General features: G+C 46.3%; 2 protein-coding genes across 2 annotated transcripts; one reads left to right on the top strand and one right to left on the bottom strand.

Moving 5' to 3' along the window:
* Positions 1-11720: 11720 nt before the first annotated feature.
* Positions 11721-19101, bottom strand: LOC120909368 (oocyte zinc finger protein XlCOF7.1-like). The gene is made up of 5 exons (XM_040321125.1): positions 18992-19101; positions 18598-18760; positions 16689-16880; positions 16483-16561; positions 11721-13693 (listed from the first exon to the last, which is right to left on the bottom strand). Exons 2-5 carry the CDS (start codon positions 18673-18675, stop codon positions 12261-12263), a joined length of 1782 nt encoding a protein of 593 aa, XP_040177059.1. The 5' UTR covers positions 18676-18760; positions 18992-19101; the 3' UTR covers positions 11721-12260.
* An 8591-nt stretch (positions 19102-27692) lies between these two features.
* LOC120910481 (zinc finger protein 773-like) lies at positions 27693-36021 on the top strand. The gene is made up of 3 exons (XM_040322237.1): positions 27693-27843; positions 32595-32793; positions 34471-36021. Exons 1-3 carry the CDS (start codon positions 27693-27695, stop codon positions 35804-35806), a joined length of 1686 nt encoding a protein of 561 aa, XP_040178171.1. The 3' UTR covers positions 35807-36021.
* The last annotated feature ends 14617 nt before the right edge of the window (positions 36022-50638 follow it).

Genomic DNA, 50638 nt, shown 5'->3' with positions numbered 1-50638 from the left:
CCCGGGAACTCATTTAACCACTTGATCACACCCTAGTGTTAACCCCTTCCCTGCCAGGGACATTTGCACAGTAATCAGTATCCCGTTCTGACAGGGGAGTAGAGACAGATCTGCTGTTCCTAGTGATAAGGAACAGCGATCTCTCTCCTCCTCCAGTCAGTCCCATCCTCCCACACCGAGAAACACCTCCCAGGGAACAAATTTAACCCCTTGATCGCCCCCCCCCCCTAGTGTTAACCCCTTCCCTGCCATTGACATTTATACAGTAATCTCTGTATAAATGTCAATGTTTTCAAAAGGGTGTCCGATCTGTCTGTCGCAATGCTGCAATAAAAACAAAAACTAAAAAAAAAAAAGCGCAGATCCCCGCCATAACTAGTAAAAAAAAAAAAATACAAATGCCACAGATCTATCTCTTATTTTGTGAACGCTATAACTTTTGTGCAAACCAATCAATATACGCTTATTGCTATTTTTTTTACCAAGAATATGTAGAATACATATTGGCCTAAACTGATTAAGAAATTTTATTTTAATCTTTTTTAGGATATTTATTATAGCAAAAAGTAAAAAATATATATATTTTTTTCCTAAATTGTTGCTCTTTTTTTATTTATAGTGCAAAAAATAAAAACTGGTGATGAAATATCACCAAAAGAAAGCTATATTTTTGGGAAGAAAAAAAAAGAACATCAAATTCTGTTTGGGTACAACGTTGCACGACCTACCAATTTTAAGTTAAAGCGACGCAATTCCAAATCGCAAAAAATAGCCCGGTCATTAAGGGGGAAAATCATCCGGTCTGTAAGTGGTTAGTAGAGATGAGAGTGATGTCATGTGACCTCCCAGATTCCTCCTCACCTCTCCGGTCAGGTCTGTGTTTTATTAATAGAGATAAGAGTGATGTCATGTGACCTCCCAGATTCCTCCTCACCTCTCCGGTCAGGTCTGTGTTTTATTAATAGAGATAAGAGTGATGTCATGTGACCTCCCAGAATCCTCCTCACCTCTCCGGTCAGGTCTGTGTTTTATTAATAGAGATAAGAGTGATGTCATGTGACCTCCCAGAATCCTCCTCACCTCTCCGGTCAGGTCTGTGTTTTATTAATAGAGATGGAAGTGATGTCATGTGACCTCCCAGAATCCTTCTCACCTCTCCGGTCAGGTCTGTGTTTTATTAATAGAGATAAGAGTGATGTCATGTGACCTCCCAGAATCCTCCTCACCTCTCCGGTCAGGTCTGTGTTTTATTAATAGAGATAAAAGTGATGTCATGTGACCTCCCAGAATCCTCCTCACCTCTCCGGTCAGCAGGTAGATGATCTCCAGGGTGAGCTGTAACATCCTTTCATTGACGTGACTTCGCTCATTAATGAACCTCAGCAGCTCTGAAACATATCCTATAGAATAGTCGATCTTCTGAACAGATGCTCCATCATCAAGTAACCTCAGAGCTTAATGGAGAAAAACACAAATAGGAACTGAACATCCTTTGTATTTGTATCGTCCTCTTCTTCAGCAATAAGGTCAATTATGAATTAATATCCAAACAGGAAGTAAACAAAGTCAGAAAAAAAGTCAAGAGAAGTCAAGGTAGCAAATACAAATGAATAAGGTAATTCTAACAGCAGTGACATTCAGTAACTATTTAAAAATTAACCTTCGGAGGGACAGTCAAAAGAAATCTGAATTTGTTGGTGAACACCATATTTTCCTAGAAGTTGTTCAGCATTTTAATGTTTGGTAGATACTGGAGAGTTAAGCTCCTTGACAGTTTATTTTATCCCCTAGGAACTCTGTTGGTGAGATCTCCGCGCTGAGTTCCTGGCTCTGTACATCTGCTGTGTCAATTATGATTATCTGTCAGGGCCTGGATCACCACTGTAGTTCCCTTTGCAGTTGTTGTAGTTTCAGTGTCCACCAGCAGATCCCAGTAATAATTTTCCACTTGCTGGCTGCTGGGAGGGTATTTAGTTCCTCCTCTACTTGTGTCACTCGCTTAAGTGTGTTACCTGCCAGCCAGATGCATCCTTGCTGTTAAATCCTGAGCCTGATTTCCGCCTGCTTCTGCCTTGCACCTATGTCCTGCTGCTGGTCTTGCTTTTGCTCTGCATCCTGTACCCTGCTGCCTTTTACCTGTTCCCCTTGTTCCTGATCCCAGTCCTGGTTCACCCCTTCCTTTTGAAGGGACAGTAAAAAAAAAATGGGATTCCATGTTTGCTGCTGAACACCATATTTTCAAGAAGTTGTACAGTATTTCATTAGAAAAAAGGAAACCGCCGCTCCAGATGCGTACACTTCAGTGGTGGATGTATGGCTCAAAACCCGATGGGTGCAGGCAATGCACAGAGCATAAATAGAAGAAGAAGAATTATGGACAGCCGCACTCCAATAGGATGTAAAAATAAAAAGTTGTGCCTTTTATTCTAGTAAAAAAACACTACAAAAGCAAAAAAACAGCAAACAGTGGGGTAATAGAGCTGACGCGTTTCACATTGATGGACAATGCTTAGTCATAGCTATGACTAAGCATTGTCCATCACAACTTTTTATTTTTACATCCTATTGGAGTGCGGCTGTCCATAATTCTTCTTCTTCTATTTATACAGTATTTCATTGTTTGGTAGATGCTGGAGAGTTAAACTCCTTGATAGTTTCTTTTATCCCTTTGGGACTCTACTGGTGAGATCTTTGCACAGAGTTATTGGCTCTGTACACCTGCTGTGTCCATTATGAGGGGGCTCCCTCTATCTGTCAAGACCATGATCACCTGCTGGTGGCACTGTGGTTTCCTGGGCGGAGGGTTGTAGTTCCACCAGCGGGAGTCTGCTAGAAGCCAGCAGATCCCAGTAATCAGTCTCCACCTGATGCTGGCTGCTAGGAGGGTATTTAGTTCCTCCTCTACTTGTTCCTGTCACTGCAGTGTTTTGCCCACCACCCAAATGCATGCTTGCTGTTAAATCCTGAGCCCGATTCCTGCTTGCACCTATGTCCTGCTCTTGATCTTGCTTTTGCTCTGCATTCTGTACCTTGCTACCTGTTACCCTTGTTCCTAATCCCAGTACAAGTTCACCACTTCCTATCGGAAGGAGGGACAGTCAAATAATCAGATTTCACATTTGTTACTAGGTATACAACATCTTTTATAAGAAGTTGTACAGTATTTGTTTTGTTTGGAAGATGCAGGAGATTTAAACTCCTTGACAGTTTATTTTATCCCTCAGGGATTCTTCTGTTGAGATCTCTGCATGGAGTTTCTGGCTCTGTATCCGTACTGTGTCCATTATGGGGGGAGGGGGGGGGGTTCCCTCTATCTGTCAGGACCTGGATCACCTGCTGTTGGCACTGGTTTCCTGGGCGGAAAGTTGTAGTTCCAGTGTCCACCAGCGGGTGTCTCCCAGCAGATCCCAGTAATCAGTCTCAACCTGATGCTGGCTGCTGGGAGGGTATTTAGTTCCTCCTCTACTTGTGTCTCTAAGTTTTACAATAATTTTGAGCATATGAAACACTGTACTTAAAGGAACTACTCAGAAACCTGAAGAAGAAACCTGTCTCCTCTTACCTGGGAGTGACCAGTTTTCCATCATGATGTCCTGATAGAGATCCTTGTGTCCTTCTATATACTCCCACTCCTCCATGGAGAAATAGACAGCGACGTCCTGACACCTTATAGGAACCTGACACACACAATGATACAGTCACCATCCAGACACATCCCTTGTCTGTTACTGGATAATATCCCAGAATTCCCGGCACCGCTCACCTCTCCTGTCAGCAGATCAATGATCTTCTGGGTGACTTCTATGATCTGCTTCTTCTTGTTCCTCTCAGATGTCAGGGAAGGAGGAGGAGGCTCCATGATGGGCAATGGGTCAGAAGTACTGCTGTTGTATGGTAATATTTTTCCAGATATAGTCTTCACTAACTCATAATCCTATGTAAAGGAAAAAAAAAAAAATTATGTACATTACCCAAATCCTTCTCACCTCTCCAGTCATTAATAGAGATAAGAGTGATGTCATGTGACCTCCCAGAATCCTCCTCACCTCTCCGGTCAGCTCTGTGTTTTATAAATAGAGATAAGAGTGATGTCATGTGACCTCCTAGAATCCTCCTCACCTCTCCAGTCATTAATAGAGATAAGAGTGATGTCATGTGACCTCCTAGAATCCTTCTCACCTCTCCAGTCATTAATAGAGATAAGAGTGATGTCATGTGACCTCACAGAATCCTCCTCACCTCTCCGGTCAGGTCTGTGTTTTATTAATAGAGATAAGAGGGATGTCATGTGACCTCCCAGAATCCTCCTCACCTCCCCGGTCAGGTCTGTGTTTTTATTAATAGCGATAAGAGTGATGTCATGTGACCTCCCAGCAGGGATGGACTGGCCATTGGGACTACAGGGAGTTTCCCGGTGGGCCGATGGCTCAGTGGGCCGGCTTCAGTGACAGCGGACCGCCGCCCTCCTCCGCTCCTCTGTCTCTCCCTTCCTGTAGTGCTCACCTCCTCTCCCTTCCCGCAGCGCTCACCTGGGGAGAACAGAGAAGCAGGGGGAGGACCAGAGGAGCAGGGGGGACGGCAGAGGAGCATGGGGGAGGGGACAGACAGCTGACTCAACAGCTATGGCCTGGGGGTTTCTCCCTTCTGCCTAATCTTGTCCCATAATGGGGGGCACCGAACTGATTATTTTCCCCCGGGTGAAATAATGTCTAGCTTCGCCACTGGCTAGTGAAGGGGGAGAGGGGGCTTGGGTGGCCGGGGGAGTTGTCCGGCCGCCATGGGAGAGACCTGTCAAAGTGGGCCAGTCTGGATGAAGTCCAGGGCCAAATTTTTGTCCCAGTCCAGCCCTGCCTCCCAGAATCCTCCTCACCTCTCCGGTCAGGTCTGTGTTTTATTAATAGAGATAAGAGTGATGTCATGTGACCTCCCAGAAACCTCCTCACCTCTCCGGTCAGCAGGTAGATGATCTCCCGGGTCAGGTTAAGTATCTTCTCAGCCATCTTGCTTCTGTGTTGGTCAGATGGATTCTTAATCTCTTGTATCTTAGGAGGCTTTAGTAGAAGTGAGGGGACAATGTACAAATCATCTGAAAAATAAAAATATTAATTTTAAATACTTTAAAACAAGAATCTCTCTCACTCTCTCATATATATATATATATATATATATATATATATATATATATATATATATATATATATATATATATATAATCTCACAGTATATATCACTAAGTATCCATTAAACAGGACAAGGCAGTTTCTTGATTGACTGACTAGCATGAAGATACTTCAATGAACAAAATAATCCCGACAATTTATTCTTGAATAGCAATTAATGAGATTCTTCTTATTCCCCACACCTTTCGTATTTCTCCATCAGAAGCAATCAAAGTCAGTTGATTATGACCCTGGCGGGCTGATTCAGCAGGCCTTTCATGGTGCTTCAGGCCAGGACTTCTGTCTCTTGTCACATGATGCTGTTAAACTCTGTGAGAGCTGCAGAATGCGGTCCTGGACTCGGGGGAACATGCCAGATGCATTTCCCCAGGCTCATACTCAGAGCCATTCACAAGACTGCGATACCAGCAGCCAAAAGATGAACCTCCTTCCAGAAAATGCTACTTGCCTGGCAGCCAAGGCCTCTGGTTCGGAGCAGGCATGCAAGTGAAGCTGGGGGTCCTTCTTTTCAACTAGAATAACACAAAACCAGGCAAATTATTGCAGCTAGGTGGCAACTGGCATTTTCAATAGGAGGAGTCAAGTTTTTTCGCCGCAGGCGTAGCTCGCTGTGAAGCTCCTTTGAGTTTGTGAAGGTAGGGAGAATTTTTGCACCTTTTTGACTTAAGCCAGCTCCTCCGGATAGCCCGGGATAGTGATCTCCTTTAAGAGACTTTTAAATTGCTCCAGAATATAGAAGAAGAAGCTTTTGTAGACATTTCTGAATTCATCCAAACAGAAATGACTAGAGTTAGGTGTCTGAGATCCAGGTGTTAATTCTAAAGGAGGGAGATTTACCTTTTGCAGCAGCAGCCAGCCACACAGACCCCTCTTTTTGTCCTATAAAAGGGGCAGAGGGAGTAGAGCTGAGCATGCTGGGAGCCGTAGTCCCTGGCTGCAGCAAAGCTCCCTGGGAGCTGTAGTTTTGAGGGTTGGACTACAACAAAATGGCTCCTAAATAGATTCCCTGTGTTACAAAATCATTTCTCTCCTTTCTAGTTCAGAGGATGACATCCCATACAAATGAGCCTTGGCTGCATCATAATATGCAGGTCAAAGTGAAGCAAAGGGTTAAAATTAAGATCTAACCAACAAGCCTGTCCTTTCTGAGACCACAACAAAATGGCCACTACAGTCTTATTTTAAATTTTTTCCCCCCTTTTCTTTTTAGGGACAGAAAATGTGAGTTTTAGTAAAAAGAAACTACTAGTCTTTTGCTAGGGAATAATAAAAAGAAGAGGGGGGCAAACGTTTTTATTTTTGTCACGTTAGGTGAACAGTTTATTTCTGTGGACCACAACAAAATGGCCACAGTGCAATTTCACTGACACTAGCAAAGCTACAAAAAAATGGCTGAAGATGCCAAAACAAAAAGTATTCATATATCTTTGTTACAAAGTGTTGATACAGTAGAGAGTCTGCCTTATGCATGGGTGTGTATGAAGATTATGAGGGTTATGGATGATATCTATAACATTCAAGATAGCCTTCTTAGATAGCCTGATGAACATGTAGTAAAACATTGGGAACAGTGTTGCCAACCTACCAGATTGAAATTTACTGGCACGACACCCGAAATTGACTGGCGCAGCCACGTTTTTACTGGCATTTCACAAAAGTTACTAAATTACATTTTTAGGTGCAAATTTCAGTATTTAGGCTACAAACAAGTACGCTAGGCAAATAGCAATGTTGATTTAAGGTGGATATTAAGGTAAAAAAACATATTTTTGTTATTTTCGATATAATAAGGGCAAATTATTTAGTCACATCACCCCCTGCCTCCACCCCCCCTCTGCCACCAACACCCCCTGCCTTCACCCCCCTCTGCGGTGCCACAATCTCCCTCTGCTTCCAATCTCCCCCAGGCCCCCTGCCTCCAATCACCCCCTGCCTCCATCGTCCCCTGCCTCCATCCCCCTCTGCGGTGCCACCAACAACCCCTGTCTCCATCCCCCACCCTCCCCCTCTGCGGTGCCACCAACACCCCCTGCCTCCAATCACCCCCTGCCACTAACACCCCCTGCCTCCATCCCCCTCTGCAATGCCCCCGCAGCCACCATCACCCCCTGCCTCCAATCTACATGCGCAGTTCCAAGCCGAACCGATCTTGGCTATTTTTACTGGCACATTCCCGCAACCACGGACATTTACGAACGGGGAGAAAAAAGTGCCCGTTTTTACGAACTGTCCGTAAAAATACAGACGGTTGGCAACACTGATTGGGAATCTGCTCCTTCCTCCATCCAACTCTCCTCTCCTGAATTACTCTGCACTGCTGGAGGACTCTGCTCCTTCCTCCATCCAACTCTCCTCTCCTGAATTACTCTGCACTGCTGGAGGACTCTGCTTCTTCCTCCATCCAACTCTCCTCTCCTGAAATACTCTGCACTGCCGAAGGACTCTGCTTCTTCCTCTATGTAACTTTTCTCTCCTGGAATATTCTGCTCTGCTGGAGGACTCTGCTCCTTCCTCTATGTAACTTTCCTCTCCTGGAATATTCTGCTCTGCTGGAGGACTCTGCTTCTTCCTCTATCTAACTCCCCTCTTCTGAAATACTGTTTACTGCTGGAGGACTCTGATCCTTCCTCCATCTAACTCTCCTCTCCTGAATTACTCTGCACTGCTGGAGGACTCTGCTCCTTCCAACTCTCCTCTCCTGAAATAATCTTCCCCTGCTGGAGGACTTTGCTCCTTCCTCTATATAACATAGCATTGGAAGGGGTTGACTCACCGCCCACCCCCCCCCCCCCCCACGTGTTTCTCTGGCTTACCGTTTTTACCACAAGCCTGGGAAACGATCCAAAGGTTCGCGCAGCTGGCCATAGAGGTGAGCAGAGTCTAGATTGTCTCTGATCACCTCTATGATCGAACCAGAGTGACGTTATGATGTGTAGCATAGTAGCCCATTATGCTTTACCTTTGCAGGGAAACAAAGAGGAAGTAAAACCCATCAGGGTTTTCTTCCTCTTTAAAGAGGTTGTAAACCTCCAAACCCCCCCCCCCCCCTTAAAAAAAAAAAGGCAAGACAAAGGCATAATGAACCAGTATGCATTGCCTTAGAATGATGCCCTGCAGTGCCGCCTGCACTCCACGCCACACGGCTGACATCTTTCCTCCGGAGTTACTTCTGGGTTTGCGGGCTCCGGCGCTGTGATTGGACGAAGTTGCAGTGATGTTACTGCCACGCGTGGGTGCCGCCAGACACGGCATGGGTACTGAAGAAACGGCACGAGCAGGTAGTTTAGGAGATATTGACAGTATATACAGGTAAGCCTCATTATAGGCCACTGATGGCGAACCTTGGCACCCCAGATGTTTTAAAACTACATTTCCCATGATGCTCCACTACACTGCAGAGTGCATGAGCATCATGGGAAATGTAGTTCCAAAACATCTGGGGTGCCGAAGGTTCGCTATCACTGTTCTAGGCTTACCTGTAGGTACAAGTGGTGTAACAGAGTTTACAACCACTTTTCCTACTTCCTGTACTTAAACCACTTGCCGACCAGCTGCTATCGTTATACGGCGGCATGTCAGCACGATCCCATGAACCGCCGTAAGTGTACGTTGGTTCCTTTAACCTCTTGTCGACTATTTACTTTGGCAGAATTGAAAAAAAGAAAGCTCTATTTGTGGGGGGAAAAAAGGACGTCCATTTTGTCTGGGTACAGCGTCGCACGTCTGCTCAATTGTCAATGGTCCGGTCATTGGGTAGCCTATTCTTCCGGGGCTGAAGTGTTTAAAGTGATTATAAAGGGAAGTTTAACCACTTAAGGACCGCCTCCTGCACATATACGTCGGCAGAATGGCACGGCTGGGCACATGTACGTACAGGTACGTCCTGTACTAGTACCCAAAATATAGCGCAAAAAATAAAAACCGCAGAGGTGATCAAATACCACCAAAAGAAAGCTCTATTTGTGGGGAAAAAAAGGACGCCAATTTTGTTTAGGAGCTACGTCGCATGACCGCGCAATTGTCAGTTAAAGCGACGCAGTGCCGAATCGCAAAAAGGGGCAAGGTCCTTTAGCTGCATATTGGTCCGGGTCTTAAGTGGTTAAAAAGAGAAAACTAACATGTCATACTTACCTGCTCTGTGTAATGGTATTGCACAGAGCAGCCCTGATTCTCCTCTTCTCGGGGTCCCCCGTTGCCCCTCCTGCCAAGTGTCCGCAGGGAAAACAATGCTTTTGGTTGTATACCTGGCTGTGGCCAATCACGGCAAAGAGGATCAATATCTTGCTCATGATCAGATCTCTAGTAGTGTCTTCAATAGTATAGTGTCCCCAAAAACGCATCCCCAAAGACATGTAACAAAATATATTTATGAAGATTTTTTTTTTTATTAAAATATGTTTTTTAACAGAGTACAAAATATTTTTTTTTTTTTTTAAATTTTCCATATTTTTTTATTTGTATAATAAAAAACAAAAAAAACCCGGTGGTGGTCAAATTTTAGCAAAAGAAAGCTCTGTTTGTGTGAAAAAAAAAAATTATATAAATTTTATTTGGGTACGGCGTTGCATGACTGAGCAATGGCCAGTTAAATTAGCGCAGCGCTGAATATCAAAAATTGGTGTGCTCACGAAGGGGGTAAGACCTTCCTAGCCAGTGTCTGTTAGCACCAGATTGTCTGACACGCTATCACAGTCTCACTAGAAGTCGCTGATCATCATCATTTGGAGTATAGTGTCTGTACGGATCAGCAGCTTGATCACGATCAGAACTATACTACTGTCCCCAAAAGTGGTTAAAAATATGCTAAAATGTTGCACAATTAAAAGGGGTTGTAAAGGTTTTTTTTTTTTTTTTTAAATAGCAAACATGTCATACTTACCTCCACTGTGCAGCTCCATTGTGGCCCCGATCCTCGTCTTCTGGGGTCCCTCGGCGGCTGTCTCGGCTCCTCCCCGCAAGAGCCAACCCCCGTTGTGGGAAGCTCTCTCCCAAGGGGGGGTTAGCTTGCGGGCGTGCTCCCGTGTGATACAGTGGTGGCCATAGCCGCCAAGTGTATCACTTGGCCCCCCCCCCCGGCGCGCCACGTCATTGATTAGATTCAGAGCAGCGGGAGCCAATGGCTGCGCTGCTATCAATCTGCAATGAAGAACCGAGAAAAGCCGAGAAGACAGGGGCGAGAAGACGCGGGACTTTCGAGGGCTCAGGTAAGTAAACGGGTGGGGCTGGGGGGCTTGTAAGCATTGCATGTTTTTTTCACCTTAAAGGGGTGTTCCAGTAATTTTTTATGTTTATTAAAATTCAGCAGCTACAAAAAGTGTAGCTGCTGGCTTTTAATAAACAGACACTCACCTGCTCCACGTTCCAGCGACGCGCCGGCCGGAGCTCCGCTCCTCTCCCCCCCTCTCCGGCCGGCGTCTTCATTCCAAGTGTGGGCACCCGGCTGTGACAGCTTTCGGCTTCACGGCCGGGCACCCACTGCACATGCGTGAGCGTCACTGCGCATGCATGAGCGCCGCGGCGCCATCCAATTGGACAGGCGATCGCCTGGGACCTGTCATGTGTCCCAGGCGATCGCCTACAGGGAGGGGCTGCAGAAAGGCGATTAGGCTATTCGCCTTAGCAGCCCCTCGGCGGAAGGAGGAAGTGGGACAGGAAGTCCCACTTCTCCTGAAGCCCCCCCCCCTTAAAAAAAAAATTACATGCCAAATGTGGCATGTAAGGGGGCGAGGAGTGGATTAAGCGGAAGTTCCACTTTTGGGTGGAACTAAGCTTTAATGCATCCTATGCATTACAACCCCTTTAAACAAAATGTCAGTGTCTACATTTCACACTCTTATGCCGCGTACAGACGGTCGTTTTCTGTGAAGTAAAAAACAACGTTTTTGAAACTTCAATTTTCAAAAACGACGTTGCCTACACACCATCGTTTTTTCACAATGCTCTAGCAAAGCAAGGTTACGTTCACCACGTTTTTTCCATTGAAGCTCGCTTCATAACTAGCTTCTGGGCATGCGCGGGTTCAAAACCTTGGTTTTAAACGTCATTTTTTGCTACACATGGTCAATTTCTGTGAGACAAAAAACAACGTTTTGAAAAACGACATAAAAAATTGATGCATGCTCAAATTTTTTTTTTGTCGTTTTTCAGAAGACATAAAACGACGTTTTCCCCCACACACGGTCATTTTAATTGACGTTTTTAAAAACGTCGTTTTTTTACATCACATAAAGCGACCGTGTGTACGGGGCATTATCCTTTCAGGTTCTGCTACAAAGTGGCAGGTCCACGTTAGAAGTAGTCAGCCCTACAAAAAAACTGCTTATCCAGTTATAGGTGGAAGCTTGTGGCTCAATCACTGATCTCCACAGTGATGGTCCCGGACGAGCCCCCAACTAACACCATGTTCAGCTGATGACATTTTGCACAACAAACATTCTACTAAAAGCGGAGTTCCACCCAAAAGTAAAACTTCATTGTACTCCTTCCCCCCTCTGGTGCCACATTTGACACCTTTCGGGGGGGGGGGGGGGGGATACCGGTCTTTCACAGGTATTCTTTCCCCACTTCAGGGAGACCCAGCTGCGGATATCTGCGTCACCGCTCGGGCTCCCTCCTCCTTCCCCGGCCGCCGGGCCAGTAGGAAAGAGGAGCGGAGCGCATTGGCAGTAGGGTTCCTGGCGGGAAGCCGTAAGGCTACACTGCCAGGTTCCCTTATTTGCAATGGAGGCGTCAGCACCCCCGACAGCTGATGGAAACATCAGCTGCGGTGCCGACATTGCTGGACTCCAGGACAGGCAAGTGTCCGATTATTAAATACTGCAGCTGCTGGCTTTTAATTTTTGCAGCGGTGGGCGGACCTCCGCTTTAATGAGGGGGCCTTAGCCGTCTTGTAATGGCCGTGGCATGTGGGTAGCACTGGCTATTTCCTACAGAAGGTGGTGGGTCAGTCAGCTTACAGGAATCTTACCCAACAGTGAAGTATCTGCTTTCAGTAGGCCGACCCTACTTTGCAAGGATTGAGAATTTTACCTTGAATGTACAAAAATACAAGATCAAACCACAAATAAAAGGGAGCCCAGTTTATCTCCTGTGCGTTTTATGATGCTCGCGAAGGTGGGATTTCTGCGAGAAGCACTTAGCGCATTCTGTGCACTTAAAGGGTCGCTCTCCCGTGTGGACCCTCCTGTGCCTAAGAAGGTCAGAGTTACTGATGAAGCCTTTCCCGCACTCCAAACAAGAATAAGGCTTTTCCCCCGTATGAGTCCTTTGATGTATCACCAGCTGGGAGTTACAAGGGAAACACTTTCGACACTCTGTGCATGAATAGGGTTTCTCTCTCGTGTGGACCCTTTGGTGTATGACCAGCGTCGACTTGGTGGCGAAACGCTTGGTGCAAGCGGAGCAGCCGAACGGCTTCTCTCCGGTGTGAACCCGTTGGTGTACGATAAGATGGGAGTTGCTGGTAAAACATTTCCCACATTCGGAACATGAGAATTGCGACTTACTGAGGTGATCCCCCTGGTGTAAACCCGGCTGAGACCCAACAGGAAAAACCTCCCCACATTCAAAACAAGAGGTCTTCTTAAACTTCCAAGGGTCAGCGGGGCCTAAGGTGTTAAAAGACCCCGTGTGATGATCCAAGCTCACAGAAGTTGTACTTTTGGGGCTAGTCCTTATTTTTTTGCCACCTGCATCCTCTACTGAACTTTTCTCTTCCACATTGTCCAAAAAGTTGGTCTGATGGTTGAATCCTTGAGAACTTCCATTGCTTGTTCCTAATTCTTGGCCACCTCCAGTCCATACAGGGCTCTTTTCATAGCACGGATCATCAGCAGAATCAGTGCTTGCGAATTCCGAGCCGGCCTCTGTATTACAGCCACCTTTGGTGTGAATCCTTTCATGCCGAAAAAGACTTAACTGGGTACTGAAACATCTGCTGCATCCCGAGCAGGCAAACGGTTTGGACCGCACATGACCTTCTTGGGGAGAAGCCACGTTCGAGGTATGAGAAAAACAGATTTCACCATCCGAAACAGGGATTTGACGTTTCATTGGCGTCGAGGGTGTGCCAGTCGTCTTTGTTTCCACAAGTGGCAAAGGGTTTTCGAAATCTGGGCCAGCATTATGATCGATGGTTTGGATACTGGAGGTCTCGGCAGGATTGTCTGGAATAGAAGCTAGCTCCGTATAGGAGGGTTCATAAAAAGCCATCTCACCTTCTTCGTTCAAGGTGTACTCCTCCTTGATGAAGGTCGAAGAGTTTTCTGCACTATTGCCGGAGGAGAAGATTTCGGTGTAGGTAAGGTGGCCTTCCTCGCAAGAGACCGTTTCCAGCTTGATTTGAGCAGCCGCATATTGTGTATGTTCACAATGTGTGGAGGTGTCGGAGTTCAGGAGACAGTCTTCGTCAGGTGAACCCGGCTCATTTTTAATTTGCACAAATGAATTATCGGCGTGATCCGATGGTGTGGAAATTGGACCTAGTTCTTCCCATGTGGCGGTATGATTTGTCTCTAACAAAGAAAAATAAAAGGGACACGGTAAAGCATATATTTTTTTTTCACAGCCTTGTTGTTTGTCCTCAGTGGCCTACCATTCTCCTAAAAGGGGTTGTAAAGGTTTAATCATGTTTTTTTTTTAACCACTTAAGGACCGCCTCCTGCACATATACGTCGGCAGAATGGCACGGCTGGGCACATGTACGTACAGGTACGTCCTGTACTAGTACCCAGCCGTGGGGCGCGCGCCCGCTGCGCGCTCCCCGGTCCGAAGCACCGGGACCAGCGGACCCGATCGCCGCTTTAGACCCGCGATCGGTCCCCGGAGCTGAAGAACGGGGAGAGCCGTGTGTAAACACGGCTTCCCCGATCTTCACTGTGGCGGCTGCATCGATCGTGTCATCCCTTTTATAGGGGGACACAATCGATGACGTCACACCTACAGCCACACCCCCCTACAGTTGTAAACACACACTAGGTGAACCCTAACTCCTACAGCGCCCCCTGTGGTTAACTCCCAAACTGCAATTGTCATTTTCACAATAAACAATGCATTTTAAATGCATTTTTTGCTGTGAAAATTACAATGGTCCCAAAAATGTGTCAAAATTGTCCGAAGTGTCCGCCATAATGTCGCAGTCACGAAAAAAAAAAATCGCTGATCGCCACCATAAGTAGTAAAAATAAATAAAAAAAATGCAATAAAACTATCCCCTTTTTTGTAAACGCTATAAATTTTGCGCAAACCAACCGATAAACGCTTATTGCGATTTTTTTTACCAAAAATAGGTAGAAGAATACGCATCGGCCTAAACTGAGTAAAAAAAAATGTTTTTTTATATATTTTTGGGGGATATTTATTATAGCAAAAAGTAAAAAATATTGATTTTTTTTCAAAATTGTCGCTCTATTTTTGTTTATAGCGCAAAAAATAAAAACCGCAGAGGTGATAAAATACCACCAAAAGAACGCTCTATTTGTGGGAAAAAAAGGACGCCAATTTTGTTTGGGAGCCACGCCGCACGACCGCGCAATTGTCAGTTAAAGCGACGCAGTGCCGAATCGCAAAAAGGGGCAAGGTCCTTTAGCTGCATTTTGGTCCAGGTCTTAAGTGGTTAAATAACAAACATACCATACTTACCTTCACTGTGCAGTTCGTTTTGCACAGAGTGGCCCCCGATCCTCGTCTTCTGGGGTCCCTCAGCGGCTGTCCCGGCTCCTCCACACAAGAGCTAACCCCCTTCTGGGAAGCGCTCTCCCAAGGGGGTTACCTTGAGGGTGTGCTCCCGTGTGATACAGTCGGCGACCATAGCCACCGAGTGTATCAGTCTGCCCCGCCCCCCCGTCATTGATTTGATTGACAGCAGCGGGAGCCAATGGCTGCGGTGCTAGCAATCATACAATGAAGAGCCCACAAGAGCTGGGGGAAAGCAACGCGGAATCGCGCCCACGGAGATTAGGGGCTCAGGTAAGTAAAACGGGAGCTTAGGGGGGCCGGAGAGTTCAAGGTGCTTTTTCACCTTAATGCATCTGAAGAAACACAAAGCTGGCAGGGCAGGAGATGAGCTGTAGTTACATAGCGCTTAAAGGTCTTAGGTGTAGTTCCATAACACTTAAGGTGGCGTTATAGTTCAACACACCAACATACTGAACTCATCAATCAACATACAAAGCTATCTACAACTCTGCCCAATCTACATGGACAATCTTGCCCCAAAATATCACCCAACCTGTCCTCTGTGCTCCTCCATAGTCTCCTGCTCTCTAGCTCCCCCATCACCTTCTCCCATGCTTGCCCCCAGGACTTCTCCAGAACCTCCCCCACTCTCTGGAACTTCCTACACCAACCTGCCTGACTATCTCCTTTAGACGATCCCTGAAAACTCTTCTCTTCAGAGAAAACTATCCCACCTACAAACAAAGGGCCAGATTCTCAAAAGAGTTAAGACGGCGCAACACCATTTGCACCGTTGTAAGTCCTAATCTGGCCCGGCGTATCTATGCGACTGATTCTTAAAATCAGTTACGCATAGATATCCATTAGATCTGACAGGCGTAAGGCTCTTACGCTGTCAGAACTTAAATGCAATTTTTTTTCCCGCCCCTAGGTGTCGCCTCGTTGTTTTCCCCGTCGTCTATGCAAATTAGCTATTTACGTGAGATGCGCGGACGACGCAGTGAATTTACGACGTTTCCGTAAGCGTAAACTTGCCCCAAGTTTACGAAGGTCCGTCGTATGCCATGTCAAGTATGGCGTCGGGTCAGCGTCGTCTTTTTCCGTCGTTTTCGTAAGTCATTCGCGAATACGACTTTACGTCAATGACGCTCACGTCGGCGTCATTGACGTTTTCCGTCGTGAGCTGGAGCATGCGCACTGGGCTATTTTCATGCCCGGCGCATGCGCAGTTCGATCGTCGCGGGGGCGCGCTTAATTTAAATACAAGCCAACCCCCTTTGAATTACGCGGCCTTACGCCGGGCCATTTACACTACGCCGCCGCAAATTACGGAGCAAGTGCTTGGAGAATACGGCACTTGCCTCCAGTAATTTGCGGCGGCGTAGTGTAAATGGCTTACACTACGCAAACGCCGATTCTATGAGAATCTGGCCCAAAATGTTTTAAATTTCTCCATCAAGATATCTGAAAAGCTTTCAAAATCAGGGTTCTACTAACCCTCTTGTCTGGATTTGTATGGTAACCGTACTGTCTTCAAATGTTGACACTATATAAATCCTGTATAGTCATCCTTTTTTATGCTTTTACAGAAATACGTTTCCAATATCATGGCAATTAGGCCTCTTACCTTTGGAGGTGTCCGTATTACGATTCTCCATCACGACACCTTTGACCAGATCTCTGTGTCCCAACAAATACTGCCACACCTGCATGAGAGAGAGAGACAGAGATGACACCTTATAGGAACCTGACACACACAAAGATACCGTCACCATCCAGACACATCCCTCGTCTGTTACTGGATAATGTCCCAGAATTCCCGGCACCGCTCACCTCTCCCGTTAGGAAGTGAATGATCCTGTTGGCGAGCTCCAAGACCTTCTTGTCGTTGTTTTCTCCATGGGAAGGGGAAAGAACTGACTGAGCAGGGACAGGGCTCTGGCTTCTGCTCCATCCAACTGACCCTCGCGATTGGTTGGTGGGAACCACTGGCTGGCCAGTTGTCTTCTTCACAACTGTATAGTCCTAAGAAATGAGGGGGACATTTTATAGACATGGTTGAGGCATCCCAGTTACAGAGTCCTCAAAATGTCATGTGCTGCTCTGTGTTTCATTAATAGAGATAAGAGTGATGTCATGTGACCTCCCAGAATCCTCCTCACCTCTCCGGTCAGGTCTGTGTTTTATTAATAGAGATAAGAGTGATGTCATGTGACCTCCCAGAATCCTCCTCACCTCTCCGGTCAGGTCTGTGTTTTATTAATAGAGATAAGAGTGATGTCATGTGACCTCCCAGAATCCTCCTCACCTCTCCGGTCAGCTCTGTGTTTTATTAATAGAGATAAGAGTGATGTCATGTGACCTCCCAGAATCCTCCTCACCTCTCCGGTCAGGTCTGTGTTTTATTAAGGTGGAACTTCCGCTTAATCCACTCCTTCGCCCCCTTACATGCCATATTTGTCATGTAATTTTTTTTTGCAGGGGAGTGGGGTCTTCAGGAGGAGTGGGACTTCCTTTCCCATTTCCTCCTTCCGCCCAGGGACCGCCTAGGCGTAACGTCATATCGCCTACAGCGGCCCCTCCCTGCAGGTGATCGCCTGGGACATGTGACAGATCCCAGGCGATCGCCTGACCAATCACAGTGCGCAGCGCTGCTCGCGCATGCCCAGTGACTGCCCGGCCGTGAAGCCGAAAGCTGTCACGGCCGAGTGCCCACACTTAGAATGAAGACTCCGGCCGGACGAGGAGCGGAGCAGGTGAGTGTCTGTTTATTAAAAGCCAGCAGCTACACTTTTTGTAGCTGCTGACTTTTAATAAACAGTAAAAAGGCTGGAACTCCCCTTTAATAGAGATAAGGGTGATGTCATGTGACCTCCCAGAATCCTCCTCACCTCTCCGGTCAGCTCTGTGTTTTATTAATAGAGATAAGAGAGATGTCATGTGACCTCCCAGAATCCTCCTCACCTCTACAGTCAGCTCTGTGTTTTATTAATAGAGATAAGAGTGATGTCATGTGACCTCCCAGAATCCTCCTCACCTCTACAGTCAGCTCTGTGTTTTATTAATAGAGATAAGAGTGATGTCATGTGACCTCCCAGAATCCTCCTCACCTCTCCGGTCAGGTCTGTGTTTTATTAATAAAGTTAAGAGTGATGTCATGTGACTTCCCAGAATCCTCCTCACCTCTCCGGTCAGGTCTGTGTTTTATTAATAGAGATAAGAGTGATGTCATGTGACCTCCCAGAATCCTCCTCACCTCAGGTCTGTGTTTTTACCAAAGTGGAGTTCCACCCGTTTATTAGTTTATTAAAAGTCATCAGCTACAAAAAGCATAGCTGCTGACTTTTAATAAACCGACACTTACCTGCTCCACGCTCCTCTCCTCGGCGCCGTCATGGTAACTGTGGGCACCGGGCCGTGACAGCTTACGGCTTTACGGCCAGGTGTGCATTGCGCATGCGTGAGCCGTGCTGCGCTCTCCTATTGGCCAGCCAATCTTCTGGGACCTGAGCTGTGTTCCAGAAGATCGCTGGCAGGGAGGGGCCGCCTAGGTGGCCGAAGATAGGAAGTGGGACAGGAAGTCCAACTAAAAAGAGGTTACACACTCCCCCCCCCCCCAAAAAAAATGACATGCCAAATGTGGCATGTCAGGGGGTGAGGAGTGCTTAAAGCAAAAGTTCCACTTTTGGGTGGAACCCCGCTTTAATAGTGATGTCATGCGATCTCCCAGAATCCCCCTCACCTCTCCGGTCAGCAGGTAGAGGATCTCCAGGGTGAGGTTCAGGACGCTGTCAGTCATACATCTTTGGTTGGGGTCCATGCTGTGCTGGTGTCCTCGCGTAGCCACCACCCCCTTGATGTGATGATAATAATGACGTGGTATAACGTGCCACAGTTGGCAAGCCCTTTAGAAAGACATAAAATTATTAACATGTAACAAAAAACAAACAAAAATAACAACATACAACACGCTAAATAACAACAATGATATAATACTAAACCCCTTCAAATAATAATGAAATAATACAAATAAAACCCCAAATGCCATAATAAACATGCCTGAGAGGGACAAAGCTGTTTGTATGAAGGCAGCTGGGTCCCTGGGGTGCAATACCTCCGGGATGTCACACTCCTACCTGGCTGGAGGGCGTCTTCTGGATGTTTTCTAAACAGCTTCTTAGTCAAAAGATACCAGGCTACCACATCACTTCCGGGTTCTGCGTTCCACCACCCGGGTTGGCTCTGCGTTCCAAGCCTCTTCTTCTGGGCGCCTCCTTTCTGGCTGCGATTGGACAGAGCGTGCTTTTCCGGCTGCTGGAACGCACAACTGCACCGCTTGGAACGCACGGACCGGAAGCGCCTTCGAATGCAGGAGAAGCAGATGTGAATAAAGAGGTTCCAAGCACGGAGCGGATTATTATTATTATTTTAATCAAATGATAATAAGGTAATGCAATGGGGTTTATTATATATTTGGCTATAATGGAAAGATTTCAATATTGTTGATTTATTTTTAATTATGATAATGGCATTAGTGCAGAGAGAGGGTTATTGTTATTGTTTATGTTGTTATTGTTATTACTACTATGATGTCATAAAAATATAATAATTAAATTATTTGTGATAATGTTAAAACATCAACACTCATATTTTAATGTATTGTTTTTATTGTTATTATTATTATATTAATTGTTGCTGTATAACCCCTTTTGTGTCAGCGAGAATTGGTGCATTAAATGGCGCTGGGGGCCAGTTAAAAGGACTCTAGATCATGCTGTACTGTGATTGGCTGACATCATTGGGAACCTGTCCTACCAGCTCCATATTTTAGGAACGTGACCTTGAGATGACCATGAAATCTTGGTTGTAGTTCGTGGGGTGCCGGTGGAGCGTTCTCTTGACAAGCGCCTCAAAGCGACATATACTGCATATGTAGTGACTGGCCATAAAGGTCCACCCGCCCGGCCCTACTGCAACGTTTATACATATATCTGTCATAAATGGGTAAAAGGAGAACAACCACCACTTCTAAAAAAAATCATGTTGACTTGATTCCCCTAAAGGGGTGTAACCGTTCTGATCCATTCTGTGGTTTGGCGTTAAAAAGCATCTCTTTAAATCTGTTTGTGCTGGCTGTAGCTCCACCCCAGGCTGAAGCCCAATTTATGGCCATTGCTATGAGTTAAAATTAGCACTTGGGTGAGTCCACATGGATCACTTACTGATAGTACTTCCTCCAGTTCCCGCAGGTTACATCCCTGGAACCTCCAACCCAAATGACCCACCTCCTAAAAGTACCTCCCTTTGTCCTGGCTTCACAACAGCCCCCAAAAATCATCTGCCAATAGTACCTCTCTCAGTCCTTGCAGGTCACATCATAAACTTCTCAGCAGCCCATGACCTACCTCCTAATAGTACCTTCCTCAGTCCCTGCAGGTCACATCCTTGACACCTCAGCCACCCCAGTGACCCACCTCCTAATAGTACCTCCCTCGGTCCCTGCAGGTCACACCCCCGGTTTCTCAGCAGCCCCCACAACTCTCATGCCAATAGCACCTTCTTGGTCCCTACAGGTCACATCCTAGGCTACTAAGTAGCCCCCATTACTCACCTGCCAATAGCACCTCCCTCAGTCCCTGCAGGTTACACCCCTGGCACCTCAACAACCCCAATTACCCAAAAGTGTCTCCTTCGGTCCCTGCAGGTCAATTGTCTGACGAAGGGGCCCTACCTGGCTTTTCCGAAACATTGCTGTATATCTATCATGTAACCACGAAATAAAGCTTTGGACCCTTTCGAGGAATCCTTGATGTGCTGATGACATTTTCTTTACTCTGCCCCTGCAAGTCACATCCCAGGCTTCCCAGCAGCCCCCACACATCATCTACCAATAGTACCTCCCTGGGTCCATGCAGGGCACATCCCTAGCTTCTCAGCAGATCCTCCTGCCAATAGTATCTCCCTTGGTCCCAGCATGTTACAAGTCTCAGCAGCCCCCCCATGACTCACCTGCCAATAGTACCTTCCCATGTCCCTGCAGGTCACAACCGTGGCACCTCATGACCCCCATTGGGTATTGGGATATTGGGATAAAGGCAGCAAAACTCAGACAAGCTTTCCAACCCTACCCCACTAAGCATGGCTGGAGTTGACCTTAAGATGATAATTGTTTAAAATAATTTATGTTGCAGCTTAATTTATATTTCCATGTGTTCTTTTCAAAGGAGTCGAGCTGTGAGCTTGTAGTATCTTCTGGGAAGGACCTTTTACAGAGTGGGTCCAGTATAAATCGCCTCAACCACCGTAGGATGGATGAAGATGTGTCTGGGAATATCCTAAACCTTACACTGGAGATCATCTACCTGCTGACCGGAGAGGTGAGGAGGATTCTGGGAGGTCACATGACATCACTCCTATCTCTATTAATAAAATACAGAGCTGACCGGAGTGGTGAGGAGGATTCTGGGAGGTCACATGACATCACTCTTATCTCTATTAATAAAACACAGACCTGACCGGAGAGGTGAGGAGGATTCTGGGAGGTCACATGACATCACTCTTATCTCTAATAATAAAACACAGACCTGACCGGAGAGGTGAGGAGGATTCTGGGAGGTCACATGACATCACTCCTATCTCTATTAATAAAATACAGAGCTGACCTGAGTGGTGAGGAGGATTCTGGGAGGTCACATGACATCACTCTTATCTCTATTAATAAAATACAGAGCTGACCGGAGAGGTGAGGAGGATTCTGGGAGGTCACATGACATCACTCGTATCTCTATTAATTAAACACAGACCTGACCAGAGAGTTGAGGAGGATTCTGGGAGGTCACATGACATCACTCTTATCTCTATTAATAAAACACAGACCTGACCAGAGAGGTGAGGAGCATTCTGGGAGGTCACATAACATCACTCTTGTCTAGGTGAGGAGTAATATGGGGATTGTTTCTGTATGATGTATATTGTATCTTTCTGCATAGAATTATGGACCCATAAAGAAAAAAGCCAATAAACTACCAACTCTCTCCTTGCCACCTGAGGGAAACATCGACAAGAAGATCCTAGAAGTCACCCAGAAGATCATAGAGCTGCTGACAGGAGAGGTGAGCGGTGCCGGGAATTCTGGGACATTATCCAGTAACAGACAAGGGGTGTGTCTGGATGGTGACGGTATCATTGTGTGTGTCAGGTTCCTATAAGGCAGCCTTTGTCAACCAGTGTGCCGCGGCACACTGGTGTGCCGTCAGAGGCTCTCAGGTGTGCCGCGGGGGTCAGTGGAGAGAAGGCTGTCAGATGAGCTCTCCTGCCGAACTGTGAGAAGCTCTGTCGGCTTCAAAAATGAGTAAAAAAAAGTAAAGTGCAGAGGAGTGTGCTGTGCTCTCTGCTTCCCCCTAGAGTGCAGTACCCGGCTAAAGAGAAATCTGGAAAGGTACTGAGCTAGAAGCTACATTATTTTTTTTTAAAATGGCTTTATACATGTGTCTGTGTGTGTGCACATGTGACTGTCTGTATGTGTGTGTGTGCGTGCATGTGACTGTATGTGTGTGTGTGCACATGTGACTGTCTGTCTGTGTGTGCACATGTGACTGTCTGTATGTGTGTGTGTGCGTGCATGTGACTGTATGTGTGTGTGTGCACATGTGACTGTCTGTCTGTGTGTGTGTGCACATGTGACTGTCTGTATGTGTGTGTGTGCACATGTGACTGTCTGTATGTGTGTGTGCACATGTGACTGTATGTATGTATGTGTGTGTGCACATGTGACTGTATGTATGTATGTGTGTGTGCACATGTGACTGTCTGTATGTGTGTGTGTGTGTGCACATGTGACTGTATGTATGTATGTGTGTGTGCACATGTGACTGTCTGTATGTGTGTGTGTGCACATGTGACTGTCTGTATGTGTGTGTGCACATGTGACTGTATGTATGTATGTGTGTGTGCACATGTGACTGTCTGTATGTGTGTGTGTGCACATGTGACTGTATGTATGTATGTGTGTGTGCACATGTGACTGTCTGTATGTGTGTGTGTGTGTGTGCACATGTGACTGTATGTATGTATGTATGTATGTGTGTGTGCACATGTGACTGTGTGTGTGTGTGTGCACATGTGACTGCCTGTCTGTATGTGTGTGTGCACATGTGACTGTCTGTGTGTGTGTGTGCGCATGTGACTGTCTGTCTGTGTGTGTGTGCGCGCATGTGACTGTCTGTCTGTATGTGTGTGTGTGTGCACATGTGACTGTCTGTGTGTGTGTGTGTGTACATGTGACTGTCTGTGTGTGTGCACATGTGACTGTCTGTCTGTGTGTGCACATGTGTCTGTCTGTCTGTGTGTGTGTGTGTGCACATGTGACTGTCTGTGTGTGCACATGTGACTGTCTGTCTGTGTGTGTGTGTGTGTGTGTGTGTGCACATGTGTCTGTCTGTGTGTGTGTGTGTGTGCACATGTGACTGTCTGTATGTGTGTGTGTGTGTGTGTGCACATGTGACTGTCTGTCTGTGTGTGTGCGCACGCATGTGACTGTCTGTATGTGTGCACATGTGACTGTCTGTATGTGTGTGTGCACATGTGACTGTGTCTGTATGTGTGTGCACATGTGACTGTGTGTGTGTGCGCATGTAGACTGTCTGTCTATATGTGTGTGTGTGTGTGTGCGCATGTAGACTGTCTGCCTGTATGTGTGTGTGTGTGTGTGTGTGCACACATGTGTCTGTCTGTTTGTATGTGTGTGTATGTGTCTGTGTCTGTGTGTGTGTGTGTGTGTGTTTATGTGTATGTATGTATCAGGGTTGCCAACTTTCAGTAAATTTACGAACAGTTTGTAAAATCCATACTTTTTGCATCTGTCCATGAATGTCAGTTACAGACATGCAGCCTACATGTCCGCAATGGACATTCAAGGACAGATATAAAAAGTACGGATTTTACAAACTGTTCGTAAATTTACTGAAAGTTGGCAACCCTGGTATGTATGTGTATGCATGTGTAAGCCTGTGTCTATATGTATGTTACTTTTAATCCTGACCCCCCCCCCCCATTCCTGTACCATGACAATGGATTTTGTAGGGCTTGTTTGATAGCAAGGACCGCTGCTTCTCTGAAAAGCAATCCATGCACAGATCGCTTTTCAGAGGCATTTGACAGGCCGTAAAGAGGCATTATGTTGCCTCTTTACTACCTGTTTTAAGCCCGTAAATGCAGCATCACTGCACCGCAACCGGGCAATGCACACAGTTGCGGGGTAGTTGCAGTGCACCCCCATTCACCCTCGATATACCTCCAGTTGCAGCCACAGCATGTGAACACCCCAGCTGCTGCCTCTGCAGCTAAAGGTAGAGAAGTTGGGGGTGGTAAAAATGGCTCAACCATGTGGGTTTTACCGCCCCTTTGACATGTTAACAAGCCCTTGGTTCACATCTGTGCAGACCATTCATTTCAATGGGCTTCTGTACCCACAAAAATGCAGGGAAACAAGTCCCCAACCTTCTTCTTTTTTTTTAATTGGACTGCAGCAAAAGCACCCCACATTTTCCAATGTGTGGGTGTACCATTAAGAATTAATGGTACCTCTAAAGAGCAGAGCATTATTCTGTGTGTCAGGAATGAGCGCGATTTTGCGCGTGTTCTGCAACACACCGTAATGTGAACCAAGCCTTGGACTGGGGTGCCTCAAGACTGAAAATACTTTTTAAGGGTGCCCCAACTGGAAAAAGGTTGAGAAACACTGCTATAAGGTGTCAGGATGTCACTGTCTATTTCTCCATGGAGGAGTGGGAGTATATAGAAGGACACAAGGATCTCTACAAGGACGTCATGATGGAGAATCAGCCGCCCCTTACATCACCGGGTAAGAGGATGTGGGGTCAGAATATAATGTTTCTGCAAAGTGCAAATGTGTTCATTATACCAGGGCTGTGGAGTTGGAGTCGAGGAGTCGGAGGAAATTTTGGGTACCTGGAGTGGGAGTCGGCAAACAATGCACCGACTCCAACTCCGACTCCTACTAAATTTAGATTGTCAGAACATTTAGGAGTCTAAACATTTATCTACCGACTCCACAGCCTTGCATTATACTCTGTTATGGTTTATTTAGTGTCAGTGAGAATATAAATTGCTAATTTAATCTGAGTGCGTGTAAGTCTCTCAGATTTTTGAAATATTACGGCCTGAGTTGGGTTTTTATACCATATCTGCAGGCACGTACAGTATATCAGGCCTTCAGGAAGAAAGAAGTTTGTAGGGTTAAGATTTGAGGGACTTTGGGTCTTATGCAGTTGGCAAGGTCTTCTCCTCGCTCATCCTATAGCATTTGAGACCACCTTTATCTGTACAGGAATGTTCCTCCTGCCAAGAACTTTCTTCAGTTTATAAACTCTGAGGCCTCGTACAGACGAGCGGATCTGTCCGATGAAAACGGTCCGCGGACCGTTTTAATCGGACATGTCCTCTGGGATCATTTGGTCTGATGGCTGTACACACCATCAGACCAAATTCCCCGCGGACAGAATACGCGGTGACGACGCTGTGACGACCCTGTGACGTGGCGACGACGACGATGACGCGGCGACGTGCGCGAACCCGGAAGTTCAATGCTTCCACGCATGCGTCGAATCACTTTGACGCAATGCGCGGGTTCTCGGGCCAGCGGACATGTCCGACGGACAGGCTTCCAGCTGAAATGTTTCTTAGCATGCTAAGAAACATTTGTCCGCTGGAAACCTGTCCGGTAGGCCGGAAAATTGTCCGGTCGGCCCTACACACGACCGAACATGTCCGCGGAAACTGGTCCGACGGACCAGTTTCCGCGGACATGTTCGGTCGTGTGTACGAGGCCTGATATATTTAGATGTTTCCTTCCTCTCACTCTGATGTCTTTTTCTCCAACAGATCCACCATCACCAAACTGTCCAAACGATGATTCCGTTATTGTTACCAATCCCCTAACTGATCAGTCCTCCTCAGCAGTGCAGCAAAATATGACCCATACCCTGGATGACATCCCCAAGACTTTGAGTTCTTGTGAAGCAGACCAAGGACAATTTCCAATTACGTCTACACAAGTTAAGGAAGAACTTCTCCCGCTTGAAGAGCATTTCCTCCACCCTGTACAGTCAACAACCACACATACACAGTCTGCATCAGCTGGTTGTATGGTGGAGACACTCTTAGCTGAAGAGCATTTCCTCCACCCTGTTGACTCTACAACCACCTATACACAGTCTCCATCAGCTGATTGTAAGGTGGAGACACCCTTAGTTGAAGGTCATTTCCTCCACCCTGTTGACTCTACAACCACCTATACACAATCTCCATCAGCTGGGTGTAAGGTGGAGACACTCTTAGTTGAAGAGCATTCCCTACACCCTGTAGACTCTACAACCACCCATACACACTCAACATCAGCTGATTGTAAGGTGGAGACAATCTTAGTTGAGGAGCATTTTCTCCACCCTGTAGACTCTACTACCACCTATGCGCAGTCTCCATTAGCTGATTGTAAGGTGGAGACACTCTTAATTCAAGAGCATCACCTCCAGTCTAACATCGCCACTCTAACAGAACATACACAATACCTATCTGCTCATTTTAAGGAGGACCATCACACCCAAAATGAATTTTCTTCCCATGCACGTTCTACCACTGCTCAGGATCAGGGGGAATATGTACCAGTCTTTTACCCTCCTTTATGCCTTGATCAAAGCCAAAACACCCAGGAGTCTCGTTCTTGCAACAAACCATTTGCTTGTTTTGAATGCAATAAGTATTTTAGGGTCAGGTCCGACCTGGTGGCCCATCAGAGGTCTCATGCCAGACAGGAGCCTTATTGTTTTACTACCTCTGATGGCCTTACTCCACAACAAATGCTCCACACGACCACAACATCTTACCCCTGTCCTGATTGCGGCAAGTTCTTCTCCACTTACTCCAATCTGGGACTTCACCGGAAGATACACTTGGGAGTGAAACCATATTCCTGCCCAGAGTGCGGCAAATGCTTCCTCCGAAACTCACACCTTACTAGGCATCGGCAAAGCCACATAGGTGACAGAGTCAAGCCATATTCTTGCACCGAGTGCGGCAAGAGTTTCCTCAGCCGAGCTTCTTTTGTTGTCCATTGGAGAAATCATACAGGGGAAAATCCTTACTCTTGTTCGGAATGTGGGAAATCTTTCCCGGCTTATAGCTGCTTGGTGCAGCACTGGCGGGTTCACACCGGCGAGAAACCCTACCCTTGCTCGGAGTGCGGAAAACGCTTCGCTGCACATTCCAATCTTACACTTCATTATCGCATTCACACCGGAGAGAAGCCGTATTGTTGTTCGGAGTGCGGGAAACGTTTTGTTAGGAACTCACATCTCAGGAGACATCGGAAATGCCACACGGGGGAGGAGCCATATCTGTGTGTCAAATGATTTGGTTTGTGCGGGAGACTACGCTTGACTGGCTGGATCAGTCTCTAATCCTGGATGGGTGATCTATGGTCAGAGTGGAAGAGATTTCTTCCTGTAGGTTTTGTCCAATGGTAGATGGAGGCAGAGGACCGACTGGAGACTTGGGCTGCTACTTTTTAGATACAGCCTTAGGGTCGTCTCAGTGTACAGTCTTGGATATGAAGGAAGGAGTGCCCAGTGTTCAGAAAACTACAACTTATGTTGTGTGGTTCATAAGACTTTTATTAAAAATAACAACATGCAAATGGAACCAACGAGTTTCGGGGAAACGACTTTGCCTTTCTCAGGGCTGTTGCTGCATACTATTGGATGGCAGCGGTTCTCAAAAGGATATATTGATTACTGGATTTCAGGAAAGTGCCGGCTAAGGATGCAGAGGCATCAAACCACCACCCAAATCTCTCATCCAATAACTTACAGCAACAGCCCTGAAGAAGAAGAGTCCACTCCCCCGAAACATGTTGGCTCGATGTACTTCTTGACATTTTTAATAAACGTTTTTGAACCACACAACATAAGTGGTAGCTTCCTGGACACAGTGTGTTCCTTCCTTCATATCCAAGTGTGCCGAAAGAGGTATTTGTTTTTTTCACCAAGGATGATTTTGTGACCCGCTTGAGGGTTTTGCATGGGAAAGAAACTGTACCGTTGTGCGAAAAATGTTTCGCCACCTACTCTGGACTTGAGAGTTCACATGTACGAGAAACTACATCTACGCCTTATACAAGAAGTCCTTTACCATGTACTTAACCAGGTAATCCACATGGGTTAGAAACCCAACTCCTGTACTTAAGATGGCAAACGTTCCATAAGGAATTCTCATGGGTGCCGCGCCATTGACCTGAGAAGGCAACAAAGAACTTACTTAGAAGGAGAACTGGGTTGTAAGGTTTAATTTAAAAATTGGTTTTAACAACTGGGGGGGTTTCGTTCTTCTTCAGCCTCCTGACAAGATCCCACACACTTACCCCTTACACATATCTGTACTTACTCTAATACCTTGGTCGCGGTCTCTTCAATTCTTCACCTCTTGACAACCATTATCTTCTTAGTGCCAGCCCATCAACTGTTAGGCCTCGTACACACGATAGGTTAAACAGAGGACAACGGTCTGATGGACTGTTTTCATCGGTCAAAACCGATCGCGTGTGGGCCCCATAGGTTATTTAACCATCGGTTAAAAAATAGCCAACTTGCTTTAAATGTAACCGATGGATTCCTAACCGATAGGTCAAAACCGATCGTTAGTAGGCACAACCATCGGTTAAAAATCCACGCATGCTCAGAATCAAGTCGACGCATGCTTGGAAGCATTGAACTTAGTTTTTTTCAGCACGTCGTTGTGTTTTACGTCACCGTGTTCTGATACGATCGTTTTTTTTAACCAATGGTGTGTAGGCACGGCGGACCATCAGTCAGCTTCATCGGTTAACCGATGACAACGGTCCATCAGACCGTTCTCATCGAATGGACTGATCGTGTGTACGCGGCTTTACAGGAAGTGGTCTGTTGACTGGCACATAGAAGTCTACGGAAAGCTAGAGTTTAAATATATTCTACTAGGAGGCAAAGGATTGAGGAGGCCATAAGGTAAGTATAGATCTGTGGATGGGGAGGTTTTTAATTTTGCCAGGGGTTTATAAAAACGTTACATATGGTTTTGGTAAAAGTACAGTTACTGTTTCAATTTGAGAACATTCCATTTTTGAGAGGGACCTGTTTTTGAGTTTAGGAGTTTTCTTTACCCCCTTTGGATCTGGATGACCACAAGGAAGCTCACTTAATGTAACTAATTTTGCCTGTGGTCGCTAGAATTATATCTAGCGACCACACTATCTTGTATCCATAAATCCAGCCTTTAACTCTTTCATTGTCAACTGTTATTGAATTGGCCAAATCTACTTATATTTTTGGTTCTATCACAAAGGTTAATTTTCAGCGTTGGCAAAAAGTTGTGATACAGTAGACTTGAGATTCTTCTCATGTATTCAAAAAAATCTCCAAATTAAAATTTCCCATTAAAAAAACTCAGCAAAATATTAATATGAATGAATATGATTCATACAGACTCCTTGATATAAAGGGACATCAGCTCATTGATCTGGAACACTGTAGCAGTGGATCGAGGACTTTTGTATCACGGAGGAGATATATTCTACATCATAACCACTTCCCTCACTTTGGTTCCCCACTTGCTGTTTTTTTGTGGAGCTGCCCTTAAATAACTAAATAAATAACTAATATTTTAAAAATAACTTATTGAATGTATGGTACACCTGTACTGATTTGTTCTTCTATGTTCGTGAAGCTTGTGAATAAAATATTTAAAGTCAGCACTTGTCCTGAGTGACGTTCTTGTACAGGGTATGCCAGTATAGGGGCAGGCCATCCAAAATGTATTTTTATTTACAACTAGAGTCACATATTATAGGCCTTGGGGGATCCCATTGATAAGATCTCGCCACTATTGTTCTGGGCCTCTTCCCAGGCACATTGGAGTTTTGGGTGCGCATGGCCATGTTAGGTTGTAGTCATGTTTCTTAGCAAGGAATAAGGGAACCCATCATAGTAGCCACACCTTGGGGATCCCATTGATAGGATCCCACCACCATTGTTCTGGGCCTCTTCCCAGCCACATTTGGAGTTTTGGGTACGCCTGACCATGTTAGGTTGTACTCGTGTCTCTTAGCAAGGATGGTGGGAACCCACCATAGCAGCCAAACCCTGGGGATTCCATTGATAAGATCCCACCACCGTTATTCTGGATCTCTTCCCAGCCACATTGGAGTTTTGGGTGTGATTGACCAAGTTAGGCTGTACTCGTGTTTCTTAGCAAGTATGGCGGGAACCCATCATAGTAGCCACACCTTGGGGATCCCATTGATAAGATCCCACCACCATTGTTCTGGGGCTCTTCCCAGGCACATTGGAGTTTTGGGTGCGCATGGCCATGTTAGGTTGTAGTCATGTTTCTTAGCAAGGAATAAGGGAACCCATAATAGTAGCCACACCTTGGGGATCCCATTGATAAGATCCCACCACCATTGTTCAGGGCTTCTTCCCAGTCACATTGGAGTTTTGGGTACGCCTGATCATGGTAGGTTGTAGTCATATTTCTTAGCAAGGAAGATGGGAACCAATCATAAAAGCCAGACTTTGGGGATCCCATTAATAAGGTCCCACAATCATTATTATGGACCTCTTTCCAGCCACATTGGAGTTTTGGGTGTCCCCAGCCACCTTAGGTTGCACTCGTGTTTCTTAGCAAGGAAGATCATAGTAGCCATGCCTTGGGGATCCCATTGAAAAGATCCCACCACCATTATTCTGGATCTCTTCCCAGCCACGTTTTGGGTGTGCCTGGCCACCTTAGGTTGTACTCGTGTTTCTTAGCAAGTATGGCGGGAACCCACCATAGTAGCCACACCTTGGGATCCCATTGATAAGATCCCACCACCACTATTCTGGACCTCTTCCCAGCCACATTGGCGGTTTGGGTGTGCCTGGCCACCTTAGGTTGTATTCATGTTTCTGAGGAAGGATGGTGGGAACCCATCATAGTAGCCACACCTTGTGGATCCCACCACCATTGTCCTGGCCCTCTTCTCAGCTTAATTGGAGTTTTGAGTGCGCCTGGCCACCTTAGGTTGTACTCCTATTTCCTAGCAAGAATGGTGGAAACCCATCAAAGTGGCCACACCTTAAGGATCCCATTGATAAGGATTCCACCACCTTTGTGCTGGACCTCTTCCCAGCCACATTGGAGTTTTGGGTGTGATTGGCCACGTTAGGCTGTACTCATTTTTTTAAGCAAGGATGATGGGAACCAATCAAAGTGGCCACACCTTAAGGATCCCATTGATAGGATTCCAGCACCTTTGTGCTGGACCTCTTCCTAGCCACATTGGCGCTTTGGGTGTGCCTGGCCACGTTAGGCTGTAATCATGTTTCTGAGGAAGGATGGTGGGAACCCACCATAGTAGCCACACCTTGGGATCCCATTGATAAGATCCCACAACCATTATTCAGGACCTCTTCCCGGCCACATTGGCGGTTTGGGTGTGCCCGGCCACCTTAGATTGTATTCATGTTTCTGAGGAAGGGTGGTGGGAACCCATCATAGTAGCCACACCTTGGGGATCCCACCACCATTGTCCTGACCCTCTTCTCAGCTTATTTGGAGTTTTAAGTGCGCCTGGCCACCTCAGGTTTGTACTCATATTTCCTAGCAAGGATGGTGGAAACCCATCAAAGTGGCCACACCTTAAGGATCCCATTGATAAGGATTCCACCACCTTTGTGCTGGACCTCTTCCCAGCCACATTGGAGTTTTGGGTGTGATTGGCCACGTTAGGCTGTACTCATTTTTTTAAGCAAGGATGGTGGGAACCAATCAAAGTGGCCACACCTTAAGGATCCCATTGATAGGATTCCAGCACCTTTGTGCTGGACCTCTTCCTAGCGCTTTGGGTGTGCCTGGCCACGTTAGGCTGTAATCATGTTTCTGAGGAAGGATGGTGGGAACCCACCATAGTAGCCACACCTTGGGATCCCATTGATAAGATCCCACAACCATTATTCAGGACCTCTTCCCAGCCACATTGGAGTTTTGGGTGTGCCTGTCCACCATAGGTTGTACGCATGTTTCTGAGGAAGGATGGTGGGAACCCATAATAATATCCACACCTTGGGGATTGGGGATTGGCCATCATTGTCCTGGCCGTCTTCTCAGCCACATTGGAGTTTTGAGTGTGCCTAGCCACCTTAGTTTATACTCATGTTTCTAAGCAAGGATAGTGGGAACCAATCATAGTAGCCACACCTTGGGGATCCCATTGATAATATCGCTCCACTATTATTCTGGATCTCTTCCCAGCCAATCAATATTATTATTATATTCATTGTCAATATTTTTATAATAATTTAATAGCATTATTTTATTTCAGTTTTAATACAGTACTAATAATGCTACTAATAATAATTTTAGTATTACTATTTTAATAATTTTGGACAATGAAAAGGTGATAATGCATGTTATTAGTCAAGATTCATTACATTTTATAATCTCCTGCTTTGACTAGGGAAGACAAGTATTTTTTATATATATATTTTTTTTAAATACTATAAGAAGTGATCCTCAGCTGACTCTGTGGAGGATTCATTTACAGATAAAGATTCTGCGTAGAAGAGCTCAGAGAATCTATATGACTCCCGATCTCTGATTCATTCTGCAATCCACTATCCGGCCTTTCTTATACTCCTCGCTTGGAAGCGTCCCTAGCATTAAGGCGGAACCTCGCAGCCGTGATCGCGGGCAAGAACGCGCCGGGCGCCATCCGGCCTTTGGAACGCACAAAGCAGAAGCACTGTGGAACGCACAGGCCGGAAGTGTCGCTACAACTTCCTTTCCTGTTGTCTCAGGAAGAAGGAGAGGAGAGGGTGATGTGTGTGGTGCCTAATAGCGGCTGCAGGTAACCATGGAGGAGCTGGGGAGATTTTATTAGTGTGATGAACCCGTATTATAACCAGGGGCCTGCCAGTATTGGGGGGGGTCAGTCATGTGATCAGGAGGTTTGTAATGAAGTTGTAAGCTTCCCCCCCTGGTCACATGACCCCCCAGAAGTAAGAGGTTATTATTATTTATATTATTATTATTGTTTATAATTATGATCTTCTCATATCTTGTTAAATTATATATATATATAGGCGGGAGGCACCCGGAGTTGAGCGTTGGCGGTGTAAGGTGCGGCGTTCATGGGCTGCGCTGTGCGTTCTCCGTAATCAAAGGCTTTATTTGGCCTCCATAGGGCTCCGATGATTGGCTTCTCCACCCAGTGATTGCCGTCATGGATTGGGCCACCCGCCATCAAGAAGGGTGACCCATTTTGTTGGCTTGGAACGTGGTGTCAGACGCTGCCGGGCATCACATCTGATGCAGGTGATTAAAGTGGACCTGTCAGCTGACACCTGCTGTGCCCATTATGAGGGGTTCCACCATCCCTGTGCTGAGTTCCAGAGTCTGTACACCCGCTGTGCCCATTATGAGGGGTTCCCACCACCCCTGTGCTGAGTTCCCAGGTCTGTACACCCGCTGTGCCCATTATGAGGGGTTCCACCATCCCTGTGCTGAGTTCCCAGGTCTGTACACCCGCTGTGCCCATTATGAGGGGGTTCCCACCATTCCTGTACTTAGTTCTCAGGTCTGTACTCTTGTGTCCATTACAGGGTTTCCACCATCCCTGTGTTGAGCTCCCGAGTCTGTACACCTGCTGTGTCCATTATGAAGGGTTCCCACCACCCCTGTGCTGAGTTCATGGGTCTGTATACATGCTGTGGCCATCATCTCCCACACACAGGTGGGTTGGGAACACCCCTGCACTCTGCACGTAGCGCACCCCTGCACTCTGCACATAGCGCACCCCTGCACTCTATATGTAGGGCATTACCCTGTACACTCGCACCTCTGAGCCCTGCGCTCTGTATGTAGTGCACTCCTGAACCCTGCAACCTGTACACCGCACACCCCTAAACCCTGCAACCTGTACACAGCGCACCCATTAAACCTTGCACTCTGTACGTAGCGCACTTCTAAACCCTGCGCTCTGTACGTTGCGCACTTCTAAACCCTGCGCTCTGTACGTTGCGCACCCCTGAACCCTGCGCTCTGTACGTTGCGCACCCCTGAACCCTGCGCTCTGTGCATAGGGTACTCCTGAAACTGCACCCTATATATACAGCATTCCTGAATTCTGTAAATATAGCACTCTTGGTATTTATTGCCCCTTTATAATGCTCCCACTGTGCAATTTGGACACACCCATTGTTCAGTGCAGTTTGGCGGGGGAGGGGAGGCCTGGTTGAGTTCCTGCACCTATTCTCTGAGAAATAAAACCCTGAATAAATTGATATACTCTTTTAGGTTCGACTGGCCCTTTGAGGGCAGCCATAATGCCTATGCGGCCCACGATGACCCTGCTCTACAATGTTATCTGAAAAAAAGAAAAAAATACTTTCTAGGTTTGTCTTGGTCACTTCCACCTCCAACCTTATTCAACTGGAGAATGCCCTGTAGAGTCCCTTTTCTAACTAACAACCTGATTTACCTCCAGGCTTCCTCATTCTCACCACCATGTCTTTCTTTCTAACAGGTTTGTTGCATGGAGGACCCAACCTCGGCTGAAAGAAGTTCACAACTTTGTTGTAAATTGGTCGACTGCTAAACTCTCCTTACTGGAAGGGCAAAGTATGTCCCGTGCAGTGGAGGATGTCCCCGGAATGCTGACATTGTACAAAGAGGAGCTGGAAGATCCTCCACAGTCACATAGTTCCGGAATTAAAGTCGAGCCATCGGAGTGTGATGGAGACACTGCTGTAGCTTTCCCAGCCACCGTTGTTAAGGAGGAACCCCAGTGGAGTGATGGAGAACACCATCTGCACTCTGGATATTCCACACTGGATGACCCTAGTCTTGCCTCCACAGATATAAAGGAGGAAGAAGAAGACTCTTGTGACGAAGACCAGCTTCCTCTCTCTAAGTCTTCTTCGCCTCAAGATGATACTTATATTGAGGAGGAGTCGGATGGTGAAGATCTCACAGAAGATTCGGAGTATGGCAGCATTTCTCCTGAAGAAGAAGAGAATAACAACAGCCAACAGGAGCCACCGGCAGATGAGCAGTACAAGTGTGATGTGAAGTCTACCAAGCGGAGCTCTGAACGCCTCAATCACCAAAGGAGCCGCGCTGGAGAGAAACCATACTCGTGCCCCGACTGTGAGAAGTCCTTCACCACCTGCACGTACCTGGCCCATCACCAGAGGACTCACACCGGAGAAAAGCCTTATTGCTGTCCAGTGTGCGGCAAACGGTTTACCACCAACTCCAACTTGTCTCTACACCAGAGGATCCACACCGGTGAGCGCCCTTTTCGGTGCTCTGAATGCACCAAGCGCTTCATCAGTAACTCCCACCTCATCAGGCACTGGAAGATTCACACTGGGGAGAAGCCGCATTCCTGCATGGCCTGTGGGAAAAGTTTCATCAGCAACTCCGACCTGAAAAGACACGAGAAGATCCACGACGAGAACCGGCCGAAGCCAGGTTCCAAACGCGCGGAGTTCCTCAAGAGCCTGCCCGTTGACCTCGCCAAGAAGCCGCACCCTTGCCCCGAGTGCGGGAAGCATTTTACCACCAAGTCCAATCTCGGGGTCCATCGAAAGATTCACACGGGCGTCAAGCCTTTCATCTGCCCCGACTGCGGCAAATGTTTCGTCACCAACGCCCATCTTATCCGACACCACAAGATCCACACCGGGGAGAAGCCGTATTCTTGCTCGGCATGCGGGAAATGCTTCATTAACAATTTCGACCTGAAAAGACACAAGAAAATCCACTTTGACTACGAAGCCCTTTCTGCCCCAGGGTCAGTAGAAAGCCTTAGCAGTGAGTCAGGTATTGATAATCAAGATAGAATGAACATAGTATAGAACTCAAGGAGCGTTTTATCGGTCGCCTAGAAATCCTCCAACACGGGATAGCGAGGAGCTTCCCGCCATGAATGTGTAGGAGCTGTTCCACTGACGACGAACGGAGAGCTTGCCAGTGAGGCATCAAGATGGACTCCAGTCTGTGGGACGTAACCGAGGATGAATATTTTGTTTATGAACAATTTTTAATAACTTTGTACTTTAGTGTACGTGTCTGGAAAAAAAAAAAACTACCAGAGACTACTGGGGAAATTTATTTTTTTATTCGTCGGGCCTGAGTACGATCTTTTCATTAATTGCAGCCTTAACAAATGCAGAAAAGTCAACCCGTGGAAGCTCAGTTGTGGCCACATTGGTGAGGGACTAGAGATTGTTAAAGCAGATCTTCAGGATTCCCCACCCCCCGAAGAACCCTTCCTCCCCAGTTACATTTTTACGCCCCGCGTTCAGAGGTTGAGAGCACAACCAATGTGAGCGTTACTTTCCCAACGTGTCGGAAATGTGCTTTCCGACCCTTCCTCCCCAGTTACATTTTTACGCCCCGCGTTCAGAGGTTGAGAGCACAACCAATGTGAGCGTTACTTTCCCAACATGTGTCGGAAATGTGCTTTCCGACCCTTCCTCCCCAGTTACATTTTTACGCCCTCACAATTACCTCCTTTTTTTCCCTTAAATCGGAACTAAACCCTCCTATTGTTTTTAGCCAAGGAAGCGGCCATCTTGGCCTCTGATCTTCGACTGCCATAATGCTGCACATGTAATCCAGTTATGACACCAGCCATTTGATGGTTTGAGAGCTTGGTTGAGAGCACAATCAATGTGAGCGTTACTTTCCCAACATGTGTCGGAAATGTGGTTTTTTTTTTTTTTTTTTTTTTTTTTTTTTTATGTCGTTTACGTATGGCTTTTTCCGGCGTAAAGTTAGTCGAACAAATAGCTGGCCTAGTGAATGTTAAGTATGGCCGTCGTTCCCGCGTCGAAATTTTAAATTTTACGTCGTTTGCGTAAGTCGTCCGTGAATGGGGCTGGACGTTATTTATGTTCACGTCTAAACCAATACGTCCTTGCGGCGTACTTTGGAGCAATGCACACTGGGATATGTGCATGCGCCGTTCGTAAAAAAACGTCAATCACGTCGGGTCACCACCCATTTACATAAAACATGCCCCCCTCATCCTCATTTGAATTAGGCGCGCTTACGCCGGCCCCATTTACGCTACGCCGCCGTAACTTAGGAGGCAAGTGCTTTGTGAATACAGCACTTGCCTCTCTGACTTACAGAGGCGTAGCGTAAATACGATACGCTACACCGCCGTAAAAATACACGCATCTACCTGAATCCAGCTAATAGTGTGTGTTGGCATTTAGGCAGTGTGGACTTCAAACCGTGGCCCTTTGCTTGCTATTGTATGGCCCTATTCCATCCACCGATACCAGGCACTATTCCTACCTCTGACACCAACAGTAGGGCATAATTCCTGCTAATGACACCAACAATGGAGTACTATTCCGCCCACTGACGCAAGTGGTACCAACAGTGGGACAATATTCCCCCCCATTGATGGAGCACTATTCTTCCCACTGACACCAATTAGGGGACACTATTACATCCCCTGATACCAGCAATAGGACACTATTTCTCCCACTAAAACCAACAATGGAGTATTATTCCTCCCACAAGTGATGGGGCACTGTTCCTCCCCCTGATGTCAACAATGGGGCACTATTCCCCCCCCCCCCCGCACTAAAAGCAGTGGTGGGACACTATTCCTCCCCCTGATACCAACGGTGGGGCAATATCCCCCCCCCCCCCATTGAAATAGGGACACTATTCCATCCCCTGATACCATCAATAGGACACTATTCCTCCCACTAAAACCAACGATGGCTCATTGTTTGCTCCCATGGACACCAGGACACGTTCTACTCGCACTGTCCAACCCCCTCAAAATCTAAAGGACAGTAAACGGCTCTTTGTTTATAACATTCGGAGACCCCGTGGCGTAAAGAGGTAAATCGGGCATTCCTAAAAAGCCCATTCTTCTTGTGTTTGTCCTGGTTAGATCGGCCAATTTTTGTTGGCTCTCATTTTTTGGTGCTAATGTTTTTTTTTTGGGGGGGGTGTCTTGTTATAATGGCAGGTGAGGACGTTTTAGGCCTCATCCTCCGATCGCTTACATTTCTTGTTGCACTGATTGACCACATTTGGAGTCGAAGGATGCCCCCCCCCCTTTTTTTTTCTTTTGCAAATTCTGTTTTATTGAATATTTATATGAAGGCAAAAATACAGATACAAACATACAAAAACAACCTTCAAGTAGGTAGTAGTCAACCTCTCTTCCCCCCCCCCCTCTTCTCCTGTGGAGTTGTACCCTCCCTGACCATACAAGAAAAGTACTACGACCCAGCAATACTGTGCATAAGAAGCCAGTAAACATCACGCAACTAGTGGAGGATAGATCTCACGAATAACAATCATCAGAGCAGGACAATCGCATAACAGCTAAAGAAGATAACAAATGAGGAGATGGATCGGTGAACCGGTCAACCACGATGGGCCCATTCATTGCCCCAAAGGACCTCCACCCCGTTGTGAGAGGAAACTACCGATATCCAACAGAATAGTTCTACTTTATTTTGAAAATGTTATGCTCTCTATCCTTGTTTTAAAGCAAAAATTACAATGGAGGCATCTGTAGTAGGTCCTGGGCATGTCCTACCATCTCTTACCGATGGCATTTCCCAGGAACACCCAACCCAGAACATTTCGCCTGGTTCCAGGGCTTTGGTTGTATGGTGTCCCAGCAGATTCAACCCAATGCCAAGTTTTTGGAGTATATATAGCACTTAAGAAAATGGAGTATCGAAGTAAAATATAAATGGGACTCGCTGTACTGCACTGAGTGGAGTATCCCTTTAAGGGAATCTGACAAAATTGGCGCCCAATTTTTTCCACTTTTGCCTCATTGACAAGCTTTGGTATATTGAAAGAAAGTATAAAATCTTGTCAAGTAAAATATGATATGATCCTACAGCAGGGTTTGACAAATTTGCTTGGAATCTAGGAGCCAGCTAAAAAAGTTAGGAGCCAGAAAACGCGCCCCGTCCTGCCAAGCTTGCGCGCAGAAGCGAACACATACGTGAGCAGCGCCCGCATATGTAAACGGTGTTCAAACCACACATGTGAGGTATCACCGCGATTGGTAGAGCGAGAGAAATAATTCTATCCATAGACCTCCTCTGTAACTCAAAACATGCAACCTGTAGAGTTTTTTAAACGTCGCCTATGAAGATTTTAAAGGGTAAAAGTTTGTCGGCATTCCACGAGCGGACGCAATTTTGAAGCGTGACATGTTGGGTATCAATTTACTCGGCGTAACATTATCTTTCATAATATAAAAAAAAATGGGGATAACTTTACTGTTGTCTTATTTTTTTATTAAAAAAAGTGTTATCTTTTCCCAAAAAATTGCGCTTGTAAGACCGCTGCGCAAATACGGCGTGACAGAAAGTATTGCAACGATCGCCATTTTATTCTCTAGGGTGTTGGGATAAAAAATATATATAATGTTTGGGGGTTCTAATTAGAGGGAAGAAGATGGCAGTGAAAATAGTGAAAAATAACATTTGGATTGCTGTTTAACTTGTAATGCTTAACTTGTAATACCAACGGCCACCACCAGATGGCGCCAGCTCACATCTGGTGGTAATAACTTGTAATACCAACGGCTCACCACCAGATGGCGCCAGCTCACAAAAAAAAAGCAACAGGGTCTCTTTAACCACTTCCCTACCACACACCGTCCTATGACGTCCTTCGGATATCCTTTTCAGCGATTCTGTGCACGATAAGAACGATCATAGCGGCAGTTCCGCTGCTTGATCGTTCTTGTAGGCGATGGGAGGGGACACCCCTCCCGCCGCCATCCGGTACTTCTCCGGGCTCTCCCGTGCCATCGGAGACCCGGAGAAAGAACCGTCCGGTGCTGGCTGACAAAGATGGAGAATTCTGGTGACAAGATGGTCATCTCTGTGACCGACTGAGGCCCGAGCGCGAAGTTATAACGTCACGCCCTTGTTCCCGGAAGTAAACAAAGCCGCGATCACGGCTGTCAGCATGAGATCAGTGAATTTTTTTTTTTTTTTCCCGATCTCATGCTTTCAAGCCTGGAGGAGAGATGTGACCCCCGCATCTCTCCACAAAGAGGACCTGCCACTATCCATTCCTACAAGGGATGTTTACATTCCTTGTAATAGGAAAAAAAGCGATCAAAAAATTGTAAAAAGGAAAAAAAAATGTATAAAAAAAAAAAAAATTAAAACGCCTCTGTCCCCGGTAGCTCGCGACCAGAAGCGAACACACACATAAGTCCTGCCCACATATGTAAACGCCATTCAAACCACACATGTGAGGTATCGCCGCGATTGTTGGAGCGTGTGTAACAATTCTAGCACTAGACCTCCAGTAACTCTAAACTGGCAACCTGTAAAAAAAAATTAAAGAGATTTTTAAGTACCGAAGTTTGGCGCCATTCCATGAGTGAGCGCAATTTTAAAGCGTGACATGTTCGGTATCTATTTACTCAGCGTACCATTATCTTTCACATTATCCCCAAAAATTGGGCAAACTTTACTGTTTTGTTATTTTTTTAATTCATGAAACCTAAAAAAAAAGGCGTTTGAAAAATTATTGCACAAATACCGTGCGAGATAAAAAGCTGCAATGACCGCCATTTTATTCCCTAGGGTGTCTGGTAAAAAAAAACATATCTAATGTTTGGGGGTTCTGAGTAATTTTCTAGCAAACACATTTTTTTTACCTGTAGGAGAGAAGTGCCGGAATAGGAAGTGGTTAACCACTTAAGGACCGCCTCCTGCACATATACGTCGGCAGAATGGCACGGCTGGGCACAAGTACCTCCTGTACTAGTACCCAGCACGTGGGTCGCGGGCGCGCTCCCGTGACCCGCGATCGGTCCCCGGAGCTGAAGAACGGGGAGAGCTGTATGTAAACACGGCTTCCCCGTTCTTCACTGTGGCACCGTCATCGATCGAGTGATCCCTTTTATAGGGGGGACATAATCGATGACGTCACACCTACAGCCACACCCCCCTACAGTTGTAAACACACATGAGGTCACACATAACCCCTTCAGCGCCCCCTTGTGGTTAACTCCCAAACTGCAATTGTCATTTTCACAAAAAACGATGCATTTTAAATGCATTTTTTGCTGTGAAAATGACAATGGTCCCAAAAATGTGTCAAAATTGTCCGAAGTGTCCGCCATAATGTCGCAGTCACGAAAAAAATCGCTGATCGCCGCCATTATGCATTTTATTTTTTTATTTTTAGAGCATATACCTCACACCGTATTTGCGCAGCGGTCTTAAAAGCGCACTTTTTTGAAAACAATAAGACAACAGTAAAGTTAGACCAATTGTTTTAATATTGTGAAAGGTAATGTCGAGCCGAGTAAATTGATACCCAACATGTCACGCTTCAAAGTTGCGCCCGCTCGTGGAATGGCAACAAACTTTTATCCTTAAAAATCTCCATAGGCGACGTTTAAAAAATTCTACAGGTTGCATGTTTTGAGTTAGAGGAGGTCTAGGGCTAGAATTATTGCTCTCGCTCTAACGATCGCGACAATACCTTACGTGTGGTTTAAACGCCGCTGCTAACGTATGCGTCCGCTTCTGCGGGCGAGCTTGTCGGGACAGGGCGCTTTTAAAATGTATTTATTTATTTTCTTATTTATTTTACTTTTTTATTTTTTTATTTTGATACTTAAAATAAATAAATATGGGTCACTTTTATACCTATTACAAGAAATGTAATCATCCCTTGTAATAGAAAAAAGCATGACAGGTCCTCTTAAAAAAGACCTCAGATCTCAATATTTAGACTGAAATTCAATATATATATTTTTTTTATGTCATTAAAAAAAAAATGCCCCTTTAAGAGCATTGGGCGGAAGTGATGTTTTGATGTCGCTTCCGCCCCGCAGTGATATGGAGACGGGTGGGGGCCATCTTCCCCTCACTCTTCTCCATACCCAGCCGGCAAGAGGATAAAATCGCGGCTCCGGTAAGCAGCGAAGGTCACCGGAGAGCGGCGGGCCCTCTCCCGCCGCCGCTAAAAGTGATCTTGCGAAGTATCCGTCGCAGAGGCCGCTTTTATCTAAACGAGGACCGCCCGCTCTTGAAGAGGGTACCGGGATTATGGTAGCTAGCTGCTGCCATAACAACAGTAATCCTCTTCAAAGTAGCGACGTATAACGATGGCGGGCGGTCCGGAAGTGGTTAAAATCCTGATAAGATACAGAAGCATAAAACAGTTCCTGTACAGGGCACAGGTCCCATAAATTCAACAGGGGGGCCCAGAGCAGCAGGAGTGGGCACAGTTACTAGTACCAATCCCTCTGTGGCCCTCCCGGTGCTTACAATATTTCAGTTTGTAAATGAATAGGGAGCCTCTATACAAAGCGCTTCCTGTTCATTTACTCTGCAGACAAAGGATTGAGGAATCTGGGCCCTCAATCTGTCTCAAAAGTGAGACAGAGTGGCTGTTGTGTTTTTTTTTTTTTTAAGACCTGTGACATTTTACCCCCCCCCAGGGCGTTTCAAAAAAGTGTAAAAAAATAAAATAAAAAATCCATTGAGGGCTTATCCTAATAGGTTTTCTGTTTGCCTGAATGAGTGGTTTGTTCATGACGCTGAAGCCGCCAGCTTGGTACACTGTTCCTGTCTGTTACGCTGTACGGCGCCCCATGATTTTTATCGGCAGCTATATTTCATGTAGTATACACGACAAGTCTTTTCAATTCCAAATGGCATTATTGGATCAACTCGTTTCCTGATGTTTTTTCGCTTCCTCGCCCTCACACAGACATACAGTGCCTTGTATTTTATTGGGATTTTATGTGATAGACCAACACAAAGTGGCACATAATTGTGAAGTGGAAGAAAAATGATGAATGGTTTTCAAACTATTTTACAAATATGTGAAAAGTGTGTGGGGGGGTACATTTGTATGGCGCCCCCCGGAGTCAATACTTTGTAGAACCTCCTTTCTCTGCAATTACAGCTTCAAGTCTTTTTGGGGATGTCTCTACCAGCTTTGCACATCTAGAGAGGGACATTTTTCCTCATTTTTCTTTGCAAAATATCTCAAGCTGTCAGATTGGATGGAGAGCGTCTGTGAACAGCAATTTTCAAGTCTTGTAACAGATTCTCAATTGGATTTAGGTCTGGACTTTGACTGAGCCATTCTAACACATGAATATGCTTTGATCTAAACCAGAGGTCTCCAAACTGCGACCCGAGGGCCAGATGTGGGCCTTTGCTAGCCTTTATCTGGCCCTTCGGCACTATTCTTCCAAATTATATGAGGCATTATTCCCCCCCTTACTGACACAGACAATGGGGCACTATTTCTTCCACCGATGCCAAAAATGGGGCACTATACCGCCTCCTACTCACCACCAACCATATTTACCCTCACTGATGCTGGGTCTGGGACATTTTCTACCCCTAATGGCCATAATCCGGCCCTCTAAAGTCTGAATGACATAAAACTGTCCCTTTGTTGGAAAAGTTTGGAGACCCCTCCTCTAAACCATTCCATTGTAGCTCTGGCTGTGTGTTTAGGGTTGTTGTCCTGCTGGAAGGTGAACCTCCACCTCCCACCCCTCCTGGTGTGTTTTACGATATAGCTACGCCGACGTAAAATAGGGTGCCCAGACCATTATTCACAAAGATTTGGCGCCGTACGTTGCGCCGGCTTAGTGTAACTAGGCAGGCGTAAGCCCGCCTAATTCAAATGTGGATGGTAGTGGGCGTGTTGTATACAAAGTAGCCGTGACCCCATGTAAATGTTTTCAATAACGATTCGCGCATGCGCGCGCATGCTCAGAGTCACGTTGCATATACTCCCCAAGATACGTCGGCTCAATGCTTTCGACGTGAACGTAACCTACGCACAGCCCCATTCACGTACCACTTACGTAAAATTTGACGGCTGTTCCGACGTCCATACTTTAACATTGGCTGCGCCTCATATAGCAGGGGTAACGTTACGCCGGACGTAAGCCTTACGTAAACGGCGCAGCAGGCGCAAGTATGTTCGTGAATCGGCGTATCTAGGTCATTAACATATTCTACGCGGAAATCTACGGAAGTGCCCCTAGCGACCAGCGTAAATATGCACCCTAGATACGACGGCGTACTAACACTTATGTCTAATTGGGCGACTATGTGGCAAATGAGATTTAATGTTGATAAATGTAAAGTTATGCACTTTGGGGGCTAAGAATATGCATGCATCATACACACAAGGAGGAGTACAACTGGGGGCACCACCACTGCTCGGAATCGGGAAAGCCCAAAAACGCAGTGGTGTCTATGAGCTGGGCGGCACCATTTTTAAATGCAAAACCGCACCGTCTACCGACAGGTAAGTCACACTGAGCCCCTGGCCCTGCATGCATCTACTTTTTCAGATAAAAAGAAAGTATTTACTTTTTATAGCCAGCCTACACACAGAAGGGGAGGAGGATATAAGGGACTTAACATAAGAAAAAGTTATTGTGTCTACTAACTACGGGAAAGATTTATGTCTTTTTTTTTTTTTACTAGTATTTTTTTGGCGGGACTGCAACATTGCGGCGGACAGATCGGACCCCTAACTGACATTTTTGACACTTTTGGGGGTACCAGTGACATTACTACAGTAATCAGTGCTAAAAATATGCACTGTTACAGTAATAATGCCATTGGCAGGGGGGGCGCCACAGGATTAGCTCGCACAGGGCGCCTGAACACCCAAGGACGGTCCTGACTATGATGTGGCTCAACCAAATGTAGGAGAAAGGGCAGATGGAACAAAACCAACATATTAGAGAATCTCCAGTAATAACTCTGGCAATCCTCATAATCCACAACTAGTACTGGCCAAACCATCCCAAAGAAATCCAGATGTACAAGAGAAACGCAAAAATCTTGTATATAGACATTCAATCAGATCCACTACCTGTATAACAAGCATGAGAGTCCCTCACATTACATGATGCATGGTGTCGAATATAGAAGATTTTTATATTTCTCTGTCCCTCTGAGTTTCTGTGGCCATAGTATGGTGTTTTATGGTATAGTATTGTACAGTACTATTGATAAGGACTACCAGAATTGTGGATACTCCCAACCCTATTACTGGAGATGCTCTAACATGTTGGTTTTTCTCCGTATGCCCCTTCTCCTATATTTGGTTGAGCCATCTCATATGTTTGTAAGTGGGCATAGATCCTGAGGAAGCAAAAACATTACGAAACGCATCGATCTAATTGCCATTTGAAATCGAAAATACTTGAGTATACCGCATGAGATATGGCAACAGCAAAAATAGTTTTGTACTCTTGTCTTCTTAGGATTTTAACTAGGGGTGCAACGGATCAAAAAACTCACGGTTCGGATCGTTCCTCGGATCAGGAGTCACGGATCGAATCATTTTCGGATCGGCAAAAAAAAAAGTCTCCCCCACTGTAATATCCACATCCCCCCCACTGTAATATCCACATCCCCCCCACTGTAATATACACATCTCACCCACTGCAGTGGCTTCACTAGGGTTGGTGTCACCCAGGGCAGAAAAAAATGGTGTCACCCCCCCACCAACTATAGTCCCCCCTCAGTAAAGAACCCCCTTGGTGCAGACACCCGCATCAGTACAGACACCCCCCCCCCCCAGGTAGTACCGACAGACACCCCTCCCTCAGGCAAGACACCCCCCCCCTCAGGCAAGACACCCCCCCTCAGGTAGTACAGACACTTCCAGCGGTGTGTCCCACGAGTGCGGGCTCCTCCTCTTCTGTGGGTGTAAACAGAGGAGGAGGGCCGCCGCCGGGTGTACCAAGATGGCCGCCGCTCCGGAGCCAGACCAAAGCTGCTGCCTTTCCTAATGTTATGGCCGCGGCTCCGGAGCTAGGCCGAAGCCGTGGCCTTTCCTAACGTTATGGCCGCGGCTCCGGAGGTAGGCCGAAGCCGCGGCCATAACGTTAGGAAAGGCCGCAGCTTCGGCCTAGCTCCGGAGCCGCGGCAATCCGAGGATCACAGTGTGTGCCGATCCGAAGGGGGTGACCCGTTCGGATCACGGATCAACTGTGATCCGTTGCACTACTAATTTTAACCTTTTGCCAACCGTAGGACGCTATGTGACATTCTTGGTTTTCAGTGGTTATACTGGGATGATTCCTGCAGCTACAGGTGCCATCCGGTATTCAAATGTGAAGCCGGAGATTCCCTGTAATGCAGTGATTTGTACAGCCACTTGATTACTTCCATGGGCGGTTGGAAGGTCTGTTCAGCTGTTATAATCACTTGCTTGCCCCAGTGATGTGATAAGACAAACATTGCACCCCCTTCCATGACATTCCTCTTCCTCTGCTGCACCCTTGACTGGTAGATGAAATATTAACCGCAATCAACATGACAGGGGATGCCGGAGATTTCCTTTTAACTTCTGTGAAAGCTTCCAGGAGAAGCAGTAAACTAGGTACATGAGCAGGGGGATGAAAATTTCCGTAAGTCCCAAACGCAAAGGTCTACCCCTGAATGAGAGATTTTTTTTTTCGGTTCTAAAAAATCATCATGGTTGTAGATTATAATAGGTCATTTTCATTATGAGTTTACCAAATGACTTGCTTGACAATTGTGTACAGTAGCTGAAAAAAAGATTATAAAGTCCTACTTCGAGTGCCTATACAGGCAGCAGAGCCCGCTTACGTAATAAGACGGTTACCCCGTGTACATATAAATTATAGAGAGTTTTAAAAAAAATCTTAATCAACGTTGACCTTCGTTACGATAAGCTGAACACAATCAGGTATGTCTACGAATACCAAATAAGGCGATAGTTTTCTTTTACGGGAAAATGCTAATCTTTTGGTGCCAAATTAATTTTGTATTCTGTTTCAAGAATTTGCGCTTACACGATTTTTCTAATGTAAATAAAGCATGACTTGACACAAAAAGCAGAAAACGCGTTTTGGCTTCTTTGTATGACGATGCAATAACCGTGTTTGAAGGACCGCGATGTCCACCACCTGCTGTTGGAGGAAGTTGTAGACAATTGAGGTCTAATTAGTTTCTGAGGGACCAGAATACTAACATGTCATGAGTGGGAGTTGTGAGGGTCCTGTTCAAAGGGTGAGAGTCCATGCTATTGTTTTGTGATAAGGTTCCTTTGGGGAGATGTCCCCTTATTTCCTGTTCAGCAGCTAGTAAGAAGGCACCTCCTGTTGGCATATGAAGATCACACAGACCCAGTACTGTATCTTTAACCAGTTTACTACTGGCTCCCGTCAATAGACGGCGCGATAGCTCTGTTGTTCTGAGAGGACGTCATATGACGTCCTCATCTTGCAGAGCCAATAGGGGGCGTGCGCGTGTCGCGTTACTGGGAACCCGATGCGCGTACCCGGCGGCCGCGATGGCCACCGGGCCACCGTACGAGAATTTTTGTGACTTTAGTAACCCATTCAATTTCTACTTGCAACTATTAAGCAAAAAAAAGTCATACGATCTGTCGTATGATATTCAGATCGTGTGTACGGGGCATTAAAAATATCCAAATGTATTGATGCTTCATAAAAGACAAATAGGTACAGCAAATGTTAACGTGTTTGAGACATAATGGCCTTGTTCACCTAATAATGAACAAGGCCATTATAGTTAATAACGAAAAAAATGGTGTACTGTTTTTATTTATTTTTTTACACTTTTTTTGGTGAATGAGTGATCATTGTTATCAGTGGGAGGAATAGTGTCCCATCATTGGCATTAGTGGCAGGAATAGTGCCCTTCATTGGTGTCAGTGGAAGCAATAGTGTCCCATCAGTGACAGGAATATTGCCCGTCAGTGGGGGAAATAGTTTCCCATCATTGGTGTCAGTGGGAGAAATAATGCCCCATTGTTACTAGCAGGAATTATTCCCCATTGTTGGTGTCGGTGGGAGCAATAGTGCCTTGTATCAATGGGAAGAATAGTGCTCCAAGGCCCAGATAAAGGCAAGCAAAGTTTGGAGACCACTGGTAGAACATCGGCTGCAAAGGAGACTTTAGGATTTGACTCGAGTCACAGTTTGGAGACCACTGGTCTAGAACGTTAGTTGCACTGGAGGACACATTAGGATTTGGCGCAAGTCACAGATCCTCCTTTCTATGTGTAGCAAACGGGATTTGTCCTGATCTAACCTTACCCACCCTCCCCCTCCACAGATGCTCACTTACCTCAATCTAATGACAGTGGGCCAGATTCTCATAGAATCGGCGGCGGCGTAGTGTAAGCCATTTACACCACGCTACCGCAACTTACTGGAGCAAGTGCCGTATTCTCCAAGCACTTGCTCCTTAATTTGCGGCGGCGTAGTGTAAATGGCCCGGCGTATGGCCGCGTAATTCAAAGGGGGCGGCTTGTATTCAAATTAAGCGCGCCCCCGCGCCGATCGAACTGCGCATGCGGAAAAATAGCCCAGTGCGCATGCTCCAGCTCACGACGCAAAACGTCAATGACGCCGACGTGAGCGTCATTGACGTAAAGTCGTATTCGCGGACGACTTAGTAAAACGACGTAACCGACGGAAAAAGACGACGCTGACCCGACGCCATACTTAACATGGCATATGGCGGACTGGCGTAAGGTTACCCCTCATATAGCAGGGGTAACCTTACGCTTACGGAAACGACGACGACGCGGCGCAAATTCAATCGGGAATCGGCGTATCAGGCTCATTTGCATAGTCAAATGAGAACTGAACGTAAACGCCACCTAGCGGCCAGCGTCGAATTACATCTAAGATCCGACGGTGTAAGTGACTTACACCTGTCGGATCTACGCCGTATCTATCAATGCGAAAATGATTCTAGGAATCATACGCATAGATACCCGGGGCCAAAAACAGAGATACAACCGTGTTTCCTGAGATACACTGTCGTAACTCTTCTGAGAATCTGGCCCAGTGACTTCCAGTGTTTGTTTACATCCATTGGCATCGCATGCATGCTATAGCCCTATAGACTCCTATGGGACCGTCTCACTTTGTCTCCAACCTTAGAACACAACTCTATAGATGTCTATGGGGCTTCAATGCACAGGCATTGGCAGGATATTGAGACTTGCGCCACTGGATGTTTAAAAAATGTCAGAGGTCGTTGGATTGAGGTAAGGGAGGGATAGGGTAGGGCAAAAGGGGCAAAAAGGATAAGCGCACTGTCACTTCCAGATACAACTGAGTTTTTTATAGGGAGATTCACCATGTGCTTCGGTCCACGTGCCCTGATCCCATGTTCTCTAATCCATGTGCCTTGATCCCATGTGTCCCGACTCATGTACTCTGATTCCATGTGCCCTGATCCAGTGTTCTTTGATCCCATGTGCTCTGATCCCATGTGCCCCGATCCATGTGATCTGATCCCTTGTGCTCTGAACCCATGTAAGGTTCTCTGATCCCATGTACCCTGATCCTTTGTAAAGTGCCCTGCTTTGTACCCCATAATGTGCCCTGCTTGACCCCCTGTACAATGCTTATCTCAAGTTTGATCCAGAATTGAGCATCCGTGCAGAAAAAAGCAAGCAAACGTTTTACTATAAACAATTACTTTGTTCCAGGTTTGGAGAGGAGAACAATGCCGCGTACACATGACCGTTTTTCATGTCATTTGAAAAAAACTAAGTTTTTCTCGACGTGATTCCTCTCAAGCCTGCCTTTCATACACACGATCGTGATAAAAAATGCTCAAGCAAAGCGTGGTGACGTACAACGCGTACGACGGCACTATAAGGGGAAGTTCCATTCGAAGAATGGCGCCACCCTTTGGGCTGCTTATGCTAATTTATCAGTCTCAGAACTTACTTCTGAGCATGCACGTTTTTTCCCCCTTCGTCAAAGCCTACACACGACCATTTTTCACGACGTGAAAAACTACGAGGAAAAAATAGAGCAGGTTCTAAATTTTTAACGCCTGTTTTTCTCGTCGGGAAAAATGCTCTGGAACCTACACACGAACGTTTTTCACGACCAATTTAAGGCTCACCTAGGCCACCGCTGGGTGGACCAAGATGGCCGCCGCTCCGGGAGCTAGGCCGAAGCAATGGCCTTTCCTATGGCCGAGGCAATAGCGGAGCTCCGCAGATCACGTGGTGTGCCGATCCGCATATGGTGACCCGTTCGGCTCACGAATCATTTACCTAGTACCGATCAAAAAAATTTACGATTAATTCAACGAATTAATCTTTAATTTCCACAGCCCTAATTTTTTTTTACAAACTGTCACTAGAGCAAAAGCAGTGCCACTATAGTGACATTTTACTGCAGTGGCTGGCTACTGATCAGTGATAATTGCTGCTGCACTGCCATACAGGGTCAACAGAACAGCAATCAATGTCTCTGATCAATAAAGAAAGCAATAAATTATCACTATAGTGACACTGGGGTGTCATGGGGTGACGTTTTTTTTTCCTTTACTCTCAAACTACTTAGGGCCAGATCCACGTAGCCTGGTGCATTGAATAAATGAATGAATGACTTGTATAGCGCAACTCATGCGAACTGAAACGCCTCTGGGCGGCGGCGCATTGTTGCGGCCGGTGTAGCGTATCTCTGATACACTATGCCGCCGTAACTTACAGCGTATTTTCCTTATCCTCCAAAAATTTGCACCGTAAGTTACGGCGGCGTAGTGTAACTTTGGCGGCGTAAGGGCGCGCAATTCAAATGGATGTGATGGGGGCGTGTTTGATGTAAATACGTCTTGACCCGACGTCCGTGGGGGTATCCC

This window comes from Rana temporaria, chromosome 8 (assembly GCF_905171775.1).
Source record: "Rana temporaria chromosome 8, aRanTem1.1, whole genome shotgun sequence".
NCBI lineage: Eukaryota > Metazoa > Chordata > Amphibia > Anura > Ranidae > Rana > Rana temporaria.
This window is presented reverse-complemented; position numbering and strand designations above follow the sequence as displayed.

Bases quoted from the DNA above. Each gene is read 5' to 3' on its own strand.
- LOC120910481 (XM_040322237.1), top strand. From the start codon at position 27,693: ATGCAGAGGCATCAAACCACCACCCAAATCTCTCATCCAATAACTTAC. The intron at 27,844-32,594 runs GTAGCTTCCTGG...CTCGCTTGGAAG, and splicing joins TGAACCACACAACATAAGTG to CGTCCCTAGCATTAAGGCGG. The intron at 32,794-34,470 runs GTAACCATGGAG...TCTTTCTAACAG, and splicing joins GTGCCTAATAGCGGCTGCAG to GTTTGTTGCATGGAGGACCC.
- LOC120909368 (XM_040321125.1), bottom strand. From the start codon at position 18,675: ATGGACCCCAACCAAAGATGTATGACTGACAGCGTCCTGAACCTCACC. The intron at 16,881-18,597 runs GTGAGGGGGATT...CTCATTTCTTAG, and splicing joins TCTACCTGCTGACCGGAGAG to GACTATACAGTTGTGAAGAA. The intron at 16,562-16,688 runs GTGAGCGGTGCC...TCTCTCATGCAG, and splicing joins TTCACTTCCTAACGGGAGAG to GTGTGGCAGTATTTGTTGGG.